At 43.8% G+C, this 66,081-nt stretch overlaps 1 protein-coding gene and 1 pseudogene across 3 annotated transcripts in view; both read left to right on the top strand.

Annotated features, from left to right (window-relative positions):
* Positions 1–9,088: 9,088 nt before the first annotated feature.
* LOC124226497 (RWD domain-containing protein 1-like) lies at positions 9,089–11,192 on the top strand (annotated as a pseudogene).
* Positions 11,193–50,367: 39,175 nt separating this feature from the next.
* The window catches only part of ABCC10 (ATP binding cassette subfamily C member 10), an 18,925-nt gene continuing 3,211 nt past the window's right edge, over positions 50,368–66,081 (top strand). Inside the window, exons 1-16 of one of the 3 annotated variants that reach the window (XM_046639300.1) lie at positions 50,368–50,465; positions 50,795–50,966; positions 52,787–54,005; positions 55,377–55,604; positions 56,227–56,383; positions 56,668–56,777; positions 58,422–58,501; positions 59,122–59,293; positions 60,515–60,613; positions 61,024–61,213; positions 61,983–62,060; positions 62,201–62,395; positions 62,811–62,964; positions 63,158–63,347; positions 65,069–65,412; positions 65,746–65,915. In XM_046639300.1, the coding sequence (XP_046495256.1) occupies positions 50,806–50,966; positions 52,787–54,005; positions 55,377–55,604; positions 56,227–56,383; positions 56,668–56,777; positions 58,422–58,501; positions 59,122–59,293; positions 60,515–60,613; positions 61,024–61,213; positions 61,983–62,060; positions 62,201–62,395; positions 62,811–62,964; positions 63,158–63,347; positions 65,069–65,412; positions 65,746–65,915 (3,547 nt within the window). In that variant the 5' untranslated portion in view covers positions 50,368–50,465; positions 50,795–50,805. Of the gene's footprint in view, positions 50,967–52,786; positions 54,006–55,376; positions 55,605–56,226; positions 56,384–56,667; positions 56,778–58,421; positions 58,502–59,121; positions 59,294–60,514; positions 60,614–61,023; positions 61,214–61,982; positions 62,061–62,200; positions 62,396–62,810; positions 62,965–63,157; positions 63,348–65,068; positions 65,413–65,745; positions 65,916–66,081 lie in introns of all 3 variants that reach the window. The other 2 variants (XM_046639299.1, XM_046639301.1) reach the window with 2 other exon arrangements.

The raw sequence follows: 66,081 nt of genomic DNA, 5'->3' as shown, positions 1-66,081 counted from the left end.
GGCGGTTGGAGGGCGCGAGCACGCGTCCGACACACCCCCGCCCTCCGGGGCTCCCCGCTCCTCCACTCAGGGAGCAGCCACAGGAGCCCGAAGAGGGGAGGAGCGCGGAAGCCGGCGCGGGGCCGCACGAGCGCAGGGGAAGTGAAGCGTGCGACCTGCGCTCCGCACGCTCCGCCTCCGAGCCCGCAAGATGGCGGCCGTCGAGCCTCCCGACGCACCGCCCCCTGCGATCACGTGACCCCTGGGCCTCCGCGCGGGGGGGGGGTGGGGCGGGGCCCGGCGGAAGAGAAGGGATTCGCGGGAGCCGAGCAGGCGCTTCCCGGGATGCTCCAGGCTTCCGGACGCAGCGGGCTCGGAGGCCGTGGGAGAGCGTCCGCCTTCTCCTCTTCCCCCCGCCCCGTTAATTTACGTGGGGACAATAAACGGTTATACAAGATGGGAATATAAGTAATCCCCAAAACGTTAAGTATGTGGGAGGTTGCGCACCTCGGCAAGAGCGACCGCCGAAGTCCCGGCCCCCGGAGAAGCCGCGCGACAATCGTCAGTTTACTTTGCAGTTTGCCTGATTTCTAGAGGTTGAAATTGAAGATGGGAGTGTGGGGTGGAAGACAGAGTCAAACCCAAAGACGACATCAGAGTAAGTTGTCCTCTAAACCACAACACTTAGGGTCACGGGGAAGATCACTCACCGCCCGGTCCACTTCAGGAAGGGAGGCCCGGAGAGCTTTTGTGAGCGCTGCACACCCCCCGGTCTATGACGAGAATTTTCCTGGACGCCTGGCTGTAGGAGTCGTCCTCGGTCTCAGGGTCTTGCATACGAATTACGAAGGCGAGAAAAAGACAACACAGAGGAGAAGAAAAACAATGGTCAAAATATGAAAAAAATGTTGACCCTAACCAAACTTTTCAAAATGAAACAATGGCTTAACAGTTTTCGTCTATCAACTAGAAACGCAAAACGAAATTGAGATGAAAATCAGGTTTCTCATTCCAAAGCATAGGCAGAACAAAGAAAAATTTAATTATAAAAGATTTCCATTGTCTAATTTATATGTTTCCATGTTAAATTTAAAATATATCCAATTTCACATGTTTTTGTATAATGGCATCTGCTTACATCATAGTTTAGTAAAAATAGAGTAAAATTTTACCAATTGAGTTTTCTTCCCCTCAGTTTACTTCACCCCTTAGCTTTATCTGCCTGCTCTCTTTAGGCATGTGAATTTCTGATTTCTGACTTCTGGGTTTTGTGGCTTAAAGGGGCCTTCAACGTGTCAAGGTTATTAATATAGTCTTCTATCTGTATTTTAAGACTTTAATGATTTTGTTTTCCATATTTAGTTTACCTGGAATTTTATGTATGAGTCCTCACATAATCTGTTAAGTTAAAATCTAAAATTATTTTTTACAGATGGATAGACAATTTTGTTTGAAACATGAATTGGGATTATCTGTATACTGGGAAGTCATAGTGAGGGAATGAGTTATCCTAATGAATGAACTCTGCCAAATGCTAATTAGCTACATCTCAATCCAATTCTGTTCTCTTTTGGTTGGGTTACTTACAGTAAAGAGATTTTTTTTAAATGTTATTTCTTTGTGAAAAAAACCCTAAATACCAGGATTGATAATGGAAGTAAAAGAAAGTAAAGTAATCTGGGAAAGTAATGGATCTTAACCAGAAAATATAAGTTATATGCAAGGTTTCTGAGCAGTCTAGAACATATTTCATAATGTATCCTGTACAATAGAAACTTGCACTCGGAGTTTCGGATACACCAGCTCAGTAGCATAAAAGGCCTGTCAGAGAAGGGCGACATTCTATGTAAGTGAGTCTAGAGAAGTTGATTTTCAGTCATCTCTGGCTTCTGGGCTTAGGCGATCTAAGAGACGTTACCAGGGCTCATCGATTCCTGGGTCTCCTCTCATTCTGGGCATGAGGAAATGATGCCCTTCCTTCCCCCTTTCAGAAAGGGGGGCCATGGGACTATTTCTAGCCACTGTGGGCTGTGAATGGAAGCACCTTGTGTCATTTCCAGGCCCGATCAGGAAAGAGTAGTTATAAGATTTCCATGCTCTCCCTTCCCATGCTGTGGCAACTGAGGAAGCCACTTGTTCCAGATGGTACAGCCTGTCAGCCTGGGTCCTGGAGTGACTGTGTGGATCAGAGCACCACTCCCACCCTGAGCTGAACGTGCACCATGAGCATGAAATAAAACTTTGTTGTGTTAAGCACTGAGATTTGAGTGAGAATTTGCTATCACAGTATAACCATGGCTAATATAACTATTATGGAGGTGTTTTTTCATTGTTTTGTTTTGCTTTGCTATCTCATCTGTATTTTCTGACTTTTAGGAGATATATATATATAATTTATATAAAATTTAAAACCCATAAAAGTTATTCTACTGAAAAAATAATAAAAAATCTTTCAGAGGTGTATGCCCTGTCTTTATTAGCCTATATATGAATTTTGCTTACCTGTGCTTTTGGTGAGATCTAAGTAAATGTGAAGAAAATGTGGCTAGGTGTTTATAGATATTTACAATCAATACATTTTAGATCAGGGTTAGTTGTACTCTGCATCAGCTTTTCCTCTTCAATCCGTCTCTAATATTGAATAACTATTTTTATCAAAGGAGCTGGCCTCCATGGTATATAACTGGAAAACTCTCCTGCTCTCCTTTCACACCTGCGTGAAATCTCTTGCATATCCCTACACTTGTCAAGTATTTTTCAGTCACACGAGTAGTCTTATTGCAGTAGTGAAAATATCTTGTCCAGGGTAACAATTACAACTCTACATTCAACCTAAAGGTTCTCCCCTGCCCAGCTTTTGCCTGCTTCAGACGTGAAGCTTGCTGTGATGAAGGGAGGTGTGCCAGGCTTCTCCAGATCCCTGCCTTTACTCCTCATAGTTTGCACCCGCTGGTTAGCTGCTATTTCTGAACCCCTCTCCCCCAGAGTTTTGGAGAAGTTAGGGAAGTTTGGGAGTTAGGAGAAGAAGGAATTAGAGGGAAAGGGCACAGTCTTCCCTGGTTGGTGCAGGATGCTGTTATCTTCAAAAGTTGGTTTCCTGTGAACATGGAAGACTCACAAATGTTGGCTCTTTCTCTCTTACATCACCTTTATGGGCTTTTTATGACTCTCTTGCCGAGACCTAGGCAATGCCTCTCCTCTGGTTGGCTGCCTATGACTCCTCTCCCTCCAGTCCTTGGGCTTCTAGAGTTTCATCCCATGTAAAACTCTCTCTCCTAGGGTCCCTTCCCTCTATGGACATCCTTCATGGGAAAGATTCTTTTTAAATGACTCCAGGTTGGTTTCCTTCTAGGTACACTTGGCTCACAGGACAATTCATGTGTCTTTGCCCTGCTGGTAAGGGCAGTGTAGCTTGCCCTCCATGCCACCCACCTTACTCATTGTCCCAGGGATGCTAGTCAGCTAGCATCTTGCTTTTGGACTTCCTCAGGTGGGAGTTAGGACATCAGTTCCTACAGACTTCCCAACTCCAGGAGATAGAAGCCACACATGCCGAGAGGTGCTGGTGGAGGCCTCTATTTCACTTGGCTTTAAGCAAAAGAAATGACCCCTCTCCCTCCCCAGAGTGGCGGGAGAGAAATAGGGCCCAAGGTAAGTCTCCAACATAATCGTTCTCTTGCATAGACTCATTGTGGATGATTAGTAATGCTGGCAGACTGGTTCACGATCTTTTCCCATCTCCCTTTGAAGTGGACAGGGGAAGGAGGTACCTGGCATCTATTGCTGCTTTCTGCTTTTGAGGCCTTTGCTGAAACTCCAAAGACGGCAGAGAGAATCTAATTAACATCCTATCGCAACTGTTGTCTGTTATCAACTCAAGAAATTCTTACTAGACTTCTGATGAAAATGGTGGGATGGATCAAGGCTTTCACACACACACACACACACACACATCCTGTAGCAGACATATAGTAATGACAGATAAAACTTGAAAAGGGAAAAGTAAAGAGACCTAGACTTTGAAACAAAATAACACTTCCTGTGAACATGCAGAAGCCACAGACCTCCTAGGCTTTGAAACAAGTCTCAAAGTAAGGGTAGCAGTCAGAGATTTGGCTCCTGTGGATGGAGATGTAAGCGCCGCCCCGGAGGTGGAGTACTTGGGCCAGGTTTTCAGCTTGAAGCCAAGGTCGCTCCTGCCCCTAAGTGCAAGTTGAACAAAACTATTGCCAAACTTCTGCTTGGGGCTATAGCTTTATGGGAAGCTTTGTGCCAAGTGGGTGGGAGAACAAAAATGTTGACAGTCTTTACATGAGAACTGAGCCTAGGCATTCCCTGCTCAGTGACTGGAATGGCAATACCCTGATATCGCCAGTGTTCCTATACACTAGTAATAGTAAGAAAAGAGGATTTTATGTTAAGTATGGTAGATTCAACTCATGCATTTATCACTATTAAGTCCCTAAACCCCACTAAATGACAGTAAGGGGTTTTGTTTGTCTGTTTTTTAAGGTATAAACTCATATGTGCAACCTGAAAGTGTGAGGGAGATAATGCCCCGTTGGGTGGAATTTTGATCAATGGGGGACAGGAGCCAATGAATAATTTCCCCCCGTTTCTTCCCTTATCTCACCTCTCCCACAATGGTCTTCAGATGCAGTTTGTTTATTGAGGACCCAGTTCCCTGATCCAGCAATCAGTTTAATTTAGTGGCAGCCAGGTTGACGAAGCGTCTTCCTGTTTGTTCTCCTTTTTTTCCTGTTTCACGTTCCTTGTCCCTCACACCTGCTCCCTGGACTCCCTAATAAATGAGGCTCTGGTGTCTGGGGAACCGAGGCTAACACAACTAACAATAAAAAGATTGATATATTTGACTTCGTTAAAATTAAGAACTTCTGTTTATCAAGACGCTGTTAAGAGAATGGAGTCAGAGGCACATTCCGCTTTGGCAGCCCGGGGTTCGCCGGTTCAGATCCCGGATGTGGACATGGCACCGCTTGGCACTCCATGCTGTGGCAGGTGTCCCACATATAAAGTAGAGGAAGATGGGCATGGATGTTAGCTCAGGGCTAATTTTCCTCAAAAAAAAAAAAAAAAAGAGAGAGAGAATGGAGTTGGGGAAGGTATATACTACACATAAAAAGGATTCATGTACACAATAAGCAAACAACAGCCATAAAACAGTAAGAAAAAGATAGACACTCCAGTTGAAACACAGACAAAGTGCTTGAGTGAGTGCTCAGAAGAAGAAATCCAAATGGCTGGCGAACATGTGAAACCTCACAGAGAGTCATGAAAATGCAAATTAAAACCATAGTGAGATACCACTTCACACTCACCAACAGGGCTAAAATTGCAGATGTTGGTGAGGATGTGGAACAAGGGACATTCACATACACTGCAGGTGGGACTATAAGTTGGCACAGTCACTTTGGAAAACAGTTTGGCATTATCTGCTAAACTTGAAAATGATTACACAATTCTATTCCTGGGTATACATCCTACAGAAACGCATACACAGGTATACCAGGTGACACATATCAGAATGCTCACAGCAGCTTAATTTGTAATAGCCAAATATTAAAAATGGTCCACATATTCCTCAACGGTAAAATGGATACATTTTGGTATGTTTGTAGAATGGCATACGATACAGCACTGAAAATTAGCCAGCTGCTTCTCTCAATAACTTAAGAACATAATACTGAACCAAAGAAAACAGACACAAAATACTACATACTGCTTGATTCCATTTGTATACAAATTTTAAATTGGCAAAACTAAACTATAATGAATAGGAATGCATTCTTAGGTGGTAAACTATAAAGAAAAGCAAATTGAAAATCATAAAAATCACCATGGTGGTCACCATAAGGCTAGGAGGGAGGGCATTGTGATTCAGGAGCATGGGGAGGGGGCTTCTGGGGTGTTGGCAGTGTTCCATATCCCAACTTGGGTGACTTTTCCCATAGATATTAGCTTTTTAATACCTTAGTAAGCTGCACATTTATGTTTTATGCACTTTTATGTATATGTGAAATTTTTCACGATAAAAAAGGACTAAAGAGAGAGAGAGAAGACAAAATTGTATCCTATGAAATTTAAGCTCAAATAATATTATTTGTGTGCTAGCAAGCAATTTATGCTTCTAAGATGTGGTGGCCAGCCTCCACGATGGACTCCATGGTCCCTGACTCCTTGTGTTCACACCCTTGTATGGTCCCCTCCCATGTGGTACTAGGGGTTGTCTGTGTGACCAATTGAATATGACAGCTTACCAAATTATTTTAAAAATTAATGCTAACAATATTAGCCGCTAATACAATATGTTTATTATGTACCAAGCACTTTCCCAACCTTTTAACATAAAATAGCTACCATTTATAGCAATGTATCCCAAAAGTGCAATATGCATACCTGGAGTAATTCTAGAGCTTTATGTAAAACAAACATGAAGTTTTATATGTTAATAGTTATGTATTTGCTAAACTGTATAAAAAATAACTTGCACATCAAATTTATATTTTCACGGGTATTGTTAAATTTGAGGCAAAGTTAAAAAGAATTTAAAGGTGATTTTTAATAATGTTAAGGGAATGGTAGTATTGGTGGTATTCTTACAGCAAAAATCATGAAAGTGCTCTTCAAATACATGAGGATTGGGAAACACCAATTTATAGTTACTGTGCTACAATCAGGGAATAAAATGGTGAGCAAAAATTGTCATGGACAAAAAAAAAATCCAAAATAAAAGAATATACAAATAAATTATTAGAATAAATTGAATTTATCAAAGCCATTGAAGGCCAGGTCAATAGACAAAAATCAACTGTATTCCACATACCTCTGAAAAGAAAATGAAATTTGAAAATTAGGCCCATTTACAATAACCTCAAAAAATACAAAATACCTCAGAATAAATCTAATAAATAAAGTGCAAAATCTCTACACAGAAAACTATAAAACATTAATAAAAGTAATTAAAGAAGATCCAAATAACTGGAGGGATACACCATATTCATGGACTGAAAGACTCAATATTGTAGAAATGTTAATTCTCCCTAAGTTGATCTATAGATTGAATGTAATCCCAACATATTTTTTGGTAGAAATTGACAAGTTGATTCTAAAATGTGTATGGAAATACAAAAGTCTGAGAACAGCAAAAGCAATCTGCAAGAAGAATACTACCAGATATTAAGATTTACCAGAAAGCTACAAATTAAGGTTGTATGATATTGGCACAATGATAGACAAATGGTCCAAAGAATATAATAAAGAGTCTAGAAACAAACTCACGCTTGATTTAGGGCAAAGGTGGCCCAGCAGAGCACTGAGGAACAGAAGACATTTTCAATTAATACTGCTGGGTCAACTGGACATACAGCTACGGGGAAAAAAATGAATCTTGACCATACACAAAAATTGATTCCAGACTGATAATTGATCTGTAAGTAAAGTTTAGATTGTGAAAGATCAAACAAAGTTTCTAGGAGATAACATAGGCAAATATCTTCATTGCCTTTGGTAGGCAAAGACTCCTTAAATAGGACACAAAAAGCACTGACTGTAAATGAAACAATTGATAAATTAGACTGTATTAAAATTAGAAACTGCTGGTCAAAAGACGCCATTAAGAGAGTGAAAATACAAGCCATGGAATGAGGGACAATATTTACAAAACATTTAGCCAATGAAGTACTTGTATCCAGAACATATAAATAACTCTTGTACATCAATAAGAAAAATATAGGCAATGCAATTAAAAATGTGCAACAGACATTTTTTTTTCTTTTTTGGGGATGATTAGCCCTGAGCTAACTACTGCCAATTCTCCTCTTTTGCTGAGGAAGGCTGGCCTTGAGGTCACATCCGTGCCCATCTTCTTCTGAGGTCACATCCGTGCCCATCTTCCTCTACTTTATATGTGAGATGCCTACCACAGCATTGTGTGCCAAGCAGTGCCATGTCCGCACCCGGGATGTGATCCAGTGAACCTGGGGCTGCCGAGAAGAGGAAGGTGAGCACTTAACCACTGTGCCACCGGGCTGGCCCCATGTGCAACGGATTTGAACAGTCATTTCACAAAAGAAGCTATCCAATGGCCATTAAGTATATGAGAAGGTGCTAACTGTCTTAGTTACCAAAGAAATGGAAAAAGATATACTACACATTTACCAGAATAATCAAAATGTAAAAGATTGATAATACTAAGTGTAAGCAAGGGCATGGAGCCATGGGAACTCTCATACAGGGCTAGTGGGCATGTAAATTGGTATAACCACTTTGGAAAACTGTTTGGCAATATTTACTAAAGTTGAACATACACATAAGCTATGATCCAGCATTTCCTAAGTATATGCCCATCAGAAATATGCACATATGTGCATCCAAAAGACATGTGCAGAAAAAGTTCTGGAAATGGATAGTGATGACAGTTGCACAACATTGTGAATGTACTTAATGCCACTGAATTCTATGCTTGAAAATGGTTACAAGGGCAAATGTTATGTATGTTTTACCGTAGTAGAAAAAGACATGTAGGAAAATGTTCTTATGGCATTATTTATAATAGTCAAATTTCAACTGTAGAATGAATACATTATAGTGTATTCATATACTGATACTATATAGCAATAAAAAATAATAGATTACAACTATATGCAATAACTATATGAGTTTTACGGATACAATGTTGCACCAAAGAAGCCAGACACACACACAAAATACAAACTGTATGATTTTATTTATACCCAGTTTGAAAAGCAGGCAAAATTAATTACTTAATTTTGTTTGAAGTCCAGATAGTGGTTACATGAGAGGTGCTTCTGGAATCCTGGTTATGTTCTATTTCTTGATCTAGATGCATTCACTTTGTGATAATTCATCAAGCTATATAGACTTAAGATTTTTGCACTTTTCTGTATATTAAGCTTCGATTTTAAAAGTTTGTAAAAAGGAGGAGGGGGAGATGAAGACACAGTCCCTACTCTCATTGAACTTGAGGTCAAGCAGGGAAGACATAAATAAATATAAAATTACGGCTGTGATAACTACCAAAGAGGAAAGGCACAGTAGGGTCTGAGAACATGGAGAAAGGAGATCTGACATGGTCAGAGAGGTTGGAGAGGGCTTCCCTGGGAAGTGATGTTTGAGCCTCGATCTAAAGGTGAGTAGGAGGTGAAGTGGAGAGTAAAGCCTTCCAGGCAAAGGGAACCCCTTATCCAGTGCTTCCCAACATTACCATTACCCGTTGTGCTGTCCTTGGCTCTGTCCACTCCAGCCACCTGCCCAGTCTCCACTCATCCTCACTCCAGGGCTCAGAGGAATCATTTTTTGACACACTTGTAACCCACTCATGATGTAAGGTTTGGGAAGCTCTGCCATATGCAAAGGCTCTGTGACAGGAGAAACCATAGAGATTTTGGGGACCAGACAGAAGGCCAGTGTGATTGGAGGGCAGAGAAGAAGAAGGAGGAGAAGAGTGAGAAATGTAGCTGAAGAGGGAGGCAGAGGTTGACTAGGTCCACTATATTAAATGTTTTAACACTAGTCTGTGTGCATGCCTGTGCATACACTGTACTTGACTGAGCTGTTTATCCTTGTTGTACATATTCTAAGTCCAATATTGTTGTCGTGTCACTCGCCAGATGATGGGGTCGCTGGCACATATCCAAACTAGCTCGTATGTCCAATGACTCCAGCCTTGCATACATGAAGTTGGGCCAGGAGAGGGACAGTTAGCCATCCAGAAAGAACGATGTGACACTCAACTCACTCAAGAGTTATTAACTAGCATGTGGTCCCTTGTTTGTAGGATTGCCAGACAAAATACTGCATTTTTATTTACTAAAACTGGCAACCCTACCTGTTAGGATTTGGAGGTCTGGAAACCCACTCCTCCTTCTGTTCAGGAAATTGTTAGAATCGATTTATTTGCTGTGCTTCCTGCCTGTGCTGACATCCTCCTGTATCCTTCAAAGAAGTAAACTCAATTCAATTTACCCAGGTAGTGACTGTATTTGTTTTTTCATCAATACAAGCCTACTATTGCAGTGGCTTTATAAAAAAATCATTAACAAAATAAAACTCATAGATCAAAGAAGAAATCATAGTGAAAATTAGAAAACACTTAGAACTGAATGGTAATGCGTAAACTAGATACTGGAACTCAGGAGATGACATTTGTCAAAATTCATCAAATGGTACATTTAATATCTGTGTATTTCATTGCATATAAATTTTACCTTAAAATATAACTATAGGTTGCTTTGGCCCTGGCTTTGGGCCCTGGGCCTCCCAGCCAGGGACTCTGCGCCTGTGCCCACCTGGCCATCACCATGTGCTGCCTTGGTGTCTGGGCGATCCGTGGGCAGCACCAAGGGCCACGATGACAGATTACGGAGCTGGAGGCTCTGGAGTTCATCTACCCCAACTCCCTCACATCTTGATTGCACCTTGATCCAACCCTCCTACCAACTAGTCTTTCAAAATATAAATGGACTCTCCTGATACCACATTGTCCTCCAGCAGTGCTTCATTTGACAAGGTCCTGCTAAGTATTATCAGAAAATCCACCCAGCTTTACCGTTACTGTGACATCAGAGGCTGGAGAAAACGATGAAACTGTCCAGACTACCCTCAAATTTATACACAGTGAAAAATACCCAGATGAAGCCCCCTTTATGAAATGTCCTCCCAGGATCATCTAGAAGATAATGATGTCTCAGACATTTTAAAATTATTAACATTACAGGCAGAAGAAAACCCTTGGTATGGTGATGATCTTTACTTTAGTGATAGCTGTGCAAAAATAATTAAATGAAATAGTAGATCAAATAAAAACTAGAAGAGGAGAAGAAAAGAAACAAAAAGAAAAAGAGGCTGAAGAAGCCAAAAAGCAATTATGGCTCTTCCGTTACAATTGAGAATTTCTTAAGTCGGGAAGCCGAGTTTGATGCAGAACTCTTGAAAATTAAAAAGAAATGAATGAAAGAAGAAGAACAAGTAAGAAAAAAGTGAATTAAGTGGGAAACAGCTATTTGAAACAGATCATAATCTTGACACATCTGCTATCCAGTTCTTGGAGGATGCTGGAAACAGCGTGGAGGTAGATGAGTCTTTGTTCCAGGAAATGGATAACTTGGAGCTGGAGGATGAAGGATGATCCAGACTACAACCCTGCTGACGCAGAGAGTAACTTGACCGACTAAAGGACTATCTCCGTCTGTAGAGAGGTTTGACTGCCAGCATCTGTGGCTATGCTGAGAGGGTGTTGATTTTCCTTTCTTTTTCTCTAAGAAAAAATAATTTTCAGGATAATATTCTTCTAACAGCTTTCATCGTTGAATTTAATAAACTGATCTTAAAATTTCAAAAAGTAGGTAAATAACTATAAATACTCCAGTACGGAGCTCCAGGTTCGTGCTGAGGTGTTTAAGAGCGAAATGTACTGATGTCTGTAACCAGCCTTTGAAATGCATAAAAAATAAGATGCTTGATGAATGGACAGAAGGAGGGATAGATAAATGGAAAGTTGCATGAAAAGGCAAATATAGTAAAATCTTAACTGTAGAAATCAGGTGTTGGGCATTTGGGTATCACCATACAATACTTTCAACTTTTACTTGTGAATGTTTTCAGAATTAAATAAAAACCTCATAGGATGCTGATAAAGTGATTCGTAAAGAGAAATGTATCCCTAAATGTTTATAGTAGAAAAGAAAGGTAAAAAAATATTAAGCTAAGCTTCTAATTCAAAAACTTAGGGAAAAAACCAACACAATAACCTTAAAGAAAGAGGAAGAATGGCAGAAATAAAAAATGAAAGCAGAAGTTACTTGAATATGAGACAAAGACACAACAGAGGCGGTAAAAAGACAAAAGAATGTTCTTTGAAATAAACTAACAAAATAGGCAAAACTCTGGCAGAATTGATCAAGGAAAAAAAAAAAAAAAGAGAGAGGGCCCAAATAAACAATCTTAGAAAGAAAAGAAGACAGATATGGCCACCACTAGCCCTCACAGTGCCTCTGTGTGAGTTATGAAAAGGTGGTCCCCTCCTGGTGGCTGCAACCCTAACCCAGGACTTGTTACTTGAAAGCCGGGTCCAGGCTGCTCCCACCCACTCTTTGTCCAGATAAGCTTGTGCAATAAGCAACCTTGCACAACTATATTGGCAGGCCTGGATCAGCATAGTTTAAAAAGTTGAGATAGTATGAACAACTCAGTGCCAATTAATTTGGAAACTTGAACAAATAATTAGTTCCCTTGAAAAATACAGTTTACCCAATTTTATCAAGGAGAAATAGACAGCCTGAATAAACCTGTAGTTACAAAATCTACTTACAAAAAAGTGTGAAATTTCTTTTTCTTTTCTTTTTTTTTTGAGGAAGATTAGCCCTGAGCTAACATCTGCCCCCAATCCTCCTCTTTTTGCTGAGGAAGACTGGCCCGGAGCTAAACATCCGTGCCCATCTTCCTCTACACATGGGACGCCTGCCACAGCATGGCTTGACAAGCGGTGTGTAAGTCCACACCTGGGATCTGGGCCAGTAAACCCCAGGTGGCAGAAGCTGAACGTGTGAACTTAATCGCTGTGCCACGGGCTGGCCCCTGTGAAATTTTTTTTTCTTTAGTCTAGCGTAATTAAACACTACTGGAATCATCTGTTTGCTAAAAGATAGATAAAATGCAGCTATGAAACCATCTGGTTCTGGTGCCTTCTTAAATAGGAAATCTGTAATGATCTTCTTGAAACTTTTTGTGATAATTGGTCTTTCAAGTTTTCTGTTTCCTCACAGGTCAATTTTGGTTTTATTTTTTTCCTTTGAAAATATCCATTTCCTCTAGTTTTTCACATTTGTTGCCATAGAGTTGCACCTAATTCTTTTAGTGTCTTTTGTGGCTATGGATATGTCTCATTTTTCATTCGTAACCTTGGTATTTTTGCTCTTTTTCTCTAACCAGTTTCATGAGATGTTGCTGTATTTTATTGGTCTTTTCAAATAATTAACTCTTGAATTTATTTTTGTCCTTTCTACTATTCTTTTTGTTTTATACATCATTATTTTCTGTTTTTATCTATACTATTTCTCTCCGCTTTAGGTTTGTCATTCTTTTCCTAGTTTCATAAAATGGGCAATGAATTCTTTTTTAAGAATTGTTTCATAGTGAAAGCATTTAAGGCTATGCATTTCCTTTTGCTGTGTTCTACAGGATTTTACATACAGTGCCCTCATTTTTTCATTGCTTCCTAGATCATTTATAATTTCATTTTTTTAAAGTTTACAGGGGCCAGCCTAGTGGCATAGTGGTTACGTTTGTGTGCCCCACTTTGGCAGCCCAGGTTCTCCAGTTCGGATCTTGGGCATGGACCTACACACCACTCACAAGCCATGTTGTGGTGGCATCCCACATGGAAGAACTAGAAGGACTTACAACTATGATATGCAACTGTGTGCTGGGGATTTGGGTAGGAAAAAAAGGGGGAAGATTGGCAACAGATGTCAGTTCAGGGCCTATCTTCCTCACCAAAAAAAAAAAAAAACAAAAATGCATACCTTAAAAAAAAAGCAGAGCTCATTAAAAAAATAAAACTTTACAAATAAAATAATTATTAAATTAGAAAGAACCAAACACCTTAATTCTAAGGAGAGTTATATTCTAGACCTAATTTCATTTCAAAACAAGACAAATTAATCACTCATTGTAATTTTAGCTCTTCTCTAAAGTAATTAATTTGATTTATATACACACACATGTACACACACAAAACAATCTATAGACCTAACACTCTCTTTTCAATAACATCTCAGAAACCTTGATTTATTAAAAATAGCAACATAAAAACAATTGTATAAATGGGGAAAAAATGAGCCTAAAAGGGTTTCAGCTTTGCAATAACGCAAATAGTTTTCCCATAGAAATTCCACTGAAAAGTTTTATTCTGTGATTTAAACAAATCTTAAATTAAAGCTATAAATGTAAAGATTACTGAGCTAATCTAGCTCTTTCTTTGCACATTTGGTACCGAACCCAGTGATAGGCCATCTAGCCTAATAATAGATCAGTGCCACCCGAGGCTAGCCCTGTTTTCTTTTTTTTTTTCTTTCTTTCTTTCTTTCTTTTTTTTTTTTTTGAGGACGATTAGCCCTGAGCTAACTACTGCCAGTCCTCCTCTTCTTGCTGAGGAAGACTGGCCCTGAGCTAACATCCGTGCCCATCTTCCTCTACTTTACATGTGGGAAGCCTGCCACAGCATGGCGTGCCAAGTGGTGCCATGTCCGCACCCGGGATCCGAACCAGCGAACCCCCGGCCGCCGACAAGCGTAACGTGTGCACTTAACTGCTGCTCCACCGGGCGGGCCTCTAGCCCTGTTTTCTAGTTAATCATCGCTTCAATTTTTATTTTCTCTTGGTCAAAAGATGACTTAAGGATGTGCTGCTCTTATTCTTTACTTAAAATATTTTTAAACATATTTTTATTTTGAAAAAGTGCAAGTTATACAGATTGTAGAGTTTTTTTGGTTTCTGAATGGTTTGAGAGTAAACTGCTGCCTGTTGTCCCACTGCTCCTGATTACTGTAGTAGGTGTTTCCCCAAATAAGGACATTCTCTTGCATAACTCCAATAGAATAAAAATACGGATACACTGATACTCAGCTACCATTTAATTCTCGGACGCCATTCAAGAGTCTCCAGATGTCCCCAAAGATCCAGATTGCAATCATACGTTGCATTTCATTGTCGTATCTCTTTAGTCTTATTCATCAGGAACACTTCCTCATTCTTTGCCTGACGTTCATGACCTTGACATATATAAAGATTACAGGCCAGTTATTTTATTTTCGTCCACTTGGGTTGACTGGGGTTTCCTCGTTGTTGGATTCAGGTCAGGCGTCTTGGGCAGGAATATGCTGGAAGGGATGATATGTTCCTCTCACTGCATCCCGTCAGGTGGTGCAAGATTTCAAATATTCCCTCCCAATGCTGATAATGTGCATTTTCATCACTTGATTAAGGTGGTTTCTGCCAGGCTTCTCTAGTGTGAAGTTACTTTTTTCTTTAGTGATTAATAAGTATTTTGTGGAGAGGTATTTGAAACTGTAAATATCCTGTTCCCCATCATACATTCAGTTCACTCCTTCATTTATATCACTATAGACTTGTGGTTTCCTAGTGTATTCAATGAATAGTAATCTGTTACTATCATTATTTATTTTGATCCTCAAATTGTCACCAGTTTGGCCAGTGAGAGTCCATTCTGTGTTCTTTTGACGCATTCCCATTATTCTTTAGGAACTTCCTTCCTTTTGGGCACAACAAAATATTCCGGCTTATCTCGTTCTTTCCTCGCCCCAGCCGTGGAGTCAGCCATTCTGTAAGGAGCCCTAGTTCCTTTCAGTGGGGGCTTGTATTTAGAAACCAAGATCTGGGCACTGGGGGCTCATTGCTATTGGGATGTCACCACTTCCTGGCCCTCTTGTGGACAGAACTAGAAAATACATGTATGTATACACACACACACACACACACACACACACACACACACATACCTATCTATCTATCTAACTTTTCATCTTGAATAACATGAGTTCACATTTGTATCTCTAATTACAGTTGTACTCCACAGGGCTCACTCTAGTTTTCTCCCTTTCCATAGTTGTCATTCCCTTCTGTGACACTCAGAATCACTTTACTTATTATGTAAGTATAGTAAGTATTTATATTTTTATAATACAATTTTACTTTAATTTTAAGTAGTTTTACTTCACTATAGCTTTACTTAATAACTTTACTTATTGATCGGCCTCCCTGTAGTAACCAACTGCCCACCGCCATCACCACTCCCTCCCCCTCACAGATCCTCTTCTCACTCCACTTGGACTCTGATCCCCTGTGCGGGGCTGCTGCCAGTCCCCCACCCTGGGAACACTCTCCTCAACCCACCCAGGCTCTGACATCCCACATCGGGTCATCCCATTGAACAGAAGCCCTTTTTACCCTCTAAAGGCCCACCAGAAATTTCAGAACACTGAAGATAAAGAGAACATCCTAAAACCCTCCAGAGAGAAAAAAGAGTCCACACGCAGAAGATCAGGGATTGGAGTGGTGTTGGGCTTCTCTCAATGCAACAAAATACTGAGTGAAAAATGATTTTCGATTTAGACCTGATCCCCAGCCAAACCATCTGTGGAAGCTCCTCCGCAAAGGTGGTCCCCAGCAAACTATACTTCCTAATACTTGTACCCTTGCGTAGTCCCTTCCAACTCTGAATGTAGGCTGGTCTATGATTCACATTAACTAATAGAATATGGTGGAAATGACACTGTGCTAGTTCTGTGCCTGGCCTTTAAAAGGACTAGCAGCTTGGGGCTGGCCCCGTGGCCGAGCGGTTAAGTTCGCGCGCTCCGCTGCAGGCGGCCCAGTGTTTCGTTGGTTCGAATCCTGGGCGCGGACATGGCACTGCTCATCAGACCACGCTGAGGCAGCGTCCCACATGCCACAGCTAGAAAGACCCACAACGAAATATACAACTATGTACCGGGGGGCTTTGGGGAGAAAAAGGAGAAAAATAAAAAATCTTTAAAAAAAAAAAAAAAGGACTAGCAGCTTCCATTTCCCTCCTTTTGGAAAGCTTTTAGGTCCCCAGATTTAGGAGTTTGAGGTGCTAGGTAAGAACTGTGCTGGAGAGGCCATGTGGAATGAGAGAGACCCTGACACTACAGAGAGAGGAGACTCAACATCTGGGATCCAAGAGGGAACTTGCAAGAGGGTATGCAATCCTTTCATATGTATATGATTATCAAACCTCTGCTTGCATCACACTTGCTAATATCCTATTGGCCAAAGCAAGTCACATGACCAAGTCCAAAGTCAATGTGGGAGGGGACTACACAAGGCCATGAATCCCTGAAGGTATGGTTCATTGGGGACCCCTAATCTAACAGGATATCACAGTGGTTGAATGGGATTTCAGAGTTAAAAGGTAATTGAGTTATAGAAAATAAGGAGAGTTTTCTTACTCACCTAAATTTGTGAGTTGAAAATAACACTTGTTGCATATCTGAGACTATATTAGTCAAGGTTCTCCGGAGACAGAGAACCAACATAGAGAAAGAGAGATTTTTGTTAACAAGGAATTGGCTTACACAACTATGGTAGCAGAAAAGTCCCAAGATCTGAAGCTGGCAAGCTGGAGTCTCAGGGCAGCCAAGGGTGTAGTTCCAGTCTGAAAGCCAGCAGGCTCTGTGACCCAAGAAGGGCCAATGTCTCAGTTCAAGTCCCAAGGCAGAAAAACACTGGTGTCCCAGCTTAGTAGTCAGGCTGAAGTAGTTCCCTCTTACTTGTCAGAGGGTCAGTCTTTTTGTTATATTCAGGCCTTCAACTGATTGGATGAGGCCCACCACATTAGGGAGTACAGTCTACTTTACTCAGTCTACAGATTCAAATGTTAATCTGATCCAAAAACACCTTCACAGACACACGTAGAATAATATTTGATCAAATAACTGGGCACCCTGTGGTAGACTCATGTTGACACATAAAATTAACCATCACAGAGACTTTGTCATTAGTCAAAGTTTACCTGCCAGATTCTCTCTTCCCCTAGAATAAGTTCTTTCCCAAGGATGGTCCCTAGCCTAGTTTATCAGACCCTCCCCAGTGGTTCATCAGACCTGCAAGGCAAGAATGAATCCCAGAGGCAAACAAAGCTTGGCTCTCCTTTATGTTATTAATAGTTGGTACATGAGCTAAGTTCTGAGAAATTAAGTATACCTCAACTTTCTCATCCTCAAAAAGTTTGTGGTCAAGTTGGGACCAAGAAGTAATAGCTTGAGAAGTTCAATTATAATATTTTTCAAACAGTATACCACATTTTGTCATGGTCTTCACAGTGACTCATCCTTCTCTGGGAAATGTCTCCCCCAAAAGATATGTCACTTCCAACCATGTCTGTGCTCTGTGACACCACTCCCTGGTCATAGTTGATTGAAGTGTGAACAGACATCTGATTCAAGCTGAGCCAATCATTTAGTCTCTTGTGGGAGTTTTTGCATTGAGAGACCAGTGCACAGAACTGTTACAAGCTGAGTCACATTAATGACAACGGGCTATATACCTCCAGCTGCTTAGATCCCAGAAAGTACCCTGCTTCCTTTCAAGATCTTCTCAAGATCAAGATTAAAAGTTTACTTGGATTTCATGAGATAACTCTAGAATGTTTTTCAACACCACCAAGCAATGCTCAGCAGACACTGACTAGATGTCCTACAAATTTAACTCAATGCTGACACTCTCTTCCTGGAGATAGCATCAGATTCCATGAGTTGAGGGCTCAGTCCGACAAGACTGTCCCCACTTCAGGCACCAATCGCAAGTCCAGGTTGTCTCCTCAGCTTCTGACCAACTGGCTGTAAATCAGAGGTTCCTACAACTCCCTCCTCAGGTTCAATCATTTGTTAGAATGGCTCACAAAGCTAGGCAAACATTTACTTACATTTACCAGTTTATTATGAAGGATATTATAAAGGATACAGATGAACAGCCAGATGAAGAGGAACATACAGTGAGGTCCGAAGGGTCCTGAGCACAAGAGCTTCTGTCCCCTTAGAGCTAGGGTGGGCCACCCTCCCAGCACCTGGATGCGTTTACCGATTGGGAAGCTCATCAAATCTCCTCCTTCAAGAGTTTGTAGAATTTAATCTGCAGCCCCTCTCCTTCCCCTTCTCAGAGGTTGCCAGGTGGGGCTAAAAGTTCCGACTTCCTAATCACTTGGTCTTTCTGATGACCAGCCCCATCCTAAGGCTATCTAGGGGCCCTACCCCAAGTCACTTCATTGGCATAAACTCAGGCGTGCTCATAAAGGGCTCCTTATGAATAATCAAAGACACTCCTATTGCTCAGGAAGTTCCAACGGTTTTAGGAGCTTTGTGCCAGGAACTGGGGACAAAGGCCAAATATTTCTTATTACGTATACCACAGTAACCTAATAACCTTATGTATTAGTCAGGGTTCTCTAGAGGAAACAGAACCAACAGGATGTGGATATATATAGAAAGAGATTTATTTTAAGGAATTGGCTCATGCAGTTGTGGCGGCTTTGTAAATCCAAAATCTGCAGGGCAGGCCAGCAGACTGGAGACCCAGGGAAGAGTTGCACTTCTAGTCTGAAGGCTGTCTCCTGGCAGAATTCCTTCCTGCTCAGGGGCAGTCACTTTGTTCTATTAAGGCCTTCAACTGACTGGATGAGGCCCACCCACATTATGGAGATAATCAGCTTTACTCAAAGTCAACCAACTTAAATGTTAATGTCATCCAAAAAGCACCTACACGGACACCCAGAATAATGTTTGACCAAATATCTGGGCACCATGGCCCAGCCAAGTTGATATAAAAAATTAACCATCACACCTTCTAACAGATTCCATTTTTAGTTGAAGCTAGCTCAAATCAATACCGTTACTTGCAAAAAGGAAAAAAAAATTGAATATGCCCAAATTGCTTACAATTCTAATGATAATAGCTTCCAAGAACACTGTTAGGTTCTGGTCTATAATGATGAATAAGACATGGTCCCTATCTTTGAGAAGCTCACAGTGTTTTGGGTTTTTTGTTTGTTTTTTTCTGCAGCAGTTTACGACGTCAATAAAAAAATATATGAGGGGGTGAATCATTAAGTCCAATTGCTATGAGACAAGAACCAGCCTAATGAGACAAGGCCATCTTCAGGGCCCCAGGCCTAACAAGATTGGCGCTAACCAATTGGCAGGCTAGGAGAATCAGATAGTGGCCACCGAGATTCACATTCCACAGGCTCTGGACTTTCCTGGGCTTACATATGTGCCCTGGCACCCAGGAGTCCACTGAGGATGACCCTAGCCCCATTAGCATAGTAAAAATCACAGCCAGGGCTGGAGAGCTAGCATGCTAATGATACATGTGTCGCATGTACTAGCATGCTATGTGACAGCGCAGGTGCAAGCACAGCCCCACCTCTCCATGCCATGACAGGGCACTCCTCCCCAGCCTCTTTCTTTCTCTTATCCTCTTTATGAGAATCTTCTCTCCTCTGGTCTCAGGGGCACCGTGAGGCCCTGGGTCAGTCATTAGCCTGTCAATCTGGTTTCAGAGAGTCTGCATTCCATCCCTGGGAGCTCTCCTCTTCCGGGCCTAATCACCCTGGCGACCCCAAGTGAGTTGCCCTCTCTTGGCAGTCCTGGTTCCTGGATTCCGTTAATCTGTTTGGGCACCTAGAGTGATTCCAAGTTGCCTTCTGGGTCAGTCATTTGACTTACAAAGCTGCGATTTCTGGTCTTGGAAAGCCCTCGTTCCACCCCTGGGAGCTCTCGTCTGGTTTTTGGGCCCCTGGAGTGATTCCAGGTTGCCTCTTGGGTCAGTCCTTTGACTTGAAAGGACTGCAGCTTTTGGCCTTGGAGAGTCTGCATTCCACCCCTGGGAGCTTTCTGGAACCCTGTTTTGTCTCCTGTCAAGAGCCTGTTGAGTATTTTAGGCACCTACTGAGTCAGTTATGGGGACAGGAGACCTGTAATTTATTCTGTAAACTGTCTTGCTTGGGAACTACTGTTTGTGTGACCTTTGGGAAGAGGCCTGACCACCTCTTTCCCATCTTTGTCTGTTTTGTTTGTTACCTCCTCTGTTGTTAACAAGTCAAGGTCAAGTTCAGCCTGGACCTGAGCAGAACCTGGACGTTGTGTAAAACCAAAAACTTGATAAAACTTTCTGCCAAGGATGTAACGCTCAACCCCAGTGCTGAGAGCCCTGGGCTCTGGCCCACTCCAGGCCTTTGCCTCTTGCCTCCCTGGCTAGCCTTGTGCTGGCTCAGGCACTAAGCGCCCGGGCTGAATGGGACTTGACTAGATCTTATAACTATATTGATGCCCACAGTCAGGCTCTGCACCCTTCTCCGGGCTCACCGTCGGTCAGAGATTAGCTGCACTGCCAAGGGGAACACCCCAAGCATCCCTGGAGACTCACCCCCGGGTGCATTTTAAGTAATGGAAACACTTTCAATTGGATGGGTTATGCCCCAGAAACTCCATCTTGGAGAAAACTTGAGGGGTTTCTCTGTGCCTTTATGATGTGGTTGGATGGGTAGATCAACCTATAATGTCAATTGAGTTTCAACCCAATTTCTGAGAAATCAAGAGCAATTTTCCTTAGAAAATCCTTGCAAGACTGGAAAAGCAGCTCCAGAGGCAGTTCAGATTCCATCCAGTTCTTTCATCTTGAAAAGGATTGTCATCTTGCCTCTCCAGGAGCTGTTGCCTAACCCACTAATTCCTAGGACTGAAGAAAAAATAAAAGGAAAAAGGAAAAAAATAGCCATAAGAGTGACAAGAAATCCAGCATCTTATATGTCTTCTCCACAAATATTAGCAAAAAGTCTTAAAATTTGGATTCATAATTAATGTATCACTGTATGTGATTCATGGCAGTAATTTTAAAAACAAATGCTGTGGAGTCTCTATGTATGTGTGTCTATTTGTATGTTATATGTGTATGATATTTTTACCTCCAGATGGTATGGCCAAAAATTAAGAGATCTGTTTATTTGGCATAAAGTAAGTGCTTACCTAAATTATTTCTAAATGGAAAAGAAATTCACCCAAATGTCTTTTAAGTTCACATGATATAAATTAATCTTTGGTAACTGAAACCGTATTGTATAAAAAGATAAAAGTGTTGGGTGAACTTTTTAACAATAATTATGTGTTATAGTACGTGTATTTAAAATAGCTTTCAAAATCTTTCGGGTAACTTGAAACTTTGAAGTTTTGCTAGGTAAAGTTTAATCATAAAAAAACTCACTGAATATCTGGGTCATTTTTCAAATAAGATAATATACTGAAAAATTATTGCTAAACATGTCTAAGTTTATCTACTTTTGGCTTGTTATTACAAAGAAACTAAAAGATGTTTGGGCCTAATAGTAAACATGTCTTGTATTTTTATTAAAAATCATACTATGAAGTAACATGTTTCTAGAAATTATGAAAAGTATTTATAAATTTGCCAAACCACAGAATGCTAATATAAAAGACAGTTCATAATTGCTTAGTTTTTAGTTTTCACTAAGGTTTAAAATTTCTAATTAATATAAATAAATAAGTTTTAACGTAAAAAGTAAGCTATTTCAAAAATTAAAATTTGATTTTCTTTCTTTTAAAAGGGATAATTTTCTTAAACTCTTAGTCTGCTCTTGATAAAGAGGCTATAAAAGGCTTTTCTTTATGTTTGAGTAAGTTTACCTGTCACATTGAATGGATAACTGAGCATTTTTTCACAGTGAGCATTGTTTCCTATTTGACCAAGTGCTTTAAAACCTTTTGATATTTTTGACAAGCTTTCCCCCTCCCCCCAAAAGTTCAAATCTTGAATAAAATCTTTCTTTTGACCTGGAAGGAGGGAGAGAATTTCTCTGAGGATTTTCAGAAGGCCCCTGAGACTTCTCAAAGAAATTTGTTCTCTCTCTTCCTATAAGGAGAATATAGTAAATTTATTAGGCTTATTTGGTATGTTAAATTACATGGGAAGCATTCTCAAATAAGTGTTGATAAATCTTAGGTGGTATTATGTGAATAAATGTTATTGATATAAATGTTTTAAAATTATGTAACATTCCTAAAATTCTTGTCTATCCCGGTTGTCAGCCATAATTCTAGTTATTATCTTGAAATGTTGTATGTCACAGAAGTAGCCAAGTTTCTTTTTCAATTGCCCTTCTGAGTCTTTTGTCATTTGCAGATAGTTGGTATTTTACTCCGTTGTTTTTTGCTTTAGCAAACATCTTTCATCTTCAGAGAGATTCATGGATAGGACTCTGATACTTACCCTAGAATACAGATTTCTGACAAACTTTCAGATCATAAAACTGAACTGGATAAGAAATCACAGAACTCTGAGAAACTGATGAGTTCATGAAACTGATGACAGAAGATTAAGATTAAGAATCAATTACACAGGACTGAATGAACTGATGAGGATGATTAAAATTTATGTGATTTTCATTTGGGATATTGCTGATTTTTTTAATGTTTTGTTTTCAGATTTGAGGAAATCTTTTTCTCTTTTCTTTCAAGCTAACTATGACTTATAGCAATTTGGTAAAAGTATGCCTTTGCAAGCAAAATTGAAACATTTATCTTTTTCTCCCTTCCTGATCCCTCCAGAATTTGGAAACTCTTAGTAAGTATTGTTATTTTCACGGTAATATAGTTATTTGCATAAGTTCAATAAGAACCTGGTCTCCTTATAACAGGGCACAATTGGAAACATTGGTAATATTACCAAGGCTTTGAGTGGAATGTCATACTTGAGAGAAATATGCAAACTCAGATATGACAAGACAGCTTTTGAATAAAGGTTAACTTTCTGGAATAAAACCACTTGGAAATATTGGCCTGATACTTTGTTTACACAGTTCCTAGCAAACTTACCTGGTGAGTAAGGAATGTCACTCCTCTGGCAGGTGCAAGGAACCTTGAAATATTTTGAAATATTTTCAAATATCTTGAAAAGAGAGGAATTCACCCAAATCTAAAGTATTGAAGGTGAAGGCTGATGACAAATCCTTGGCTTGGCTTTCCTGGCCTTGAGAAGCCTTTAAAGTTCAATCTGAGATTCCTTATAAAAAGTTCTAGCAAAGCAGATCTGAAAGAACTTATATACTCAATTGCTATTCTTGCTGCACTTATATAAATAATTGGGCCAAGTGTACTGAAACTAAACTTATTTTGCAAACTAGTTAGTCTTAATTTGGCTATCTTTTATTAAAAATGAGGGTGATTTTAGGGATAAAAATTATGTTTCAATAGAAACTATTACACATTCATGGATATTAGGTTCCAGTTCTGATAACTATTTTGAAGTTTTTGTTTTCTATCTGTAAACTGGAGCAGATCCTGAACTCTTCTAGTCTTCTGAAATATCTGGTTACAAATCTCCAAACTAACATTTTCAATTTTCTTTTCTATCATTTTCATTTGAAATCATTGAGAACTGAGCCTGCCCTTTTCTTGAAGCCCTGCAGATTGAAACTGGACAACTTGATATAAACTTAAGGGAGATTCATGTCTTTTGCTGTGTAAGTCACTCAGAAAGATATCTGAACACCTAATGAGATCATCAGAAACATTTCAAACTTTAAAAGATGCTTAGACTCTGACCTAAAAAATCTCTTTGGCTGCCCCCTGGGCTCAGAAACTGATTTATAATTTTCTCCCACCATTAATCTTGTTTTTCTTTTTGTTTTCACTAGAAATGACTTATGTTAATAATTCAGGAGAGGTTGAGACCCACATCCAGGAAATCTATGAACAAGCATCCCGGCCCCACTGATATAACCAGGGAACAGACTCTCATCAGGCATGGTCATTGATCAAGGGTGCCCTCCCATCCTTCACCTGGTTCCTTCCCTTCTTGGGACTCCTAGTAATCATCCTGTTCCTATTAATTGTTGGTCCCTGTCTTCTTCTTGTCCTCTAGGTTCCAACAATTCCACGTTAAACTGATGGTCATGCAAGGATTCCAGCCACTTCCAATGGTCGACCCACCTGGTCCTCATTCTCATTCTTACTGGACCCTGCAACAAGCTGAAAATTATTTTTACTTCTCCTGCATATAGGGCCCCCTTCTAAATGCCCCTGCAGCAGGAAGTAGCTTCAGAAGAACAGACCTTTGCCCATGATCCTTAAGATTAAGGAGGATACAGTCTCTCAGGGGGGAATGAGACAGGAACCACCCTAATGAGACAAGGCCATCTGCAAGGGCCCAGGCCTTATAAGATTGGCCCTAACCAATTGGCAGTCTAGGAGACTCAGATAGAGGCCACCAAGATCCACATTCCACAGCCTTAGGACTTTCCTGGGCTTACACATGCACTCTAGCACCCAGGAGTCCACTGAAGATGACCCTAGCCCCATTAGCATAGTAAAAGTCACAGCCAGGGCTGGAGAGCTAGCATGCTAATGATACATGCATCGCATGTACTAGCATCCTACATGACAACACAGGCGCAAGCACAACCCCACATCTCCATGCCATGACAAGCCACTCCTCCCCAACCTTTGCTAATAAAACCACCACAATCCTGTTCCCTAACGAGCTGGTCACCTGCCCCTTTCTTTTCCGCACCAGCTCCCTTGTGCCTCTTCTGCACACAAGCTAATAAACTTTTACTTTTCTACTCCTGTTTGTTGTCTCTCTTGATTTCTATCCTCAGTGAAAATAAGAACCCAGTATTCCAGTAACAGTTATAGACATGAATTCTGCATATGGAGACCTCTTTGAGGACTGGGGTGGTCAAAGAAGGCTACACTCCTTTGTCCTGAGAAAAGGTTACATTGTGATGTTCTCAGTGATTCTTCAGGCAGCCAGGATACAATCTGGCTTGAATTCTGGACTTTTAGAGAGGAGCAGGCACAGACAGATTGGGAAAGGCAGCTTGGCATCAGCCTGGTGAGAACCTTGGGTTTCAGAGTAAGGAGTCTAGAATTTACCCTGTCAGTAGCGGGGAAGAGGAGGTTTTTGCGTCGGATGACAAAACAAAGTTATCTACCCTTTCTGTGTTTTAGGAAGAAGAAACCGATAGGTGTGAAGGGAGAGAGGAAGGATAAAGCAGCCGGGGAGCCTAAGTTAGCCAGAGTTTTTAGTTGTAAGTAAGAAATCTGGACTCGGGCTAACTTGAGCAGAAAATGAAATGATTGAAAGTAAATTGTGCAATTCACAGTATTGATGGGAAATCTAAAGGACGAGGCTTGGAAAATCCTTCCTGCTGCCTGTTATCCACATACTACATTCTTCTTCCTATACTTGCTCTTCCAAAAAGTAGCTTCATTGACACACCTTAGACATTCCTTATAAAAAGGAAAATTTCTCACCACCTCCGCCCAAAAAGACAACTTCTGGTTTTAACAGTCACTGCATCCAGCTCCAAGTCCGGTGTCTCTGTCGATGCCCACTTCTAGTTCTACCCAGTCCTGTCTTGATATTTCTGTGGACTAACTTGTAAAGTTATCAATCACCAACACCTTGTTTATGTTTTTCAAAAAGTGGCAAAGGGAGAAAAAGAAAAGCGAAATTAGTTTAGGTATATGAATATATTTAGGGAAGGAAATACAGATGGAGACTACAGTTCTCATTTCCACAACTGATCACAAGTGTGTGGGTATTTGTGACTTCCGCCCTCTTTACTTATTCCACATTCGTTGCCTTTAGGCAGAACCTCAGCTGGGCAGTGCTTTTCACCCAGTGTGTGTCCCAAATCTCATTTCTGAGGGATTCAAGCCCCATACAAGAGGTTGAAGGAGTCTTTCATTAACTTTTAGTACATCCACATGAGGATGTACCCCAGGGGGTCCCCCCGGTCCCATCCACATGTCTCTTGACCCCATCATGTAGTCACAATCTTATTTCTCCTTGAAAATTAGGATTAATGATTCTAGCCAGTATTGTAACTTCTATTTTTCCCTGTTGATCCACTGCAATGAGGAGCCCAAAGTAGCCAGGCGGCAAACCGAGCTCAACATTGTGCCTACTGGTAGAATTTTCCCTACTAGCAGAGTTCAGAGTGATAGATGATGTGGTAGGCAGAATAATGGTCCCCAAAGATGGTCACATCTTAATCCCTGAAACCTGTGAGTATGTTAGGTTACACGGCAAGAGGGAATTAAGGTTGCAGACGACATCAAGGTTGCTAGTCAGCTGACCTTGAGATGGGGAGAGTATCCTGTATTATCCAGATGAGCCCTTGTAATCACAAGTGGTTACCTTATAAATGAAAGAGGGAGGCAGGAGAGTCAATGTCAGTGATGAGGCATGAGAAAGATTTGAGCTGCCATTGCTGGCTTTGAAAATGGAAGGAGGCCATGAGCTAAGGAATGTGGGAAGCCTCTAGAAGTTGGAAAAGGCAAAGAAACAGCTTTGTCCCTAGAGCCTCCAAAAGTAACACAGCCATTATAATATTTGATTTTAGCCCACTGAGAACCATTTCAAACTTCTGACCTCCAGAACTGTAAGGTAATAAATGTATTGTTTTTGGCTACTAAGTTTGTGGTGATTTGTTACAGCTGCAAGTATAATTTTAAGAGGCACCACCTCACTAATACCGTCATCCCCAGACTCGTGAATGCTGGGTATGAAATAGCTCCATTATAGATGGTCACTGCTTCAAAGCACATGGCACATTCTGTAGGACAGCATTCTAATATTATAAGATATTGTCTTCCAGTCGCCAAAGTAACTAAGACTTCAATAGGTCCATTCTATAAGGCCAGCTGGAAGACAAAAGAAAACTAAGGAATCCTAGGAGAGTTGAATTGTGTATCCCAACTGCCTTACTTCTTTCGTTGTGAATGTCTTTGGTCAAAAGCCATGTTATGGGGCATGTCATATTGATGTATAAGGTATTCAGAAAGTTCCTGGATGGTGGTGCTGGCAAAAGTGTGGTGGGTAGGGAAAATACATAGAAATCCAAAATAAGTTTCTTCTATAGTGAGGACATGTTGCTGCCCCCTCCATGATGGAAGGTCTCCAAGTTGGCAGTAGCCAGGTCAGTCTTGGTGTGAGAAAGTCCATATTGTTGAGCCCTTGCATAACCCCCATCAGTGGCCCCATGGCCACTTTGTTCATGAGATCATTGAGTAAGCTCTGGGGTCACAAGCGTAGAGGCCTGACATCATTCACAGAGCAGGTCGTGTCCTATTTGTCCTATTTGTTTGTCCAGATATTCCCACTATGGTAGATTGGTTTGCTCAACATACATTCTAACCTCCTTCTAGTGTGCCTTCCTATACTCACAGTCTAGAAAGCTAAAAACTGTAAGTCTCAGATCCTGTTGCAGTTAGGGCTCCAGAAGTGATTGAGATTCTGCCAATCAGATGCACGTATATGAGACTTGTATTTAAAGCTGAATTAAGTGAGTTAAGTGGGGAGGAGGCAGAGTGTGAAGCACCCACTTTGCTGCTGTGAATCATGGCAGAGCAGGTGTGGTTCTGTGGTTACCAGTTTGCTGATTTGGTGGTTTCCTGCAGTGGCGGCCATGGCTTACCCAACCACAGCAAAATCAGTGAGGTTCTGGGGGCAGGAAGCTGCTCTTGCAAGCTTCATGTAAAACTTATTCCTCTAGCCCTTCCAAATATTGTATAAGCCACCTAAAACCTAATAACAAATCTCTTTTGCCTTAAACTAGATACAGTGGTATCCGTGGTCTGAAACTGACAGATATTCTCACATTTGAGATCCATTCTGAGAGTTTCGTCCACGTTATTCTTCTCCAAACTTCCTTTCAATATGACTTCTAATTCCCCAGCTTGCCAAACCATTAACCTCTGTCCGAGAATCAGTATAGATTCTTACCTCAGGCCTCTCTCCTCTGGGAAAGCTAGCTAGCTAGATGTATTTCTTGAAGTCTTGCCCATCCCCAATGTCCTCCAGGGTTACCCTTGATTGGGGACCATAATATGGCAGCAGTCCATTTCTTTCTAATGCCGGCATATCAGGTAAAGACATCTGTAAACTAATCTTGACTTTTTCTACCACAGCCGATTGGCAACAGGGCACACACCACCAGGGCACAGCGTGGAGGAAGCAGTGATGCAGCAGAAGTGGGGGTATAGGTGCTGTGAGCCACTCGTGTCTTCAGGACCTGCTCAGGCCTCCTCTTGCATATGCCATTTCCACCTGAGCATGGATCCACACCCAGCCTCATACCTATGAGGGCCACATAGTAATCAGCTCGTGAGAAACAGCTTGAGTTGGAGTCACTCTGTGTCCGAGGCCAGCAGCAAGCCAAGAGTTGATTCTGAAAAGGAGATTATTTACTTGCCAAAGGTCATAGCCAAAGGGCCTCTGCTGAGATTCCTCTGTCAGAATTTGCCACAGGCTCCATAGGGCACCTCAATCGCCACAAATACTGTGAACATCAAAAGGATCATGAGGGTCCAGGTGCCCTGCAAACCGGACCAGCTGGAGAATCTTCTCCTTCTCTGAGTCTCACTCAAATGTGGCTTCGTTTCAGGTGACCAGGGAAGGAGGTCAGAGTGGTACACCCAAATTCGGAAAACACTGTCTTTAAACTCACCCAGATGATGTCTCTTTTTGTTTTTTTGTTTAGCAGTATGTAGCACAAGTAAAGCAACTTGTCCTTCATTTGGAGGGTACGCCTGTATGCAAAACCACAAAACATCAAGAAACTTCGATGAAGCGAAAGGCCGTCGTACTTTAGTCTCCCCGCTCTTTGGTATACCTGCGTTTCCTAAAGCACGGAGGGTACCTGCTGTTTTATACTCTGCCTGTCCTGTCAGTCTGATGTCATCAATTCAGTGGACTGGTTCTGTCTGATTTGTCTACAACTCAGGGGTTCCCATGACCCCCTTCTCAGGTTCAATAATTTGCTATAATGGTTCACAGAACCCAGAGGAACACTTTACTTACTATTACTGGCTTATTATAAAGGATACAAATGAACAGCCAGATGAAGAGACACATGGGGTGAGGTCCAGGAGAATCCTGAGCACTTTGTGCTACCCTTCTGGCGTGTGGATGTGTCCACCACCCGGAAGCTCTCCAAACCCTGTAGTTCAGGGATTTTTATGGAGGCTTCATCACATAGGCATCATTGACTCAACCTCAGCTCCTCTCCCCTCTCCAGAGGATGGGGGTTGGGGCTGAAAGTTCCAAGCTTTTAATCATGGCTTGGTCTTTCCAGTGCCCAGCCCCCATCCTGAAGCTATCCAGGAGCCCACTAAGAGTCACCTCATTAGAACAAAAGACACTCCAATCGCCCAGGAAATTCTAAGGGATTTAGGAGCTCCGTGTAAGATGCTCCTATTACCCTTTCCACTCAGGAAATTACAAGGGTTTTAGGAGCTCTGTGTCAGGAACTTGGGGCAAAGATCAAATATATATTTCTTATGATGTCTTGTAGAATGGGTAAGATGGTCAAGATCCCTATGTATTAAATTGAGGCACAGAGCCAGAGAATTCACATAACCCTGAGACAATATGATAAATATATATTGTTGTGTATTATATCTGTTGTTTTCTGTTAATTAAGCCAAAGAAAAATCTATACCGACTCAGTTTTCCCTTTGTGCCCCTCCTTTTTCAGTAACAGTCCCCCCAAGAAGATGAAACCACTATTCCAACTTCTAATATCCTTGATTAGTTTTTCCTCTTCTTAAATTTTATATACCAGCAGTGGAAGAGCATTACAGTTGCTCCAGATCTTTGTCAGATTCTGGTATTATCAGGTTTTCTTTTTAGCCTTTCTAGCAGATGTACTGCTGTTCTGTGTTTTCTTAGATTCTGTGTTTGTCTATTTGGCAGCCATTAATCACAGAGCCAAACTAACAGCCAAAGTTGTTTATATCTCCCCTGTGATCTAGCTTTTGTGAGCATGCAAATATCATATTACAAACCTCCCAACCAATCCCAAGTCCATACCCCCAACCCCCTCCTTTACCTAATTCTCACACATCAAACCAATACTGCCCTTGCCTAAATCACCCGGGGTAGGGTACCAGACAACTAGAGATCACCCCTATAGCCCAGAGCCTGCTGACATTATTCAAACCAGCCAACCCCGAACTTATTACCTTGCTCTCCTTGCTTTTCTTGCAAAACCTCAATAAAGACTATGGCCTGTGCTTTCCCCTCACTCCTGCTTCTGCCTCCTGATCAAACCTGGTGCTTCCCTGTGTGGCCCTGCATGGCAAGTGTGCCCTCTTCTCCTGGAAACCTTAAGTGATAAAAATCTTCTTTCGATGTCATTAGTTTCTCCATGTTGTCACTCAGTCACCTCTGTGAATCCTATAGATTCAGCTGATAAAAGGACTTTATCATTGTTGTTTTAATGTCCATGTCCCTAATGACAAATAAGATTAAGCATCTTTTTTTTTTTTTTTTTGAGGAAGATTAGCCCTGAGCTAACATCTGCTGCCAATCCTCCTCCTTTTGCTGAGGAAGACTGGCCCAGAGCTAACATCCATGCCATCTTCCTCTACTTTATATGTGGGACGCCTACCACAGCATGGCTTGCCAAGCGGTGCCATGTCCGCAACCGGGATCCGAACCCGCGAACCCCAGGCCGCTGAAGTGGAACGTGGACACTTAACCCCACTGTGCCACTGGGCGGGCCTTAATCATCTTTTAATATGCTTATTGTCCATTCAAATATCCTTTTGTGAGCTGCTTGCTTAAATCTCCTGCCTATTTTTGTACTGGATTGTCTCTCTTTTTCTTATCAATTTTTTGAGTTCTTCACATATTCTCTTAAGAGTCCTTTGTCAGCTTACGTGCATTGCAAATGTTTTCTTCCATATAGTAGCTTACCTTCTTACTTTCTTAATGGCATCTTTTGATGTCTTAATCAACTCTTGCATTTTAAAATCGCTATTTTAAACTCACGGCAGAGAAAATAGTTTGAGAGAAAAGTTTTCAGTGTAGACCCCCGGGAGCCTGAGAATCTTGATTCATAAATTTCATAAACAATAATCTTGAAAGAAAAATTTCTGACAGGTCTTTTTCTCTATAGTCCCAGAAGAAATTAAAAATTCCTTGAGTCAGGAAAGAAAGGAGAAGTCAGAGACAAAACAAAGAACTTGGACTTGGAGGGATTCAAGAACTCAGTGACTTGTGCCTCAATTCCCCTCCCTCCCTCGCCTTGCAAAGAAATGCAGATGTGGTAACGTGCCGTAACTAGGCAAAAGGGCACAAGACATCTTCCTAAATTTCCTGAGACCTCACAGTGTTTTAGAGGAATAGTGTTTCAGCTTGAACCAGCAACTCCTACAGGACATGGATGAGACTCCGAGAGATCCGCAGTGCCAGCAAAAGCCAATATGAGAATGGAGGCACCACCGAGTCATGACTGAGCCGAGAGATTAGACCAACACTTCACTGCATGCAGACATCAAGGGCAATTGCCAACAGGTTCCCAGTGATCAGAAAGACAGAAAAGGAAAACTGCTTCAAAAACCAGAGGTGCCAGAGACCCTGTAAAAACAGATCGAAGACTCTCTCTCCCCATTCGCTGGGAGTTCATATAGCCCTTTCACATTCCTAAAACACATATTAGAAAGAAGTGAGAGGAGGAGTAGACTAACTAAAAGCTTGAGAATTTATCTGAAGGAGTTGTTTTGCCAAGAAGAGTCTGTTTAAACCAAAAAAGGTGGAGATTCTATTAAGTGACAAGTTTAAATTACCAACCAACTAATGGTATTGGGGTTGTGAAGATTTGATCACTGAAAATGAACTATATTTTCTTGGCACATGTGATTGTGTAATTTTGTAACCACACAGTCATGCATTACATAACAACACGTATACATTCTGAAAAAGTGTCATTACGTGATTTTGACATTGTGCAAACATCATAGAGTGTATTTACACAAACCTAGATACTATAGCCTATTACTACACACCTAGGCTATCTGGTAAATCTTCTGGGACCACTGCTGTATATGCAGTCTATCATTGACCGAAACGTCGTTATGCAGGGCATAGTGTACTATTATAAGTGTAAAAGATTCTTATGCTTTCTTGCCTCTGGAGGGAGCTTCTTTCACAATTATTCCCATCCTTTGGTATTAATTTAAATGAGACCAGACTCAATCTCTTTGTGAAAATAAAAAGCCTAGCAGAGTTAGGAGCTTTTATGTTTTGCATAATGCCAATCATCCTCTTCTGATTTGAGGAGACAGTATTTATACTTACAGTATTCATACTGTTTAGGAACACAGAAATATCAATTAGCACGATATTATTAAGGCAATAAATCAAATATATGGTCAAGTAAGAAACCTAATAAGAACTATAGGCATATTTTGAAGCAATTTCCCCAGGATAAAAGTCTTATATGACCCCTTCATTCAAATTATACTTCCAAGGACATAGTTATATTAAGAGAGAACAGAGCAAGTTAATAATAGTTTTGAATAGTCACCAAGTTTCCATTTTGCACAAATGGAAATGGAAAACAAAACTGACATTTTTGTAAATGTTCTCAGATTCCTTGAACTAGTTTTATAATGCAGAATGCTATTTCTCCCTCTGTTGATGCAAGGAAGAGATGCAGTTCTCTCATGGACGTCTTTCTGTTAATTTTTAAGGCTTGCTTTTAAAGGCCAAACTCTGGAATTTCATTAGTTAGCGTTAAAAGCTAAATTCAGGCCTTTTGATCTTGATTTAACTGGCTGAAGAAAGAGATGGAAGAATTTTATTTAATAAGGAACATACAGCAGGAATCTTCCATGTTAAACTTCCACATTAGTAACTCTCTTCTACCCCTGTTTATTGATTCCTTTTTCTCCTCCTTGATATGTGCAGAAATCTTATCTCAAAAATTACCTTAGGGGCTGGCCCCGGGGCTGAGTCGTTAAGTTCGCACCCTCCACTTTGGCAGCCCAGGGTTTTGCTGGTTCCGATCCTGGGCATGGACATGGCACTGCTCATCAGGCCACGCTGAGACGGCGTCCCACATGCCACCACTGGAAGGACCCACAACTAAAATATACAACTAAGTACTTGGGGGACTTGGGAGAAAAAACATAGGGGAAAAAAAAAGATTGGCAACAGTTGTTAGCTCAGGTGCCAAGCATTAAAAAAAAAAAAAAAGAAAGCTTAATGTACGGGGCCAGCCCAGTGGCATAGTGGTTAAATTCATGCACTTCACTTCAGTGGCCCGGGGTTCACCAGTTCAGATCCTGGGCCTGAAGACCTACACACCACTCATCAAGCCACACTGTGGTGGCATCCCACATACAAAATAGAGGAAGACTGGCACAGATGTTAGCTCAGGAACAATCTTCCTCAAGCAAAAAGAGGAAGATTGGCAACAGATGTTAGCTCAGGGCCAATCTTCCTCATTAGAAAAAAAAAATTACCTGAATGTAGTATATCTAAGCAATAGATTACTACTCAGCAACAAAAAGGAACAAACCACTGATAAGTGCAACAATATGGATGAATCTCCAAAGCATTATGCTGAGAGGAAGAAGTCAGGCCCAAGAATCCATACTGTAAGACTCCATCTATATGAAGCCCCAGAAAATGTAGAAGTCATATATAATGATAGTAGATCAATAGTTGCCTGGAACTGGGAGTAGAGTGAGGAATTGACTACAAAGGGGCTTGAGGGAACTTTTTTGGGTGATGAAAATAATCTATATGTTGATTGTGGTGGTAGTTACATGAGTGTATACATTTGTCAAACTCATTGAACTATACATTTCACTAGTGAATTTATGTATGTAAATTATATATCAACAAATTTAAGTATTAAAAATAACTAAGTCGGCATCATGGTGGAGTGAGTTATTCCCTTTGTCTCTCCCCTCTAAGTTACAACCAACTGGACATTCATCGACCCACAGAGGATTCCCTACACATAACAACAGGAAGCCTAAGAAGCCATGCATCTATACATATGAAGGAGGGTGGAACGGACCCCTGGAAGGCAGTGGAACTAGGGGAGCAGTCTCACCCCCTTCCCTGGCAGCAGTGATCCAGGGAGCAATCCTCATGCCAGCATACACACCTGGTAGTGGTAGCTGTGAGAGCAGAAACAGCAGGCACCATGGCTCGTGTGACTGTGAGCAGACATGGTGGGAGCAAAACCAACAGGTGTCACTGCCTATCCCCCAGCAGACTGAGCAAGCACGCCTCCTCCCCCTCCCCTGGCAGTGGCCAGGTCTTTTCAACAGTGGAGACTGTATACAAAATTTGGATTTTCCCAGCTGTGGCAGAGCATCCTGACCTGAGCTTTCAAAACACACCAGTTAGCACCACGGACCAGAGGCTGCATGAATGAGCAGCAACAAAAACCTTTCTCTGCTTAACCCCTGCTCCCCACCAGCAGTGGCAAGTGGAACCTGCAACCAGAGTCTTCAGGAACCACAGCAGAAGCAGTGACCCAGCCCCCAGTGGCAGCACTAATGACACTGGCTCCATCAGCAGTGGGGGCTGCATACAAGTGTCTGTGTCCCTAGGCATTCAGAAGCAACAACAACATCCGTGAACCCAGCACCCCTGGAAAGTGGTGCAATCAGCATCTCCAGACTCAGGAGCAACAGCACATGTGGTGCACAGACCAGCAGCATCTGAGCATGTGGAGAGCCCCTGGAAAGCCAGTGGAGGGACATGAGACCCAGGTGACCCCAGAAGCAGCAGAAGTGCATGCAGCCTGGTGAGCCTGCTGGTGATACCTGAGACTGCAGTGACATTGTAAGCAGCAATGCATCAGCAACCTCAGAGGCACAAGCAGCACAAGGAGTGCACTGATGCTGCCTCTAGCAGAGGCAGTGGAGGCTAGAAAGTGTAGGCTCTCAAATACAACCAGAAGGAGCTCAGAACCAAAGTAACCAAAGCTGTACCCAAAGGAGAAAGGTGGTTGCTACCATAAATGCACCAGCAGAGGATAAATTCACTAAACACCATGGAGAACTACAGGAATGCAGCAGAACAGAAAGAAAATGACAACTCTCCAGAAACCAAACTTGAAGTCACAGAAGATTATAATCTAACTGACAGAGAATTCAAAATAGCTGCCATAAAGACACTCAATAAGTTTCAAGAAAACTCAGAAAGATAATTCAATGAGCTCAGGAATAAAATTAATGAACAGACGTAGTACTTCACCAAAGAGACTGAAACTCTAAAAAAAGAAAACAAATTCTGGAGATGAAGAACATAATTAATGAGATGAAAAATAATGTAGAAAGCATTAAAAATAGAGCAAGCCATATGGAGGAGAGAATTAGTGAGCTTGAAGACAGAAATCTAGAAATGATTCAGGTGGAAGAGGAGAGAGAACTAAGATTTTTTAAAAATGAAGAAATTCTTTGAGAAATATCCAACTCAATTAGTAAAAGTAACAAAAGGATAATAGGTATCCCAGAAGGAGAAGAGCGAGAGAAAGCAGCAGAGAGTTTATTCAAAGAAATAATAGCTGAGAACTTCCCAAACCTGGGGAAAGACCAGGACATGCAAGTACATGAAGCCAACAGAACTCCTACTTACCCCAATGCAAAAAGACCTTTTCCAAGGCATATAATATTAAAATTGTCAAAAATCAATGAAAAAGAAAAAATATTAAGGGCAGCAAGAGAGAATAAAATAACCTACAAAGGAACCCCCATCAGGCTTTCAGTAGATTTCTCAGCAGAAACCCTACAGGCTAGGAGAGAGTGGAATGATATATTCAAAATACTGAAAGACAAAAATTGTCAGCCAAGAAGACTCAAATCAGCAAAATTATCCTTCAGATATGATGGATAAATAATATCTTTCCCAGACAAACACAAGCTGAGGGAGTTCATCACCACTAGATCTGCCTTACAAGAAAGGTTGAAAGGAATCTTCTCATCTGAAACAAAAAGTCAGAAGTTTACAAAGCTTTGAGCAATGAGATAAATACACAGAATCAGAAAAGTGTAGCTCTGTATCAGAATAGGTCAGCAAACACAATTATTACATAAAGGATAAAGAGAAAGAAAACATCAAAAAATAACTATAACCACTTCAATTTGGTCACAAACTCACAAAATGAAAAATAATAATTTGTGACAACAAAAATATAGAAGGCAAAGAGGAAAAGGTAGAACCTGCATAGGCTAATGGAGATAAGAGGCTCTCAGGAAAAGGACTATCTTATCTATGAGATCTTTTACACAAATCTCATGGCAAGCACAAAACAAAACAAAAATCAGAGCAGGGTCACAAATCATAAACAAAAAGAAAATTGAGAAAAACATCACAGAAAACCACCAAACTGAAATGGCAGAAAGAAATACAAGGGAAAACAAACAATGAAAATATAGAACAACCAGAAAACAAAAGATAAAATGGCAGTATTAAGCCCTCATATAACAATAATCACTCTAAATGTAAATGGATTGAATTCACCAATCAAAAGACACAGAGTGGCTGGATAGATTAGAAAGCAAGACCCAACAATATGCTGCCTCTAGGAAATGCATATTAGCTCTAAAGAGAAACATAGGCTCAGACCGAAGGGATGGAAGATGATACTTCAAGCAAATGGCAAGCAAAAGAAAGTGGGTGTAGCCATACTTATATCAGACAAAGTAGACTTCAAGATAAAAAGATAATGAGAGACAAAGAGGGGCAGTATATAATGATAAAAGGGACATTCCACCAAGAGGACACAACACTTATTAATATATATATATATATATATGCACCTAACACAGGAGCACCAATGTATATGAAGCAACTATTCACAGACCTAAAGGGAGAAACTGACAGCAACACAATAATAGCAGGGGACTTTAGCACCCCACATATGTCAATGGATAGATCATCCAGACAGAAATTCAACAAGGAAACAGTGGCCTTAAGTGAAACACTATACCAGAAGGACTTAATAGATATAGATATATACAGAACATTCCATCCAAAAACAGCAGAGTACACATTCTTCTCAAGTGCACATGGAACATTCTCAAAGAGTGACCATACTGGAAACAAAGCAAGCCTCAATAAATTTAAGAAGATTGAAATAATATCAAGCATCTTTTCTGACCATAATGGTATGAAACTAGAAATCAACAACAAGAAAAAATCTAGAAAAGTCACAAATATGTGGAGAATAAACAATATGCTACTGAACAACTACGGGATCAATGAAGAAATCAAGGAGAAATAAAAAAAATACCTGGAGACAAATGAAAATGACAACACAATATAACAAAACCTATGGGATGCAGCAAAAGCAGTACTAAGAGGGAAGTTTATAGCAATACAGGCCTACCTCAAGAAACAAGAAAAATCTCAAATAAACAATCTTGAACTATACCTAAAAGAACTAGAAAAAGAAGAACAAACAAAACCTGAAGTCAGAAGGAAGGAAATAATAAAAATCAGAGCAGAAATAAATGAAATAGAGACTTAAAAAACAATAGAAAGTATCAATGAAACTAAGAGCTGGTTCTTTGAGAAGATAAACAAAATTGACAAACCCTTAGCCAGACTCACTAAGAAAAAAAGAGAGAAGACTCAAATAAAATGAGAAATGAAAAAGGAGAAATTACAATAGACACCACAGAAATACAAAGAATTATAAGAGAATACTATGAAAAATCATACACCAACAAATTGGATAACCTAAAAGAAATGGATAAATTCTTAGAATCACACAACTTCCCAAAACTGAATCAAGAAGAAATAGAGAGTCTGAATAGACCAATCACAAGTAAAGAGATTGAAATAGTAATCAAAAACTTCACAAAACCCAAAAGTCCAGGATCAGGTGGCTTCTCTAGTGAATTCTACGAAATTGTCAAAGATGATTTAATACCTATGCTTCTCAAACGCTTTCAAAAATGCTTCCTAACTCACTTTATGAGGCCAACATTAACAAAATGTTTGTGATACAAAAACCACACAAGGACAACACAAAAAGGAAAATTGTAGGCCAATATTGCTGATGAACATAGATGCAAAAATCCCTAACAAAATATTGGCAAACCAAATACAACAATATAATAAAAGGACCATATACTGCAATCAAGTGGGATTTATTCCAGGGATGCAGGGATGGTTCAACATCTGCAAATCAATTGATGTGATACACCACATCAACAAAATGAAGAGTAAAAATCACATGATCGTCTCAATAGATGCAGAGAAGGCATTCGACAAGATCCAATATCCATTTATGGTAAAAACTCTCAATAAAATCTGTATAGAGGAAAGTACCTCAACATAATAAAGGCCATAAATGACAAACCCAGAGCCAACATACTCAATGGAGAAAAACTGAAAGCTATTCCTCTGAGAACAGGAACAACACAAAGATGCCCACTCTCGCTATTCTTATTCAACATAATACTGGAAGTATTAGAAGGAGCAATCAGACAAGAAAAAGAAATAAAAGCTATCCAAACTCGAAAGGAAAAAGTAAAACTGTCACTATTTGTGGATGATATGATTCTACATATTGAAAACCCTTAATAATCCACAAAAAAACTATTAGAAATAATTAACAAATACAGTAAAGTTGCAGGGTACAAAATCAATATACAGAAATCTGTTGCAGTTCTATACACTAATAGCAAACTAGCGGAAAGAGAAATCAAGAATACAATCTCATTTGCAATTGCAACAAAAAGAATAAAATACCTAGGAACAAATTTAACCAAGTAAGTGAAAGACCTACACACTGAAAACTACAAGACATTACAGAAAGAAATCGAAGAAGAGGTAAAGAAATGGAAAGATATTCCGTGCTCATGGATTGGAAGAATAAACTTAGTTAAAATGTCCATATTACCTATAGCAATCTACAGATTCAATGCAAGCCCAATCAGAATCCCAATGGCATTCTTCATGAAAAAAGAGCAAAGAATCCTAAAATTCATATGGAACAACAAAAGAACCCAAATAGTCAAAGCAATCCTGAGAAAAAAGAACAAAGTTGAAGGTATCACACTCCCTGAACTCAAAACATACTACAAAGCTATAGTAAGCAAAACAGCATGGTACTGGCAGAAAAACAGACACACAGATCAATGGAACAGAATTAAGAGCCCTGAAATAAAACCACACATCTATTGAAAGCTAACCTTTGACAAAGGAGACAAGAACATACAATGGAGAAAGGAGAGGAAATACAATGGAGAAAGAACATATAAAGGAGAAGGAGAGTCTCTTCAATAAATGGTGTTGGGAAAACTGGACAGCCACATGCAAAAGAAGGAAAGTAGACCATTATCTTACACCATACACAAAAATTAACTCAAAATGGATTAAATACTTTAATGTAAGACCTGAAACCATAAAACTCCTAGAAGAAAATATGGGGAGTACATTCTGACATTAGTCTTAGCAGTAGCTTTTTGAATGCCATGTCTAGTCAGGAAAGGGAAACAAAAGAAACAAAAACAAATGAGAGGGGCTGGCCCTGTGGCCGAGTGGTTAAGTTCGCACACTCCGCTGCAAGCGGCTCAGTGTTTCAGCGGTTCGAATCCTGGGCACAGACATGGCACTGCTCATCAAACCACGCTGAGCAGCGTCCCACATGCCACAACTAGAAGGACCCACAACTAAGAATATACAACTATGTACCGGGGGGCTTTGGGGAGAAAAAGGAAAAAGATAAAATCTTAAAAAAAAACAAAAACAAAAACAAAAACAAATGAGACTACACCAGACTAAAAAGCTTCTGCATGGCAAAGAAAACTATCAACAAAATGAAAACACAACCCACCAAGTGGGAGATAATATTTGCAATCATATATCTGATAAGGGGTTAATTTCCAAAATATATAAAGAACTCATACAACTCAACAACAAAAAAATGAACAACCCAATCAAAAAATGGGCAGAGGATATGAAGAGACATTTTCCAAAGAAGATATACAGATGGCCAACAGGCAGGCACATGAAAAGATGTTCAACATCACTAACTATCAGGGAAATGCAAATCAAAACTACAATGAGATCACCTCACACCTATCAGAATGGCTATAACTAACAAGACAAGAAATAACATGCTGGACGCCATCCTGCAACCGCTGCAGCCCAGTGACACGGGGCACACAACGCACGGGAGTTGCAAAGCAACCCCTGCAGAAATGGCCGAGGGTCCTCCTTGCTCAATCTGCTGTTACTAGCTGCTGTATTGGCTCTCTTCATGACGCTTGTGCTTCCCCAGGGGAATCTGCTGGGAAAGGTGAATCTCACTGTAATAGACAAGAAAGACCCTCTTCTGACTAACACTCCTTCAACATCCCCAGGGCCCTGCCGAAGAAAGAGGGTTAAAGGGTCAGATGTGTCAGTGTGGGAGTTATATAAGAGGATGTGGGGGACCTGTATGCGCCTGGTCTAAACATACCTTGTCTCACCTTTGCCCCAAGGCTTCTTCCGTCCTCCAACATAACCCGAGTCTCACCCCCTGCAAAGAATACTGTAGAGATCTATAAATATTAACTGCACTTACCCAGAAAATGAAAAGAACAGCTCTTTCCCAGGACTGAATAAGGGAAATAACCTTTAGAAACTGCTGATGACCAAATAAATTAAGGAAATAAAATGGTATCATGGGGAAAAATCAAGCTACTTCAGGGGAGAAAATAGATGTATCCCAGACGCTTATGTAATCCTTAAAATATATATAAACAGGGGCTGGCCCCGTGGCCGAGTGGTTAAGTTCGCGCGCTCCGCTGCAGGCGGCCCAGTGTTTCGACGGTTCGAATCCTGGGCGCGGACATGGCACTGCTCGTCAAACCACGCTGAGGCAGCGTCCCACATGCCACAACTAGAGGAACCCACAACGAAGAATACACAACTATGTACTGGGGGGCTTTGGGGAGAAAAAGGAAAAAATAAAATCTTTAAAAAAAAAATATATATATATATATATATAAACACACGCTTGACAATAAAGACTTCAGACTTGCTTCCCCCAACTTGGTGCGCAGTTTCAATCCCTTCGCCGATGCCGTTCATCCCTCAGGAACCTGGACTCTGCTGGAGCTGGACTCTGGCAATAACAAGTGTTGAAGAGGATGTGGAGAAAAGGAAACCCTCACACACTGCTGGTAGGAATGCAAACTAGTATAGTCACCATGAAAAACAGTATGGAGATTTCTCAAAAAATTAAAAATAGAAATACCATATGATCCAGCTATTCCACTACTGGGTACTTATCCAAAGAACATGAAATCAGTAATTCAAAAAAATATATGCACCCCTATGTTCTTTGCGCATTGCTCACAATAGACAAGTCTTGGAAGCAAACCAAGTGCCCATCAACAGATGAATGGATGAAGAAGATGTGGTATATATATACAATGGAATACTACTCAGTTATAAAAGAGACAAAATCATACCATTTGCGACAACATGCATGGATCTTGATGGTATTATGCTAAGCAAAATAAGTCAGACAGAGAAAGACAAATACTGTATGATGTCACTCATATGTGGAAGATAAACAAACAAACACATAGACAAGGAGAACAGACTGGTGGTTACCAAAGGGGAAGGGGCTGGGGGAAGGGCAAAAGGAGTAAAGGGGCACATATGTATGGTGACACATAAAAACTAAACTATTGGGGCCGGCCCCATGGCGGAGTGGTTAAGTTTGCACACTCCGTTTGGGCAGCCCAGGGTTTCACTGGTTTGGATCCTGGGCGTGGACATTGCACCACTCATCAAGCCATGCTGAGGTGGTGTCCCACATAGCAGAATTAGAAGGACCTATAACTAGAATATACAACTATGTCCTGGGGGGCTTTGAGGGGAAAGAAGAAGAAAAAAAAGATTGGCAACAGATGTTAGCTCAGGTGCCAATATTTAAAAAAACAAAACAAAACAAAACTAGACTATTGGTGGTGAACCTGATGTGGTCTATACAGAAACTGAAATACAATAATATACACCTGAAGTTTACACAATGTTATAAGCTAATATGACCTCAAAAAATAATTTTTTAAAAAAAAGCTTTTAAGAAATCATATGAGATACTATGTACAGCCAACAGATTCTTAAAAATTAAGAAGTCTTACAATGCCAGGTGCCAGAAAATATATGAAATTCTCATCCACTCCTAATGGAAGTGTAATTTGATTCAACTACTTTGGAAAATAATATGACATTATCTTGTGAATTTGAATACCTGCGTACCAATGACCTAGCAATTCCACTCAAGAATCACCTGCACATGTGTTAACTTAATTGACTGTTCATCTGGAAAAAAAGATCCAGATAAAATAATAAAAATATTAGAGGAAAACTATGGCAAATATTTGTATAACTTTAGGATGAGGACAACCTTCTGAAGCAAAAAAGGGAAAAGATACATGTTAACATAAAATTTAAAATTGTATAGCAAAAGACACTATAAACAAAGTCAAAAGACAAACTAGGAATACATCTTTGCAATATATATGACAGGTAAAGGGTTAATACCTGTAATCTATGAAAAGCACCTACAATTTGTTTGGAGGAAAAACAAAGACCTCAATAGAAAAATAAGCAAAACATATGAATAGGCAGTTCACAAAAGAGGAGTACAAATAACCAAAAAAAAAAAAAAAAAAAGAACACTAAAAGCCTACAAGATGATCATCTTTATGATCATTAACAATCAAAGCACATCGGATTGTGTTTTTGTGATGATTAACAGAGGCAAACATTTTCAACATTTTCAATACCAGATTCCTCCCTATCTTTATACTCGTTTTCTCCACAATTCCCTATAACTGGTTTCTACCTCTACACTCGACGAAATTACCCTTGCTGAGGTCACAGGACACCCCTCTCTATGCAAATACGAAGATCACTCCTACTCTTCTAGAACTCTCCAAGGCGCTTGGCTCCTAACTTTTCCTTCCTCCAATGCTGCTCCCAGGCTTCTTCAATGCTCATTCCCACTGCCCCGGACCTCTTCTTGAGCTCTTGACTGACCATTCCCCTTCCTTTTCCTGCCCTCTAGCTTTGACCAACTGTAGGTGGACATTTCTTCTTTGGGGGGTGGTTGTGGGGGCTGCTCAGCAGCTGAGAATGTCCCACCTATGAGTCTTCTATGAAGCAGACTTCACTTCTCACTATAGAAGCTGAAAATAGCAGATACTTGCTTTCCCAGCCCCCTTTGCAGCTGGGCACTGGCACTGACCTAGGCTGAGCCAATCAGATGCAGCTACCTTAGACTTTGACTCTGGAGTTATTGATGAAAAGAAGCAGAGTCTGTGGAAGAGTGTTCCTGGCAACAGCAACTTCAGGTTTCCATGGCAGCTGTGGCAGCAGTGCTGAGCTCAGGTCCCTTGCCTGATGGTGTCAGTGGTGTGAGGTGTGACATCTAGTGGACAGCAGTGTCCTCACCAGACACTGTTTATGGAGCAGTTTTGGCTGTGGTTATAACTGTTTAGGCTCCGAGCCTGGTTCTCCAGCTTTCCCAGTGATTCTGTGAGCTATTTACAGCTTAACTTAAAATCAGAATCTATTTCCATTGCTTGCAACTGAGAACTCTGACAAATATAGCAATTTCAGAAAACTGTCCCCAGTTCTCTCTTTCTTTATATCACCTAAAACCACACTTATCTCTACATTTTCTAAACTTCTATTGCATTATTAACGAATCCATGTAGTTTAGCACATTATCATTTGCTATCTTATACTTTAATTTTTCATTCTCATATGTTTATTTATGTTTATTTACAGGCCCTGTTGTGCCTGTAAATTATGTCTCTCCAACAATAGCATGAACAATGAGAACAATGAAAGGTAGAAGATAGGGGCTGGCCCAGTGGCACAATGGTTAAGTTTGCACGTTCTGCTTCCAGTGGCCTGAGGATTGCCAATTCAGATCCAGAGTGCAGACCTATGCACTGCTTGTCAAGCCATGCTGTGGCTGGCGTCCCACATATAAAGTAGAGGAAGACGGGCACAAATGTTAGCTCAGGGCCAATCTTCCTCAAAAAAAAAAAAAAGAGGAGAAATGGTGGTGGATGTTAGCTCAGGGCTAATCTTCCTCAAAATAAAAAGTGGAAGATAACATAGTCGTATATATTTGCTGATGGAAATTATGGGAATAGGACAAACTGAAGATAGAGGGGTGAATGGCAGGCAGGCCCAATGTCTTTGAGTAGTTGAGAAGATAAGAGATCTAGTACCCAAGTCAAGGAGTTTGCCTTAAGAGCAGAGACAGTCCACCCACAGCGGGAGGATGCAGGCAGAATGAATGTATACAGTTACTGTCAGCGGGTAAATGTGGTGGTAGGGGCTTCAATTTTCTCTGTGGATTAGGAAGCAATGTCTTCAGTAGAGAATGAGAAGGGGAGAAGGCACAGGAGATTGGAGAAGGTACGGAACAGTCATTCAGGACAGCAGTCTAGGGCATAAGGCAACTTTCCAAGAGGTTCACAGTGTGGATAATTTTAAGAGAATTAGTTTCCAGATGCTCAATTTCCAAATGTCCTTTTGCTAAAATTGATCTGTTTTCCTAAAATAGAATGCCACCTGTGCTTCCTCAATTGCCTTTCCCCACTTTGTAGAAGTCATACCTCTCAGCCCAAATCATACCATAGTTACACAGTATAACACAGTGATTATGATTCCGAACTCAGAAGCCAGATTACCTTGAGTTGAATCTCAGCTCTGCTATTTACTAACTGTGGTAGTAGAGTGCGCGAACTTGCCTTGAAGAGATATTTCAAAAAAGACGATATACAGATGGCAAATAAGTACATGAAAAAATGTTCAACATTACTAGCCATTAAGGAAATACAAATTGAGACTACTAAGAGATATTATTCTATACATATTAGAACAGCTAAAAATTTTTTTTAAACTGTGACAATACAAAGTGCTGGTGAGGATGTAGAGAAACTGGATTTCTCATACACTGTTGATGGGAAAGTAAAATGGTATAGCCACTCTGGAAAATAGTTGGGTAGTTATTCAAAAGACAAAGCATATATGTACCATACAACACAACAATCACACTCCTGTACAATTTACCCCTCAAAATAAAAATTTTCATCCACACAAAAACTGATACATGACTGTTCAGTGTAGCTTTATTTGTGGTAGCCAAAAACTGGAAAGTAAAATCTCCCCCAACAGGTGAATGGTAAAACAAACTGTGGCACATTCATATCACGGAATACCGCTCAGCAATAAAAAGGAACAAACTATCGATATATACAACAACTTGGATGGATCCCAAGGGCATTACGCTAAGTGAAAAAAACAATCTCAAAATGTCACATGAGGGGCTGGCCCCGTGGCCAAGTGGTTAAGTTCGCACACTCCGCAGCAGGCGGCCCAGTGTTTCGTTAGTTCGAATCCTGGGCGCGGACATGGCACTGCTCATCAGACCACGCTGAGGCAGCGTCCCACATGCCACAACTAGAAGAACCCACAACGAAGAATACATAACTATGTACCGGGGGGCTTTGGGAGAAAAAGGAAAAAATAAAATCTTTAAAAAAAAAAAATGTCACATGATTCCATTTATATAACATTCTCAAAGTGACAAAATTACAGAGATAGAAAACAGATTAGGGGTCCCCAGGGTAGGGGACAGTAGTTGCAGGGGTGGGATTGTGACTATAAAGGGTAGTGTGAGGGAGATCTTTGTGATAATAGAATAGTTTTGTATCTTGTCTACAGAGCTGGTTACACAAATCCACGCATGATAAAATTACACAGAACTTTACACACACCTTGTACCAATTTGGCCCCTACACACAGATTGTACCAATCTGTTTCCTGTTTTTGATACTGTACTACTATATGTAAGATGTAACCACTGGGGGAATCTAGGGGAAGGACAGGGGACCTCTCTGCACTATCTTTGTAACTTCCTGTGACTGTACAATTACTTCAAAATCAAAAGTTGAAAATAAAAAATAAATGCAACAAAAAACATGGTCTAATTCCCTAGTGTGCAAAAATTTCTGAAACAAAAACAAAAGAGACCTCTGTATTCAGGGCACTGTGGTAGGATTTCCTGTCTCTTTCTTAGATGTATGTTTCTGTCATGGGCAAGCATGATCAGGAATGTGGTATTTTGGCCTATGTTGGGGTGTTCTGAATTCAGATATGTTGTAGAACGTGGCTGGAGTGACGGTGATTTTTACCTAGTAACCTCTCTTCTGCTCCCTGACTACTGAGGGAGGGTCCTGTGAGAACAAAGCAAAGAGAATGTAGGTAGGCAACACAGCAGAGAAAGTCACCTTATTTCATTCAAGGATAAATTCATGGCAAGATGCTGTATCTTCTCAATCTATTTAGCATTAAACTTCAGAGTGGGATGTCATCACAGGGACATCATTAATCTGTTTATTTGAATTGAAAAATGAAGTATTTGACAAAGAGGATTGACTTTGCCAGAACATTTACATGGCAGACACTTTCCATACATTGAATGCGTTAAAAATATACGGCTGCAAGATTTTGACCAAAAATATATTTAAAATACATCATAAGATAAATGTATTGCTGTATATTATGAGATTTTGACATCTTAAAAAACCTTTCTGGATGGGGAGAGACTGCCCCTCCCAGGGTAGCTAATTCCTAAAGATAGTAACAACTTGCCTACAAGCACATCTTTCTTATGCAAACAAACCAATCCAGAATTTATACCCCTAACTACCTCCTTCTGTAACTCTCTCACACCAAGTCAATATTCCCCTAACCTTAAATCATGCCAGGTCCAGGTACCAGGTAACTAGAGACCACTCCTATAGCTTACAGCCCACCAAAATTAGTCAAACTAGCTAATCCTAAGCTGTCTTGCCCTCCCTTTCCCATGGAAACCCCAATATTGGCCATGGACTATGCTCTGCCTTTCCTCCTGTCTTATGCCTCCTGACCAATGCTGGTGCTTCTTCTGTGGCCCTTCGTGGTGTGGAGTGACCTTTCTGTAGTATATGTGAGTATAATAAATTTCTTCTTTCAAGACTCATTCTTGTCTCCTCCTGTGGCTGCATCATCTTTACCATACCACAACCAACACGTACATTCTTAAAAGATGCATTTTGCCAAAACAACTCAATTTTAAAGTGGGCAAAATATTTTAAAACACATTTCACCAAAGAAGATATGTGAGTGGATAATAAGAACATGAAAAGAAGCAGTTGAAAAAATGTTCAACATCATTATCCATCAGGGAAATGCAAATTAAAACCACAATGAGATACCATTTCACAACCACTAGAAGGGATAAAATAAAAACCAATAACAAATGTTGGCTAGGATGTGAAGAAATAGGAAATCTCAGACATTGGGAATGTAAAATGGTACAGCAACTTTGGAAAACAATTTGTCGGTTTCTTAAAAAGGTAAATATAAATTTACCGTAAGATCTAGCAATTCATCAATTAGGTATCTACCCAAGAGAAATAAAAACCTATGTCCACACAAAGAATTTTACATGAATGTTTATAGCAGAGTTATTCATAGTACAGAAAACTGGAAACAACACAAATTTCCTTCAATGGATGAATGGATACACAAAATATGGTATATGTTCATACAATGGAATACTATTCAGGAATAAAAAGGAAATAACTGGAATGCAAGGTTGGTTCAACATTTTAAAAATCCATTAATGTACTACACCCTATCAATAGAATAAAAAACAAAAATTACATGATCATCTCAATAGACAAACAAGAAGAATTTGACAAAACTCAACATCCTTTCATGACAAAAACACTCAACATACTGGGAATAGAAGGGAACTTAACCTGATAAAGGTCATCTGTGAAAAACACACAGGTAACATCATACTTAATGGTGAAAGACTGAATGCTTTCCCCCTAAGATCAGGAACAAAACAAGGATGTCTACTCTCACCATTTCTAGTTAACATTTTACTGGAGATTCTAACCAGGGATAGGCAAGAAAAATAAATAAAAGGCATCCAAATTGGAGAGGAAGATATAAAATTATCTCTACTTACAGATGACATGATTTTGTATATAAGAAATCCAAGGAATCCACTAGAAATGATTATAACTAATACACAAGTTTAGCAAGGTTGCAGGATACAAGATCAATGTTAAAAAAAAAATCAATTGTAGAGGCCAGCCCGGTGGTGTAGTGGTTAGGTTCACATGCTCTGCTTCGGCGGCCCAGGGTTTGTGAGTTCAGATCCCAGGTGCAGACCTGCACACTGCTCATCAAGCCACGCTGTGGTGTTGTCCCATATACAAAATAGGGGAAGATTGGCACAGATGTTAGCTCAGGGCCAATCTTCCTCCCCCCCTCCCTAAAAAAAAAATCAATTGTATTTTTATACACTTGCAATGAGCAATCCAGAAATGAAAGTAAAAAAAGAAAACATTATGTTAAGTGAAATAGGCCAGTCACAAAAAGATAAATATTGTATGATTCTAAGTATATGAAATACCTAGACCAGTCAAATTCATAGACAGGAAGCAGAAATGGTCACTGCCATGGGCTGGAGGGAGGGGGAATGGAGAGTTAGCATTTAATGGGGATAGAGTCTCAATTTGGAAAGACGGAAAAAGCACTGTAGATGGACAGTGGTGACCGTTGGACAACAACGTGAATGTACTTAATACTACTGAACTGCACACTTTTTAACGTGGTAAATTTTATGTTATGCATATTTTACCACCATAAAAAGAAAGAAAGGAGGAAGTGCTGATACACGCTACAACGTCGATGAACCTCGAAAACATTACGCTGAGTGAAAGAAGCCAGTCACAAAAGTCCATATTATATGATTCCATTCATACGAAAGCCTAAAATACGGAAATCCAGAGACAGATAGTAGATTAGGGCTAGGGGTGGGTGATGGAGAATAAAAGACTGATAACTAAAGGGTGCAGGGTTTCTTTCTGAGATGATGAAAATGTTCTAAAGTTTATTGTGGTGATAGTTGAACATATCTGAACATATTTTTTTGGCAAGAATATGTTATTTTTCATAAGGAGGCACACCACGTCTGGTTGTCTCTCTCTCTGAGTTAGCAGCCATTGACGATCACTGCCTAAATGATCCATTATTGGGGGTGTGAAATGCAAACCTACATTTCTTAATTTGTAGCAACTGGAACATTAATTCCTGACATTAGAGACACCAGGCTTCTTATTGAGATTAAACAAGATAATCACAGTTATTTCTTATTCACTAGTGTGAAGTAGATACCAATACCAGGCCCAATAAACAGTAAAACTAAGATGCGGAAGTAACTTACCTAAGATCACATTGCTAAGAATTGGCGGGGTCAGGATTCGAACCCAGGTCCGTCTAATTATAAAGCTTATATTCTTCCCACTGCTTCCCTACAAGGTTTATTTATTGTTGGACCCTAAGCATTTTAAATTAACTATGCAACTCTCCAACAGTACTTTGGCATTGGTGTTATTGCCCCCTTTGTACAAAGAAACTGAGGTTTAAAGAGGTTAGGTAACTTCCCCCAAACGATACAGCCTTGGAATAAGGAAGAAAACGGTTCAAGCGTCATCAAGTGACATTATTCGTCCGTGTAGCACGCATGTTTGGCATCCCAGTTCTGTAAGCTTTAAGAATCAGAGAGTGCAATGCATGTGACTGCTAGTAAACAGCAGACAGATGAGAGAGAACACTTTCCGCGAGAGTGTATGAATGACGTTGCATTAGAGCCGAGATCGGTCCACACGCAAGAGAGGCAGCACAGGCGTGCCGAAACGCAAGGACGCCACAGCAGCAGCGCCCCGCTTACCGAGGCCATCGGAGGCCGAGAGCCGTGCGCAGGAGCGCAGGAGCCCAGCGAATGGGAGGGCCAAACGGCGCCTGAAAGGTCATCCCGCCTCTAGGGGGTGCCAAACGAGCTTGGCCCGCACCACACCCCGGCAGTACGCTCTTTTGCATGCACCAGTGCGCGGGATCTCCGGGTCCGGTGGAAAGCAGCTTCTTCAGGTTAGAGGTTCCGGATGTCTGCGGCGGGGACACAAGGCAGGGCGAAAAACCGAGGCTGAGTGAGTGACCAGTCCAGAAACCCAAACCACCTCCCTTTCTACCCCTTGAGGTAACGCCAGATTCGGCGGGATCTGGCTTCGGGGCGGAAGCAAAGGGAGGCCCTGCTTCGAGGGTGGGGTTGGAGTCGGGGAGACCCGGCTGGGGCGAGCTGTCCGGGCTCGCTGACACCACCCGCCTTCCCGGTCAGCGTCCTGTCCCCATCCCCACCGCTCCCCCACCACCCTCGCCCCCGGGTGCAGGCTCCCAGCCTGGACCTCGCCCTTGGGAACACGGATTGCTCCTCTCTGGGAGGAACCTTCCCTCCCTCCGCCCTCGGCTTTCCCCGCAGGTGAGGCTTCCATGGAGCGGCTCCTGGCCCAGCTGTGCGGCACCAGCGCGGTGCAGCCGCTCCCGGTGTGGGAGGGGGACACCACGGGCCACTGCTTCACTCAGCTCGTGCTCAGCGCCCTGCCCCACGCGCTCCTCGCCGTGCTCAGCGCCTGCCACTGGGGCGCCCCGAGGTAGGTAGAGACGGGTGCAAGACATCTGTCCGTGTGCGCCTGCAGACCTCACCCGAAACTCTCATCTCCGCGGCGGTGTAACCAGAATACGTAGTGAGGTCTCTGGAGGAGGGCAAAAGTAGAATAAAATCACCACTTTGCAGCAGTGTGGCTGTTTTGGGGCAGGTGACCTGTGTCGACGAAGATAATCCATAACCAATCTGTAAATGAAAATTTGGGTGAGTTTATTCTGAGCTTAAATTTTAGGATTATAACCCGGGAGAGTCTTTCCACAAAGGAACAGAGCACTCCAAAGAAGTGGGGGTACACAGGGTGGTTATATACCCTCAAAGAGTATGTTTCACATATGATTGAAATGTCCCTTTTACAATAGTCACGAGGCTGCTCTGTCAGCACAGCGATTGATGGAAACGGTAGTTAGGTCTGCTGTCTCAGTGAACGCCGCGGGGTGGCAGGTGTGTTGCCTCGGGCTGGGGGGGGGGGGGGGGTCACAGGTGAGCGCTGCAATCAGTTCCCAGCCTAAAGAAAGATGCTTAATCTTCAAGGAGATGCCAACGTTGGGAGGGGGAGGGAAGTTGCACCTTTATCTCAAGGGCCTTTGCTCTTGCCATAGGGAGTCTCTAAAGCAGATACACAATGCATGCTCAACGGCCTCGGTCAGGCCCTTTTGGAAAGACAAGGTCAGGCCGAATTAGGTTTACACCAAATGGCTTCCTCATATACTCCAATATATCCTATTACTTGCCATTTTTATTTTTCACCTGTCTTCTCTGAGCCTCCTAACATTATTGGAAGGTTAAAACAGATAATGCATTTAAGCATATAGCGCAGTGTGTGGCACATTTTTAAAGGCCTGATGCGTGGTAGAAATCATCACTTTTGTAGATTTTCAAATTATAAGACTGGTTGATGGCCAACTTGGGGCCAGTGTACCAGCCTCCAAGGGCCCCATATTCTTTCTTCTGTCCCCACATCTTAGGAAATAGAATTATTACCTGTTGACTTTCATTCCAATATAAACCCCTCCATATAACTGTGATCAGCTGGACTTTTAAAAATAAACCCAAAGCATTTTAATCTACGATTAAACTTTGTCGGTAGCCTAACCCTACCAACAAAGGGAGTGACAGATTCAGTTTCGTGCACCTTCGTGGCATTCTGATATTCGCTGCTGCAGCTGTGTTTTCCTGTACTTGATTTTAGGGCAGACAGATCACCCTTTTGTTTATTAGCTATGTTTTTTGCATGACAAGAAGATATAGACAAAACTAAAGAGGTTTTTGTTTAGCTAATGGAGTCACAAAAATGATCCACACCGTCTTCTACAACCATCGGTAAAACAGAAAGTAGAATATTCTGAGGTTTCATAAAATTTAGGCTATAGTGTTAAAGTATAGAAGCTCTATGTAAGTCAAATTTTTATTCATGTAATGGTGCTTCAGGTGACTTTAAGGGTTATTAGGTAGATACTTTTGTGAAAATGAATACTCATCCCTTAGTGAGTATCTGTATGAAAATTTAAGATTTCTTTTCTAATTAGAGTCTCCATGTTCAGTTCAACCTTAACTCAAAATTGTCAATTTCTGTGGTGAAAGGATGATCAGAAATGGGGTGGGTAGATTACAAAATGGATTAGGTTAATCCAGGAAGACTTCCTGGGAGAAAAGACCCTGGATTCCAGGGTAAAATGGCATAGAAATAAGGTGTGCAAGACAGAAAAGGGAGTTGATTCTCTCTAGGTGAGTGATTTATTGGAGGTATGTCTGGGCCCTGAGTCAGCCATGATGTGCTTCCTTTTCTCTTTTTCCCCTTGTCCCCAGGTATCCAGATTACATCCTACACTGCAGTTCTGGCTGGCGCATCCGACTTGCAGCCTCCTTCCTGCTCTCCATCTTTCCACTACTAGACCTCCTTCCAGTTACTTTGCCCCCAGGGGCAGGCCCAGGGCCCAAAGGGCTAGAGCTACTAGCAGGGGGCGTGGCAGCTGTGGCCTGGATGAGCCACAGCCTGGCCCTGTGGGCATTGGCTCATTCCCCGCATGGCCACTCCCGGGGACCCTTGGCTTTGGCTCTGGCTGCCTTCCTGCCAGCCCCAGCGCTAGTGCTGACCCTGCTATGGCACTGTCAGCGAGGCACACTGCTGCCCCCACTTCTCTCAGGTCCCCTCTCCCGCCTGTGCCTTCTCATCCTGCAGCTGACGGCACTCTTGGCCTATGGACTGGGCTGGGCAGTCCCCGGGGTGCCACAGGAACCCTGGGCCCAGGAGCCCTTTCTGTCTGAGGGACAGGAGCCTGAGGTAGCTGAAGATGGGGAGAGTTGGCTGTCACGCTTTTCCTATGCCTGGCTGACACCCTTAATGGCCTGTGGGGCCCGTGGAGAGCTCCGGCAACCCCAGGACACTTGCCGACTGCCCCACAGGCTGCACCCAACCTACCTGGCCCGTGTCTTCCAGGCACACTGGCAGGAGGGGGCCCGGCTCTGGAGAGCCCTGTATGGGGTGTTTGGGCGGCGCTACCTGGCACTTGGACTGTTGAAGCTGGTGGGGACCATGCTAGGATTCTCAGGGCCCCTGCTCCTGTCCCTCCTAGTGGGCTTCCTGGAGGAGGGGCGGGAGCCACTAAGTAACGGCCTGCTCTATGCCCTGGGGCTGGCCAGTGGGGCCATACTCGGTGCTGTGCTGCAGAATCAGTATGGCTATGAGGTGCGGAAGGTGACACTTCAGGCACGGGGGGCCGTGCTGAACATCCTGTACCGGAAAGCTTTACATCTGGGGCCCAGACGCCCTCCTGCTGGGGAGGCCCTGAACCTACTAGGCACTGACTCTGAGCGGCTGCTCAACTTTGCTGGGAGCTTCCATGAGGCCTGGGGCCTGCCCCTTCAGCTGGCCATCACCCTCTACCTGCTGCACCACCAGGTGGGTGTGGCTTTCGTGGGCGGTCTGATCCTGGCACTGCTGCTGGTACCTGTCAACAAAGTGATTGCCACCCGCATCATGGCCAGCAACCAGGAGATGCTACAGCACAAGGATGCGCGGGTTAAGGTGAGAGGCTGCTTGGGGTCTCTTAGCAGTCTTGAGACCCCACCCAGCATCCTGGTCCCCAGGTCCTCCCATGTATGGTGCCTGAAGGAGTGAGTGTGATCTAGAAGTTAAGACCTCAGACTGGAGAAAGACAGACATGGGTTCACATCCCATCTCTACCACTTACTGGTTTAATTGCCTCAGGCAAGTCACTTAACCTCTGGGCCTCTGTTTCCTCATTTGTAAAATGAAGATAATAGTAGTTTGCCTCATAGGGTTGTTGGGATCATATGAGATAATGCTTGGTACAGTGCCAGTCACAAAGGAAGCACTAGATAAATGTGGCCCGTTAGTAATATTATAGTTTCAGCTCATGCAACCCTAGGAGGTAGGAAGTAACCTGTCTGGGACCACATGGGTTTTAAATGTTAGAGCCAGGACCCAAGTCTCCCACCTCATCTCGGGCACCATCCCATGGCCGCATGTGGAGAGGCCTAGGAGAACCCCAGCTACCCCTTAGGGGTGGGCTGTGGGGAAGGGAGGAGGTCACTCTCCTGCCTGGGCCAGTTCTAGGTGTTGAGGGTCTGGCTGAGTCAGTTCTGGGTTCTGCAGTGATGGTGGGGACCTTTACAGAGGGGATGGCAGGCTGGGGGTCTATACGGCATAGTTGTCAACCTCTCACTGGAATAGCTCAGAATACTAACAGGCAGGGGGAGTGTCCCTGATAGCTAGTTACGGCATGAGGCCTTTTTCCCTACCTGAGACAGCTACACGCTAGGTCTCCAGGGCCATCTGGGAAGGCTCCAGTGCCTCCCTGGCTTGCAGGCTGGGGATGTACAAATGTTACGATCCAAGAATTTCCTCTGGCCTTTGCCTTTCTGGCCTGGGCCCATTGACCTGTGTCACCCTGAGCTGTAGTACAGCCTCCTACACCTGTATACTCCTACAGGCATAGTTCCCACACTACCCAAGCCACGGGCCAGACTGGTGACCAGCACCCGAAGCCCACATCTTCTGGCTTTGGCAAATAGTCCTTAGTCCCTCATCTAACGGAAAGAGGGCTTTACCCCAGCGGGTAACGCCCCTGCACTTTCCACCACTTCATCTCCTAGGATGGTGGGGGGATTCTAGCTCCAACCTGCCCCCAGCCAGAGCATATGGAGGAGAAGTGAAAGACTGGCAGGGCAAGCAACCCAGGGCTGTAAAGGGTTTGAGGGCAGGGTTTCCAGAAAGGGTTGAGGAGAGGCGGAAAAGCAGGGCTAGGGAAGTACGGAGTATCTGGGGGCTCAGAGTACTCAATGTGCTCTGCCAGGACCCTGGGGAAGACGGGCCAAGGAGAAGACACAGGAGCAGTGTCTCCACTTCACACTGCTCTCTTTTCCCTGTCCCTAGCTCATGACAGAGCTACTGAGTGGCGTTCGGGTCATCAAGTTCTTCGGGTGGGAGCAGGCGCTGGGGGCCCGAGTAGAGGCTTGCCGGGCTCAAGAGCTAGGGCGACTCTGGGTCATCAAATACCTGGATGCGGCCTGTGTGTACCTGTGGGCTGCCCTGCCAGTTGTCATCTCCATCGTCATCTTCATCACCTATGTCCTCATGGGGCACCAGCTCACTGCCACCAAGGTGAGGACCAGGAGGTGAGGAGATGGCTGTAGGAAAGCATGAAACCTGCAGTGCAGTGGGGAGGTGGGCTCAGGCCCTCAGTAGTGGCTGGGAAGGAGGGAAGGAGGATCCCTGGCTGCCTTATCCTTTCCCAACCAAGGGGATATTCTCTGAAGGGGACTTTTTCTGGGGCCTCAAATATATAACCTTCCCTCTGAAGGAATTCCTTTTTTCCCTCTCTTCCTCCTTGCTTTCCAACTTCCAGTCAGGTCCAGACTCCATGTTAGGTCCCCTTAACCCCATTCTGATGGCCTTGGGAAAGAAAAATCTGATCTAGTGCTGGGTCCAGCCAGGGCTAGGTGATGTTGCTACTTGGAAATTCCGAGAAGTTCTCAAAATGAGTGAGGCCTGTGTGCTTATCAAGATGTAACCTGGATCCCTGAAGGACCATCTGGGATTTCTAGGATTCTTGGAGTGGCCACCTCTGCCACCTCTAACCCAAGGATTGTCCAGCCAACCCCTCAGTTCTGCCGCTGCCCTGCCCTTCCCTCCACAGTCCAGTCCACAGGGCCACCTGTAGAACAGGCCTTCAGATAGCTCCCGGGCTTCAGGTGATGCTTCACCCCTCCTCTACCCAACTTAGGTGTTCACGGCTCTAGCACTGGTGCGCATGCTCATTCTGCCCCTCAACAACTTCCCTTGGGTGATCAATGGCCTCCTGGAGGCCAAAGTGTCTTTGGACCGGATCCAGCGTTTCCTTGACCTTCCCAACCACAATCCCGAGGCCTACTACAGCCCAGGTAATGGGGAGCTAGAGGGCAGAACCTGGCACGGGTGAGGAGGGAACTGTAGCCCCTTGGGCGCTGTACAGACATGCTGCCAAGAGAAGCCAGAGGCGGCAGAATCCAGGCCGAGCAGGTGGCCATTTCCTCGGGGAGACTCCTCAGACCAAGACTGAGGCTGCATTAGTTCTGGGTGGGTATATAAGGGACAGACAAGCCAATGACATGCCCCTGGTTTACCCTCCCTGAGCTGGTAGGTTGTGGATTAGAAGCCCAAATTGAGTGATTTCTTCCCTGTTCAGACCCCCCCACGGAGCCATCTACAGTATTGGAACTGCGTGAAGCCCTGTTCTCCTGGGACCCAGTTCGAACCAGCCAGGAGACCTTCATCAGTCACCTCGAAGTGAAGAAGGTTCGTTGGTCAGACACCCTGGGGGCGTCCCCAGACTAAGGAGGGAGATACAGACTCAGTGACAGATAAACAAGGACGGAACCAATTGTAGCTAGACGGCCCTGTAGCTCTGGTTACTGAGGGAGGGACTGGAGGGGTTTGTGGGAGCAGATTCTAATTGGAGAGGAGGTGACACCTCGTTTTTGAATGCCGTTCCTCCAGCACACAGCTTTTTCAGAGTAGTCACATCTCTCCTTGGTCTTTAGACAGCTCACATCCTCCCAGTCCAGACCAACAAGTAAGTTTGTCTCCACGTCCCTCAGAGGCTGTTGAGTTCTGAACAGACTGCAGAGCTTATCCAGCATCTCCCCCAAGCTGGGGACCTGGGGAGAGGCGCAGCATCCCTTTTGGAGAAGGATCTTGCAAATAGGATAGATAATCCTCTATTTAGCCTGGTGAAAAGGAATCACACCCTGTGACTCATACCCGGCATGCATCGTCAAAGGAGCACTTGAAAGAACATTCCTGGCAGGACAGTGACTCCTGTTCACCCCTGTCCTGAGTTTTCTTTCTCCCCTGACCCCTTTCTAACCCTTTGCCCCACAGCTCAACCCAGCATTCCCCAGTGGTACCTGAGCTGCCTCCACCACATTTGGCTCACATTTCTGGCTTGGGCTGTATGTTTTGTTTTGCTTTTTAGTTCAGGCAAGACAAGGCTGGAATTTTTCAAAGGAATTTTACTAGTGTGTCAGTTGGGGCTTTTTTGGATATAAGTCAGAAACCCACTGGAGCTAGCTTAAGCAAACAAGAATTTATAATAAGGATATGGAGAGGAATTGCAGAATCCAAAGGCAAACACACAGCCAGATCTCAGCAGCCACCCAGAACCAGGCCTCGACTCGCAAGCTGTCCTTCTGTCTGCTTCTCTGTATTTGTCTTGTTCTTCTCTCACTGTGGACCCACTCCTCTGAGCAGAAGATGTGACTGCAGAGAGCCCGCCCACTCCCAGACTGCAGCCCAAAAGAGAGAATTGCCAGGGAAGGGTCTAGGATCGGTCCAGTGCCCACTTGTAATGGGTCAATCCTGGCTGGCAGGGTGGGGGCATCACAGACACCTTCTGGGAGCCCCACCTATTTCTAGAGGAGGAATTTTTTTTTCCCTTTATGTACAGGGAGATAGCTCCATGAATGTATGTTGCAACTCAGAAATGAAGGGAGAACAGAAAGTTTTAAACTGCAAATCACAGAAATGGGTACCTGTGCAAAGCACTGCTTTTTGCGCTGAGATGTTGGAAGTTTAGCCGCAGGTGGACTTAGCCAGCCCAGCATCCAGGCCCCAAAGCCTGGAGTCCTCTCCCCTTCCCCATTCTGGGATGCCTGCCTCAGAGCTTTCCTTGGAAGTGCTTGGGAAGTTTTCCTCCCATTCTCGCTGGCACACTCCTCCTCTTCAGAGACGCAGACAGTGACACTGATAGCTCCTCTGAGTGGAGAATAAAACACCCCACTTCTCTAGGTCCAGCACGGTGTCAGTCACTGAGCCACAGCTCTGCCTGTGGGGTGGAGATCCTTCCCTACAGACTAACTAGGGCCTAGAGAGAAACCTCCTGGGATGACTGGCCGCCCATGGCCTCCAGAGGGAGACCTGACACGTGTGGCTTCCTTGCAGGGTGTCCTGGTGGGCATCGTGGGGAAGGTGGGCTGTGGGAAAAGCTCGCTGCTGGCCGCCATCGCTGGGGAACTCCACAGGTAAGCAGCCTCTAGCACCCTCAGTCCTCAGCTCCACCCTTCAGCAAACACTGACCTATCCCCTGCTGTGTGGTGGACACCTCTTTAAGGGCCAGAGATGCCAAGATGAACAAGACCCGGTCCCGTTCTTGGGATACTTTTCAGTCTGGAAAGGGGAGGGTGGTCAAGAAAATGAGTTATCATAATCGTCACACCAGAGGGTTCTAAGTGCCATCTTAGCGAGTGGAGAAATAAATGGAAACATCTGACATCAGCTGCTCTTTCAGAAGATGTGGTTGTGCAGGGAAGGGATCCAGAGAGGAACAGAGGTGTGAAGCAGGGCCTTCTTATTTCACGGTGAGAATGAATGACTGCAGGCTGGTGGCCATACTCTTCTGAGCACATCTAGATTTGACAGCTGCTTGGCTGCAGCCAAAGAGAAATTTCTCTCCTTCCCAATCCAGAATGAGTTTGCAGCCTCATGAGGACTCAGTGGCTGCCAATCCAGAGAGCCATGTGACATGAAGGGGGAACCTCTGTCGAAGATAGCAGTCTAGAGAGGCTTCTGGGAGGCAGGGGCTGGGCTTGGAAGGACCCAGTTGGGAACCAGCCCCCCATGATGCTGGCCTGGCTCTCTACAGGCTGCATGGGCAGGTGGCAGTGTGGGGGCTGTCCAAAGGCTTTGGCCTGGCCACCCAGGAACCCTGGATCCAGTTTGCCACCATCCGAGACAACATTCTCTTTGGGAAGACATTCGATGCCCAGCTGTACCAGCAAGTGCTAGAGGCCTGTGCCCTCAACGATGACCTCAGTGTGAGTGCCTGGCCCTCAAACCTGGCCGCCTGCTTCCCTGTGTCCCTGACACCTCAAATCAGAGCCTTGCTTCTCTGGAAAGGGGTTGCTTCTACCCAGGCACCATTTACCTAGGGCTGGCTGTCGGGCTTCCGTCCTCCCAGAGTGTCCAGTTGCTCAGTTCCCCCTTCCACGTAGGGCCCAGAGGAGTGGTGGTCACTGGGTGTTCCACACAGCAGTTGGGGGAACTCTGAGGCCTCTGGGGCTAGAGGAGGGTTCCCTACGAGGCTTAGCTCTCTGTAGGTCTGACTAGTGGTTCTGGTTCAAGAGGCCGTCCCTCACCTCCCACTGGGAAGGCTTGGGAGGGTCACGGTTACTCTAGGGAAGCCTGGCAAGCCCTGGATCCCCCGCACCCAGAGAACTAGAGTTAGGGGAATGAGATTCCAGATTTCTCCCATGCCTTCCCCACCCAGCCCCCATGTCCCCTGCAGGACTGTCACCACTACCCTGTCCAGGTAAATGCGGAACTTCCCTAGAAAAGAAGACCTTTGACTTTGACCATGGGGCATCCTATGTTCATTTATTTATTTCTACATCAGGCATTTTCCAAATGTCTGCCGGGTACTGGGAACTGTTCTAGGTGCTAACAGAAGAGATGAATAACAAAGCTTTCCCTCAGGGGACTCACCCTCTGGTGCACCACAGGTGCTTCCTCTGGTTTGGGGACCCCTTACCTAAGCGGACCACTCCTGAGGCCACAGGAAGGCTCAGGGTACATTCCTTCTCTAAAACCCTATGAAAGCTTTCACATCAATTTTGCCCGTCATCATCCTTGCCTGTTACAAAGGCAGGGTAGTGGGTATGATGGAGTGGTTAAGAATCTACGTTCACGTCCTACCCCTTACTTACTAGCTGTGGAACAACCTTGGGCGAGGTAGTTACTCTGAGCTTTGGCATCATCTGTGAAAAGGAGATAATGCCAACTTCATAAGGTTGTCGTGGGGGTCGGATGAGAGAATGCCTGTAAAGCGCTAAGCACATAGAAACTGTTCAACAAACGCTAGTCATTGTTGGAATTATGGGTTATCCTCTCTGGCTCACTCACCCCAAATTTAAGTCCAGTCTCCTCAAACTCCCTGGCTCTCTTGACCCCCCACCATCTCTTCCCTGCAAAAGGTTAGGAAGTGGGGTACAAGGTACTGGGGAGCTCGCTGACCAACACCGGGGGGCCTGTCCTGTCAGATCCTGCCTGCTGGGGACCAGACAGAGGTGGGGGAGAAGGGTGTGACCCTCAGCGGGGGACAGCGGGCCCGGATTGCCCTTGCTCGTGCTGTATACCAGGTATGTTAAAGATGGGGGAGTCTGGAGCCTCGGGAGCTTGGCTGAGAGAGAGGGGATGGGGATGTTTTTGTCAGCGTCTGGTTTCTTCCCTCCTTACTCCATGTTCCTGAGGTATTGGTCCCTTGGTCATCCCATCCACCTTTTGTAGAGTCAAAGCAGAATTAAAGGCCCTTTAAAAAGCCATTATGTGGCTTGAGTTGCTGGGACCCAGCAAAGTTGAGCACTGGCCTTGCTTGACTAGGGGGAGTCCACCCTCAGGTCTCACATCCTTCTCTACTGCTGTAGGGGTAGCCCCCAGAGTTCTTCTCGACTGTCTTCTCTGACTGCCTCAAGATCACGTCTTAGGAGAGGTCTGGGTTCTGCCAGAGGACCTGGGCCTTGGTACCCATGGTGTCCCCACCTCTCCCTAGGAAAAGGAGCTCTATCTCCTTGATGACCCTCTGGCTGCTGTGGATGCACATGTGGCCAATCACCTGCTGCATCGGTGCATCCTAGGAGTGCTGAGCCACACCACACGGCTGCTCTGCACACACCGCACTGAGTACCTGGAGAGGGCTGACGTGGTGCTGCTGATGGAGGCCGGGCGCCTCGTCCAGGCAGGTAATGTCGGCCACCAGGTGGGAGCCTGGCCAAGTAAGGGACCCATCTGCCTGGGTGTGACAAGGGAAGAGTGGCAGATGGATTGTCAAGTGCATAAACTGCTCCTTCTCTGTGTGTGGCCTGGGCCCGGTCATCCTTCTGTCTAATGGGAGGCCCTCTCCTGCCTTCACAGAACTGGTGTGAGGAAGTGGAGAGCAGGAGGGAACGGTGCACACCGGTGAAACGCCAGTGGATGTGGGACTTGGGCTTTGTGACTGGGAGCTCCAGGAGCTTAGAGGCCCAGGATCTCTGAGAACAGTCTGATGTTCTTAGAGAAGAGAAAGCAGTCAGATTTAGAACAGTCTTTTCATTAAAAAAACCAAAAAAACAAAAAAACCTCTGAAGGAGTATTATCCAGAGGGATGTGACCATCTGCATGTTCAGCGGGAGAGAAACAGGAGGAAACGGGGCTCCACCAGAGTGTTAGGAATTTCGTGAAGCATGAGGAGGAATCTCTGCAGTAAGGAGAGGTGACCTCTGGACAAGGTGCTTCTGAGTGGCCATGACTCTCCTTCTAGGGCTGAGCATTTTCTGTCTGTGCTGATTGGACTCCAGACACAGAGGAGTGAACTTGATGGTCCTGCTCAGAGGTGGGGGTCCAGGGAAGGGTCCTGTTAGGAAGGGTCAGGTAGGACGTCCAAAGAAAATAGGAGGTGGATTGGCACACACATTTAGAAAGCCATAGTATGTACCCAGACAGCCCCTCCTCATCTCTCCTGCTACCTTCCAGGGCCTCCCTCTGAGATCCTGCCATTGGTGCAAGCTGTCCCCAAAGCTTGGGCTGAGGATGGACAAGAGTCTGACTCAGGTATGGCCCGGGGGTGAGAGGAAAGGGCTTGCTCTTCACCCCCACACTGGAGAGATATGTCTGCTGCGGTTCTGAAACACTGAGGTTTTCAACTGTTGTCCTGCAACCTTGTTCACCACTGATCTCCCTGATCCCTGCAGCCACAGCCCAGTCAGTACGGAACCCAGAGACAACAAAGGAGAGGCTGGAGGTGGAGGAGAGCACATCTGGCCGCCTACTGCAGGAAGAAAGCAAGAAGGAGGGCGCCGTGGCCTTCCACGTGTACCGAGCATACTGGAGGGCCATGGGCTGGGGCCTGGCCCTAGCCATCCTCCTCTCTCTGCTCCTCATGCAAGGTAGGAGTAAACCCTGGAGCCTCTTATCCCACCCACAGCCCTGTTGTCTAGTCCCCATGACATCCATCACCTTGTACTAGTCATTACAAAGCCCAGAGACTCACCAAGCTTGGGCAACAGCTGAGACAGGAGGCAGGCCCCCAGTTCTGAGAGCGTCCCAGGGGCCAGAGGGGTGCGCTCTACAGCCGTCTTCTGATCTGCCCCCAGGCTAGCTCCCATTCTGTAAATTCAAGCTCACACTCTCCCTGGATCTGAAGGGCGACGGCCCAGGAAAGAAGTGCACACTAGGGAGGACTTGGGAAGGTGGCAAGGTGGGGAGGGCCAGGGGGGTGAAGAACGGTAGAAATCAGAGTCAAGGGCAGAGAAAGGGGGTGTTTGACTAGAGGGAAACTTTCTCCTTCCCGTCCCCACTCAGCCACAAGGAACGCTGCTGACTGGTGGCTCTCCCACTGGATCTCTCAGCTGAAGGCAGCCAAGAACGGCTCCCAGGAGGTGCTACCCTCCACCAGCCTGGGCTCCACTGGGCTCCTCTCTGCCCAACTGCTCCTCTTCTCCCCTGGAAGCCTCTAGTGAGTGACTGGGGCTGGGGCTAGGACCAGGTCTGGTGCTCCCAGAGTGGTTGTCAGGCAGGCAGTGAGAGTTGGGGGCTGGTGTTCCAGGGGCTGTATCTTCTGGAGGGCAGGGAGAGGTGGCCTGGGGAGGGGAAGGGACCCCTGAGTGGCCCTACTTTTGGTTACCCACAGCCCCCTCCCCACCACCCAGCACTTCAGTATTCCCACTGCCCAAAGCTGCCCCCAATGGCTCCTCAGACATCCGTTTCTACCTCACCGTGTATGCGACCATTGCTGGTGTCAACTCCCTCTGCACCCTCCTCCGGGCAGTGCTCTTTGCGGCGGGCACCCTCCGAGCGGCCGCCACCCTGCATCGCCGCCTGCTGCATCGAGTCCTTCTGGTGAGGGGATGGGGGGGGTGGCATGGGGGAGCCCTCCCAGGACCTGGGCTGCATCGGGGGCCCCCATTCTACCTCCTAGTCCTCAGGAGAAAATAGCCCCTCACAGTCGGGTACAGCCCTTAACAACTTGAGACCTGGAGAGGCCGAGAGCAGAGCGGCTGCCTGCATTCAAACCCAGTTACTTAAGCCTGCAGCTTTCTCATCTGGAAAATGGGGAGAAGAGAATCTTCCTCAGAGTCACTTCTGTTTTGGACTTCAAGTGCAGAGGGCTGAGTTAATCACCCCTGAGTTTGTGCGGGTCCCTTTTTTGTTTTATTTATTTATTTATCCATCCCCTTTTACATGCATACCCTATTTCCATTTTCCCTCCTTTCCTTGATAAGCAACCATTCTAAGTGCATTTAATTATGTATCTTTTTGTTTGTCTTTTTGCAAAATGCCTATGTTTTGTGTGCACACATTTTTAGAAATGACATTCTGTTTCTTAGTTTTTATTTAGGGCTGTTTCTGAGATCCATCCCTGTTGCTATGTGTACATCTAGTCGAGTGGTAACCCATAGACTTATTATGAGGATTAAATTAATTAGTATATGGAAAGTGCTTAGGACAGTGCCCGGCACATACTAGTGCTCAATTAGCAATTATTATTAATAATATTGTTATGGTTACAAAGCCCTTTCTTGTCTGTTATCTTCTTAGGGCCTCATAATAACCCTGTGAGGTAAGTGCTATTAGCCCCAATTTACAGATGAGGAAACTGAGGTTCTGAGAGTGTAAGTAACCTGAGCAAGGCTGGTTCCATGGAGAGCCAGGCCGTGAACGCAGTGACAGTCAGGGAGCAGCTGTCCACTGTCCTGCCTCTCCTGCAGGAGCCAAGGAGGGGGGGACATCTTCAGACTGAAAAGGGATTTTCTCATAAGCTGGCAATAGGAGGTGCTTCAAAAAGTACTTTGACCAAGTTCCCTGCCTTGAGATAGGACTGTGCCCCAAGTAAAGACAGAGAGTTGGAGGACAGGGAAGGGAAGGGGCTGTCTTTGAGACTGTACCTCCCAACAGGAATCCAGATAGCTAGCAGTGCCTGAGCACTTGCTCCGTGCCGGCAGACGGTGCGAAGCGCCTGCTCTGCGTATAGCCTTTAGTCCTACTAACAGCCCTCTGAGGTGCACTTCCATTATTACCTCTGTTCCTGAGGTGACGAACAGGGGCCTTGAAGAGATTAAGCCTCTTGCGTGGGATCTCGCATGTAGTAAGTGGTAGGGCTGGGATCCGCGGATCAGGCTGACTGCAGAGCCTGGGCGCTTAACCGTGAGATAATACTGACTTTGACTGCCGCCCTCCCCACTCCGTCCAGCCACAGGTAGTCAGGGTGTTCCTCCTGACATCTAACTACATCTCATTCACTGGCCTTCTTCCCCATCTTCCAGAGAGAGATTTGCTCCCTGCCCTTGAAAGGGGAGTAGGCATGTCCAGCAGAGGCAGAGGAGTGGCCAGCATGGCCTCTGAGTCACCACTGGCCTGAGAGTTTCTCTCTATCCCACCCTGGAATATTCCTCCTCTAATCTCTGCCAGCCCCTCCTCTCTGCCCCCAAACTCTGGGGACACTTTACTCCTTTCCTATTCTCTACCTTGGGCCTTCCTCCCCACCCCATCTTTCCCCAGGGCTGCCCCCAGCCCCTTTTCTGCCAGGCCTTGACCTCACCCAACCACACCCCTTCTTCCAGGCACCAGTGACTTTCTTTGACTCCACGCCCATGGGCCGGGTCCTAAACCGCTTCTCCTCCGATGTGGCCTGTGCGGATGACAGCCTGCCCTTCATCCTCAACATCCTCCTGGCCAACGCAGCAGGCCTGCTGGGCCTCCTGGCTGTGCTGGGCTCTGGCCTGCCCTGGCTGCTGCTGCTGCTGCCACCATTGAGCGTCATCTACTATCGTGTGCAGCGCCACTACAGGGCTTCCTCGCGGGAGCTGCGGCGTCTCAGCAGCCTCACCCTGTCTCCACTCTACACCCACCTGGCTGACACCTTGGCTGGCCTCCCCGTTCTCCGAGCCACTGGGGCCACCTACAGGTGTGTGAAGTCTGCCTTTCCCAACCAGAGCCAGTGGGATGAGGGCTGGGGGAGGGGAGAGAGGGGCCCCTGAGAAGGGCTGGAGAGAGGAGCTTCAGTTCTCCTGAAAAGGGAAGGATGGGTGAGGCACTAGGAGAAAGAGAAAGAAACAAAAAAGGGACCATGAAGCAAAGCAACCCCCCTACAAAAGAGCACACTGGCCTCTCTCTACTCCTGAGGTGAGGCCTATGGGTATGCAGATCAGCTCCAAGAAGGAGGCTTTCTGCTGGGAAGGAGTCTGGGCGGGTCAGTGCAACAGTGGAGCGTCCTTGCTTCCTTCCTGGCCTCCCCCAGGTTTGAGGAGGAGAACCAGAGACTCCTGGAGCTAAACCAGAGGTGCCAGTTTGCCGCCAGCGCCACGATGCAGTGGCTGGACATTCGGCTACAGCTCATGGGGGCTGCAGTGGTCAGCGCCATTGCAGGCATCGCCCTGGTGCAGCATCAGCAGGGCCTCGCTGACCCAGGTGCCACCCTGGGACCCTTCATTCTCACCTCAGAAGCATGTTATTCCTACCCCTTGTCCCCTAGCTTTCCCTCCACCATCCCCCCAACATTTCCTCCTCCCACCCAGAGTACCCTGTGAGGATATGTTGTAATTCTCATCACCCCCATTTTAGAGTTGAGGAAGCT

This window comes from Equus quagga, chromosome 15, assembly GCF_021613505.1.
Source record: "Equus quagga isolate Etosha38 chromosome 15, UCLA_HA_Equagga_1.0, whole genome shotgun sequence".
In the NCBI taxonomy this organism is placed as follows: domain Eukaryota; kingdom Metazoa; phylum Chordata; class Mammalia; order Perissodactyla; family Equidae; genus Equus; species Equus quagga.
The sequence above is the reverse complement of the archived record's forward strand: the minus strand, read 5'-3'. Positions and strand labels throughout refer to the sequence as shown.